Raw genomic sequence first — 72,089 nt, forward strand, 5'->3', positions numbered from 1 at the left:
CAGTATCCATTAAAACCTCAGGCTATTGAAGGCATAAAACCAGTAATTAAGGGACTAATGGCAGCTGGAGTTTTAATAAAAACTGCAAGCCCATGCAATACTCCTATCTACCCTATCCCTAAAAACAATACCAAAGAGTATCGGCTGGTACATGATCTGCGTCCTATCAATGCAATAATAGAAATGGATGCACCTATAGTACCTGATCCGCATACTATACTATCAAGCATCCCTGCTGGAGCAAAATGGTACACAGTAATCGATCTGTGTTCAGCCTATTTCAGTGTGCCTGTGCACCCAGACTCACAACATTTGTTTGCATTCACATTTCTTGGACAACAGCTAACGTATACACGGCTACCTCAGGGACTGAACCTGTCCCCAGCCATCTTTAACAAAGTCCTGGCTGAAGATTTACAACACCTTGACATACCCAGTACATTGGTGCAATATATGGATGATCTCCTTATTGCATCAGAGACTCAAGAACAGTGTGAAAAAGATTCATTAATTGTATTGCATGCATTGGCAGATGGAGGTCATAAAGTAAATAAGGACAAATTGCAGTTCTGCAAACAACAAGTAGAATACTTGGGAAGACAGTTGTGTGGGACCACGCGATGTATAGCCCCAAGCCAAGTGGAGGCTATAATCAAGGCTCCCAAACCCCAAACAGTGGGACAGATGCTTTCATTCCTTGGGATGGCAGGGTACAGTCGGCCGTGGATTTGTGATTATGCTATAAAAACTGCACCTTTGCGTGCCATGATTAGAGCAGTGGGGCAAACAAGCAATGCAGCTCTCCTCGTCTGGACAGATGAGGCAACGGGAGCTTTTGAGGCCCTGAAAACAGACATGCAATCTGCTCCCGCGTTAGGTAACCCAGATTATGGGAAACCTTTCCATTTGTATGTTACTGAAAAAGCTGGTTATGCTTGTGCTGTACTAATGCAGGAAACAAATGAAGGAAAACAACCATTGGCCTATTATAGTACAAAGCTTGACAACATTGAAACAGGATTGCCACCATGCTATCAGGGTCTAGCAGCAGCTGCCTTTGCATTTCAAAAAGCATCATCCATAATCATGGGACATGCAGTAACGTTGTACACGTCGCATCAGTTACATGCCCTGCTAACCAGTCAACGTTTTGTCTTAACACAAGCTAGACGCACTGGATATGAAGTTGTGTTGTCCGCTCCAGAAATAACAATACAACGTTGTCACATGGTGAATCCTGCCACCAAATTGACCACACCGTTAGATGGTACTCCACATAACTGTGTGGCAGAGACAGAGAAATTTTTGAGAGCCAGAGAACATTTGTATAATCACGCCATAGATGCAGATCTAACCCTGTTCGTGGACGGCTCATGCTTTCGGGATGCCGCGGGATTGCATGCGGGTATGGGGATTGTTAAACTAAACACAGATGGCGAGACCTTTGAATTACTGGAGTCCCAAGGAATTGATCAGCCTTGTTCAGCCCAACTGGCAGAAATCAAAGCCTTAACTATGGCTTGCCAGATAGCTAAAGATCAACGTGTTAATATCTACACAGACTCAGCCTACGCTTATGGCGTATGTCATATACATGCGAACATTTGGAAACAAAGGGGATTCCTGAGAGCAGATGGCACCCCTGTCACTCATGGAGAAGCGATTTCCCAACTGTTACAAGCTCTCCAATTACCGTCTGAGGTAGCCATCATTAAATGTGCAGGTCATCAAAAGAATAATAACATCATAGCTCAAGGTAGCAACCTAGCAGATGACGCAGCTCGCAAAGGAGCACAAGGGGAAAATATGTTTCCCCTGCTAACCATCCAAGATTGTGCCCCACTGGTTTCACTTGACGCACTGATAGTGGCTCAAAGTAGGGCCAGTGGAGAAGAAAAACGAATGTGGGTTAAATGAGGCGCTATTGAGACACGTAGTCAGGGGCCAGCGGACAAGCTGTGGCGCAGCAGTCATGGACATTTTGTGTTACCCACCAATTTATTACGACATGCAATCATTTGGGCCCACGGACCCGATCATTGTTCGCGAGTCCAAATTATGAACAAACTAAAAGCTGTCTGGTGGTCACCATATATGGCAGCAACAGTGGACCGTTTGTTGAATGAGTGTGAGGTATGTGCACAGTACAATGTCCGGAAATCATTCACAGCCCCTTTAGCCCACATTCCGGTCCCTGATGGGCCATTCAGACATCTTATGATGGATTTCATAGACATGGGAGCTGAAAATCGAGTTAAACGAATGAGATATGTTTTGGTAGTGATATGCAGATTCAGCCGATGGATTGAGGCAGTAGCCTCTGCAAATCAAGACCATAAAACGGTAGCCAAATTCTTGTGCCGAGATGTCTTTCCAAGATTTGGCATTCCAGATACTATCTCATCTGACAACGGTAGGGCTTTTGTAGCCAAGGTTACACAAGAAACATTCAAACAATTGGGTATCAAACAGAAGTTTGGGTGTGTTTATCACCCTCAATCAAATGGGGCAGTGGAACGGGCTAATGGCATTTTAAAGAACAAACTAGCAAAAATCATAGCAGACAGCAATGGCAAACTAACCTGGCTGGATGCGTTGCCGCTTGCTTTATTGTCAGTGCGCTCACAAACTAACCGACTAACCCATTTGACACCATTTGAAGCTCTTACAGGTTGACCGATGCCTATTCCATACCTGAGAGGACCCTACGAAGGACCATCGCTGGAGCAGCTACAAGACGAATGGCATAATTATCTGAGACAGTTAACCCAAATACACAAAACTATCTTTTTGCAGGTCAAAGGTGCTACAGAAGACAGAGAAGCAGAGATTCCACTCGAAAATCAGAGCATCCAGCCTGGTGATCTGGTTTACGTCAAAGTGTTCAAAAAGAAGTGGGACAGGCCCCGCCGAGAAGGTCCTTTTAAAGTTATTCTTGCCTCACGTACAGCAGTCAAAGTAGACGGTAAGGACACTTGGTTTCATTTAAACCACTGCTGTAGGGTTGGTGGCCCAGTGCCCCTGCGGCCTCGGCAAGCTCGTCTTGGCAGAGCCGCCGGGCCAAGGGGGGAAGCAAGAGAAGCCAGAGACCCTACAGCAGCACCGAGGGACGGCCACGCCTCCCTGCAGCCAGAAGAAGCACCGAGGGAAGGCCACGCCTCCCTGCAGCCAGGCGAACACCGGCCAAGGGGCTCACAGAGACTGATTGAACAAAGACGACGCACAGCTTCAGAGAGTAGTGGATCCCTGCCAGATAGAGCAGCGACAGACTCAGATGCAGACTCAGAAACAACTGGAGACGCAGGCCAACAGACAGACAGAAATACAGATCGACAGATAGACAGGCCACAGGAGACATCAGACTCGGACAGCAACTTAGTAGATTTACCGACAGAAGAACCACAGGAAGTACAACCCAGACAAAGCACAGATACACCACACATCCCTAGTGACAGCTCATCTAGTGACGGCTCACTCAGTAGCACATCTAGTAGCACATTTCAACAGTCAGAGCAATGATTATGGAATTATTCAAGGGATTGACAATACTACTGGTGGTCAGTATGGGAGAAAATAGACAACCAAAACATACAACGGACTGTGCCGTGGCCATGGCCGCAATAGCAGCTAAACAAGGCATTCTAAACACAGGAAAAACATATAATTTGGTATACATTAAATCAAAAGCCTACAAGAACATAGGAATACAGGGAAAGCTGGGGGATTACATATTAGGCGAAGCCATTAGCATCAAATGTGAAGAGGAGGGAACACTCAACATAGAGGTAATTTGTGATAAAGGAGGATGCAGGGAAACCAAGCAAGACGTAACTGTTACAGTACATGAAGCCACAAAATGGGTAAAAATCAAACCAAGGAAAAAGAGGACAATTAGAAGCCTAGAAACAAGCAGTCACTTAGGGAGATGGGATCCCAGTACAGACCTAGCCCGCACACAACGGTTGAAGACCAATTTATTTTACCAATGGTTGAAATTTTCGGCTAGGCAGATCAGTGAAAAGCCTTGCATAGCCTGTCACCGGAAAGGTGTGATACCTCAGGCTAAACCCCTACCTGATATCAACAACTGTTATAGGAGTCCCCAACATAACTCAGACCAAGCAGAATGCTATACACAATGTGTTATGAAAATGGCAGTAGGTGATGAAAAATATGCTGCCGACAGTAAACTTTGTCCAGTGCCCCTAAGTACAGAAGGAACCGTTCCACCTATGATTAAAATAGAGAAAGGGATGATACACCCATTCTGTATAGCTAAAGGATTAGTAGCACAATACATAAGCGATTGGCAGGTAGGGACGACCCAGTCAAAACACCACATACAGTGTATGCAAAAGCAGCAAGAATACAAACCGGCCAAAACAGCATGGAACATTACCGTCTGTCACACCCTGCCAGCAGCAGGCATACAGTGTGAACAAATAGTACCGGCCACAGGGGAGGTCTGTAATTGGACTGAATCTCACCCATGCTTCATGGGTATCTACTCCAAATTTAGCTAAGGGAACGGTACCCTTAGCTGACATCTTTTGGATATGCGGACAAAGAAGGAAACTCCTGTCATCGCTGTCCCCTAATTGGAAAGGCCTTTGTGCTCCTGTGATGCTCACAGGAGCTATAACAGTAATTGAAATGCCAAATTCAATACAACCCATGCCACAGAAACTTCGTAAGAAAAGAGGAATAATGACACTTAAAACAGACTATAACATCACAGTAAGAAACGGGATACCAGAAGGGATACCCCGACAATTAGAAGCCATAGACAGTAGCAGAGTTAAAGCAGATGAAGACGCGGATAAATGGGGATGGGCATTGGCTCTGTTCGGGGTTACTCCAAAAATCCGTTCTAGGTTCCAGGAGGTGCAGTGGATTAATTACTTGTGGTATAATCAGCAAAGATACCTGAACTGGACATTGGCAGCAGTAGGAGCCTTAACCGAACAACTGCACGCCACCTCGCTAATGACAATGCAAAATAGATTAGCTATCGAGATGATGATGGCTGATGAACAAGGAGTTTGTATTATGATCAAAGCCACCGAATGTTGCACAGCTATTCCCATGCGTACAGGGGAAGACGGAAATTTGACAGAGCTCTTAATCACACTTGAAGAGATGCAACAGGAACTGTTAAGTAACTCCATAGGAGGGAGAAATGAAACTGATGATTCTGGATACATTGTAGGGAATGGAATGAATATTGGCCCACTGTTTTCACTGTTTGGGACTCTAAGGAGAGGGTGGATATCATGGAAAGACTGGTTATACCAGATAGGCGTAGTCTTGGCACTAACAGGGGTGGCGGTCTTGCTGGTAATATGTTGTGGTATTCCCTTGATAAAATTTCTGGTCAATAAATTGATTTCATCCACAGTAGGACAGCTCCCATTGTTAGCCATCCGAGCCCTAGAAGAAAGCACAAACGAAACAGACAGAGAACCAGAATATATGGAAATGGATGAAATACCAATTATCCTCCCCGACAGCCCCCAGCTCCCTAATATTGTGGCGTACACCCCAGATAGGGAGGACTGGGATGGACCGTGCTTGGTGATATTGTAGACGAGGAAGAAGACATGCACGCACATTTACATTCACACACATGCACCCACAAAAATGAGGGATAGGATAGACAATATCTGAAAGAATGACATGGAGCTGTAATAATGAACGTATATGTATATTACTAGGACACAGGAGTATGGCTGAGAGACCAGACTCCCCTGATCAGGGACCTATGCCTGATCTGCCTCTATCAAGTCTGATTGGACTCTCAGAACTGTTTGGAGAAGAGGATATACAGGAGGGATGGTCGAGACATGATTGGTTGCCACAGCCGCCTTCCATCCAGCAGCTAAACCAGTTGGCAACAAAAGGATCTTCATCGTTCCAGCACCTGGCGATGACGGCTTCACAGAATCTGCCTGCAGCAAGAGTCGGCCCGAGGACTCCACCATCACCTGAAGGACCCTTTGGACTCAGGAACACACCCCTTCCGCAGATGCCATGGAGACAGTCACATGTGCCAGTGGCAACGATACCCTCCAGGGGAGGCAGCCAAGGTCGGCCATATGCAGCAACTGCCCGAGTGCATCCTAGACCCAATTCACTGCTAGGACCTGTCCCCAGCTTTCCACCCCCAAGGCAGGAGAGATATTCTGATCAGCCCAGTGCCTCTGGAGGAGGATCAGCAGGGGTAGACCTTAGCCGAACTCACCCACCAGGACAGAGGGGAGCTTTGTACAGGCTGCTAAATGCCCAGAGTGTCCCAACCACTTGCCTGTGCGACATCAACAATACTCCCCCCACACACGAAATGCCTTCCCCCTTGTACTTCCTGTCCCCTGGACTGCACAACCTTAATCTGGTCATGGTCACCCCACTGGACATGGCAATCTTGGTTCGAGAGCTTCGTCTTCCACAAGAGTCTGTTCCAAAAACCTTGGAGCAGCTCCTGCCCCTCACAAATCACATTCCCCATGAGCTATTTGAGGAAATCATGCCACAACTGAGTCAGACAGCTGCATACCTGTTAAGGATACACCGTGACAATGCCAACATCTCTTGTGCTCAGGAGGGCCTCCATACTCAACTGTGTGGTCTTCAGTCTAGTATGGACATGCTAGCCAGCATGATGGAGCATATGGAAAGGGAACAGCTAGGGCTGGCCACCACCACCCTGAATGTGGGCAAGAATTCTCTGGGGGCCCTGTACAACCTGGCCAAGCAGCACAAGGAGCTGGAAAGATCCATCATAGAACTGCACGACTGTCTGAAAGCCAGAATTCCTGATCCTTCCCCCACTACCCCTGAAAGGCCAACCTCCCCATATTCCCCAACTTCTCCCAAAACCTCAGATGCTGAGTAAATGCTGAGGAACGCGGACTGACGTAATGGCACTGAACACGGACTATGATCTTGGTTCTTGAGTTTGAATTGCGGACTGGTTTCAGAAATCTGAGTGTAAATAAAAACAAAGAAGGATATATGTTAGTAACGAAGGTTGGGTAAATGTCTGTCCTTACCATCATCTGCGTAACACAGATAAAGCTAAATGCGTACACATAGATATCACATTGCAAAGTTATAAAAAGGGGACCCTTACACGGCGTGTTTGTAGATTTAGTAGTAAAGATGCACCATAGGGACCCCTTTTTCTTAAATTATAGCATGCCTCAAGAGACATGCATCGCCTAAATTTGGCGTCTGGCCAAAAAGGGCATTAGAAAACAAGCTGAAAAAGAAGAAAAACAAAGTGGAGAATGTTGAGAAATGGCCTATAATGAAAACCATTATATGATTGACTAAGGCAAATGACTTAAGGACGGACATGAAGGGAAACCATTTATTGTGTTTATCATTTAACTAGATATAGCTGCGCAACCTTAGAATAGTTTCTTGATTGGTTGACTAAATAGTGGTAACGTAGGGGTTATTTGATGCATTTAAAAAAATAAATGTGTGACGCTTTAACAAAATAATATGTAGAACCACGTATAATGGGTTGGAGCCTCTGGTTGAGTGAGACAATAGATGCCAGAAGATGATTGGTTGCACTAATGTCAATGTAAGGCCTTTACTTTGCCATGATTAAGAGGTTGATGTAACTTGTTTTATGTGGTTATTTTAAGTGCCTTGAATTACACCAAAACTCAATGTTTGAATGTCACCTTGCGTTGATATAATCCAGCTAATTGATCACCTTGTGCCTTAGTATGTAGGTTCACCTGCACTTACACTTAAATATATTTACCGTGTGAAGTATCACTTATATTCATATCTGCACCAGAGTTATCAGTAAGTCGAGTGATGTGTTTTTCTTTTTATTATTGCAATGCACAAATGAGGATGTCTTGTCAGTAAACAACCCAAGAGTATAGTTGATGTAATGGGACTCTTTCGAGTCCCAGAGGAGGGACTGTAGAAGAATTTTTAGGTCCATATTTGAACTGTGATGAACTATCAAGTGTCCTGATCTGAACTGTATGTCCTCTGGCTGAACTAGCAGGTGTTCAACCCAAAAAAAGGGCTCTATTAGTCATTCAGTCTGTCAGGGGCTTTCCAAGGCCTTTTAGGTGCTTTCCCGCAGGCCACGTGCGAGGGGCCTCGGGCCAGCTGCACCTGTGGCTGAGGCCACGTGCGGGGGGCCTCAGGCCAGCTGCACCTGTGGCTGAAGGTCTTTTAAAAAAATCAGTTGTAAATCCTTCACGTTTTAATAGGAGCGTTTGTCACATTGAAATAATGGCCTAACACCTGCTTAGGGTTCACTAGAGGACGCTTCCAATAGAAAACCATGTCTTGGGAATGAAATAAATAAAAAAGTCGAAGGAGGAGCGATGCCCGCGGGTCTCCAATAAATAGATGAGCGTGGTTGTCATATTCAGTCTCTCTAGAGGACTCAGTTTGTCTAAGCTCTGTGTCGAAGGCTTAAATAAACTTAAAAACTCTGTGCATTTTATCTTGCTTAAGGCTGAATTATTCTAAAGTGTTGTGTCCTTTTCTAGCATATCACTTGCAATTAGTTTGTGTTATCTAAAAGACGACATCCCGAGAAGACTAAAGATGAGCCACGACAGTTCCACCGCACTTCTTTGTCCTTCCTGGGGTTCATCATCTCCTCCAACTCCGTCGCCCCTGATCCGGCCAAGGTCGCGGCGGTGAGAGATTGGCCCCAACCAACAAGCCGAAGGAAGCTGCAACAGTTCCTCGGCTTTGCACATTTTTAACGGAGGTTCATTAAGGGGTACAGTCTGGTAGTTAGCCCCCTGACTGCCCTGACCTCCACTAAAGTCCCCTTCACCTGGTTGGATCGGTGCAAAGCCGCGTTTAAGGAGTTGAAACGTCGGTTCTCGACTGCACCAGTTCTGGTGCAGCCTGACCCTGATTGCCAGTTTATTGTCGAAGTGGATGCCTCTGACTCGGGGATAGGAGCCGTGCTGTCCCAGGGCGGGGAGTCCAGTAAGGTTCTCCATCCTTGTGCCTATTTTTCCCGCAGGTTGACCCCAGCTGAGCGCAACTATGACGTGGGCAATCGGGAACTCCTCGCGGTGAAGGAGGCTCTTGAAGAGTGGAGACACCTGTTGGAGGGAGCGGCGTTGCCCTTCACGGTTTTCACGGACCATCGGAACCTGGAGTACATCCGGACCGCCAAGCGGCTGAACCCCAGGCAAGCCCGCTGGTCTCTGTCCTTCGGGCGCTTTGACTTCCAGATAACATACCGCCCCGGGACTAAGAACCAACGATCGGACGCACTGTCCCGGGTGCACGAAGAGGAAGCCAAGGATGAGCTGTCGGATCCAACCAAGACCATCATCCCCGAGTCCACTGTCTCACCTGGGATGTGGAGAAGACCGTCTGGGAGGCCCTGGCAAGAAACCCGGACCCGGGGACCGGCCCTAAGAACCGATTGTACGTCCCACCAGAAGCCAGAGCTGCCGTCTTGGACTTCTGTCACGGATCCAAGCTCTCCTGTCATCCCGGGGTGCGTAGGACCGTGGCAGTTGTCCAGCAGCGCTTCTGGTGGGCATCCCTGGAAGCCGACGTCCAGGACTATGTCCAGGCCTGTACCACCTGTGCCAGGGGCAAGGCGGACCATAGGAGGACCACGGGCCTCCTTCTGCCCCTGCCGGTGCCTCATCGCCCCTGGTCCCACATCGGTCTGGACTTCATCACGGGCCTCCCGCCGTCCCAGGGCAACACCATCATCCTCACGATAGTGGACCGGTTCTCCAAGGTGGCCCACTTCGTGGCCCTCCCGAAGCTCCCGACAGCCCAGGAGATGGCAGACCTCCTGGTCCACCACGTCGTGCGTCTGCATGGGATACCGTCGGACATCGTATCAGATCGTGGTCCCCAGTTCTCCTCGCAGGTCTGGAGGAGTTTCTGTAAGGAGCTGGGGGCCACCGTGAGTCTCTCGTCCGGGTACCACCCCCAGACAAATGGCCAGGGAGAACGGGCTAACCAGGAGCTGGAGCAGGCCCTTCGCTGCATAACCTCCGCGCACCCGGCAGCCTGGAGTAACCATCTGGCCTGGATTGAGTATGCCCATAACAGCCAGGTCTCGTCTGCTACCGGCCTCTCCCCGTTTGAGGCGTGTTTGGGGTACCAGCCCCCATTGTTCCCGCTTGTGGAGGGAGAGGTCGGAGTGCCCTCGGTCCAGGCCCACCTCAGGAGGTGCCGCCGGGTGTGGCGGACCGCCCGTTCTGCCCTGTTGAAGGCTCGGACGAGGGCCAAGGCCCATGTAGATCGCCGGCGTTCCCCGGCCCCTGCGTACCAGCCCGGGCAGGAGGTGTGGCTTTCTACCAAGGACATACCGCTCCAGGTCGAATCACCAAAACTCAAAGACCGCTACATCGGACTGTTCACCATCCTCAAGGTCCTCAGCCCGGCCGCAGTGAAGCTGCAGCTGCCAGCTTCACTGCGGATCCAACCTGTCTTCCATGTGTCCCGTTTGAAACCCTGTCACACCTCTCCACTTTTCACCCCTGGACCTGCACCGCCTCCTGCCCGGATCAGCGACGGGGAGCCGGCGTGGACCGTGCGTCGGCTCCTGGACGTCCGTCGGAAGGGCCGGGGGTTCCAATACCTGGTGGACTTGGAGCGGTACGGACCCGAAGAACACTCCTGGGTGAAGAGGAGCTTCATCCAGGACCCGGACCTCCTGGCCGACTTCTACCGACGTCACCCGGATAAACCTGGTCAGGCGCCAGGAGGCGCCCGTTGAGGGGGGGGTCCTGTTGTGTAGGCCGCCAGAAGAGGAGGTACTGCTGGCCCACCACCACCAGATGGCGCCCTGCTTGGAGTGCGGGCTTCAAGAACGAGAGGGCGTCGGAGCAACGGAGAGTGACAGCTGTCATTCATCATCTGCACCAGCTGTCACTCATTCACCACATCACCATAAAAGCCGGACTACAACTCCACCTCCCCGCCAAGAAATCAGCAACCAAGAGGTAACCTTCTCTGTGGTCAATTTTTCTGCTAACGTAACTCTTCCTTGCAGCCGTTTGCCCTGTGGTGTTCTTATCAGAGCTGGAGAAGGGCGTGACCGTGACGACTTCGCATCACGCTCCGTAGCAGATAAGTGGTTACACAGGAGCTGCACGAGTGTGTGATTGGAGGTGGAGGTGCTCCCTCCCAAAAGAACATTGACTGTGAGTGGACTACTGAGTGTGCGGATTCACACTCACCTGGATTTTCTCTGTTCTCTGCCAGCAGTACCAGGGTTGACAGCCGAAGGCAGAGGCCACCTGGGGACTCGGGACTTGGCGGCTCCGGTGTTCTTCAGGCCCGCTGGTGGTGGAAGCTGTGTGGGAATCGGCTCTTCTCTCGCCAGAGGTCTTCTATCTTCGAGCCTGCCCACACGTCACCTGGTGTCTCATTGGCAATCCATATCTCTGTCTGTATTCCGTTGTGTGTTTTCACAACATTAAATTGTTACTGGTTGGCTTATCCATTCCTTAGCGCCCCCTGTTGTGGTTCCTTAGTGCCCCCTGTTGTGGGTCCGTGTCACGACACCTTCCCAACACCTTATTTAATAATGAAGGTTCACAACATATTTATTGCCCATGAATAAGGTACTATGTCATGAATAAGCTGCTATGCCGTTGTTTGAGGCTCTATCGAAATTTCGTTGTTATTTATAACTGTTGTTACTATGACAATGACAATAAAGTATAAGTATAAATGAATTAAAGCTCTGTCTGGGTTTTTGATTAATTAATAAGCTGGAGTAGAAGATTGCTGCTAATCCTCCCCCTCGGCCTGTCCTACGAGCATTCTGACAGTTAGTGTGACACGGGGGTGTTGACTCATTTAAACTAACATATTCATCCTGCTGTAACCAGGTTTCTGTAAGGCAGAATAAATCAATATGTTGATCAATTATTATATCATTTACTAACAGGGACTTAGAAGAGAGAGACCTAATGTTTAATAAACCACATTTAACTGTTTCAGTCTGTGGTGCAGTTGAAGGTGCTATATTATTTTTTCTTTTTGAATTTTTATGCTTAAATACATTTTTACTGGTTATTGGTGGTCTGGGAGCAGGCACCGTCTCTACTGGGATTCAATGTTAATTTTAGTGACCTCCGATTGGCATAACCGGGTGTCATTACTGCCGACATGAATTACAATCTTACCAAATTTACGCTTAGCCTTAGCCAGTAGTTTCAAATTTCCTTCAATGTCGCCTGCTCTGGCCCCCGGAAGACATTTGACTATGGTTGCTGGTGTCGCTAACTTCACATTTCTCAAATCAGAGTCGCCAATAACCAGAGTTTGTTCCTCGGCGGGTGTGTCGCCGAGTGGGGAAAAACAGTTGGAAATGTGAACAGGTTGGTGGTGTACAGGGGGCTTCTGTTTAGGACTACGTTTCCTCCTCACAGTCACCCAGCCAGCCTGCTTTCCCGGCTGCTCGGGATCTTCTGGGGGACAGCTAACGCCGGCTAAGCTACCTTGGTCCGCACCAACCACAGGGGCCTGGCTAGCTGTAGGATTTTCCAAGGTGTGGAGCTGAGTCTCCAATTCGCCCAGCCTGGCCTCCAAAGCTACGAATAAGCTACACTTATTACAAGTACCGTTACTGCTAAAGGAGGCTGAGGAATAACTAAACATTTCACACCCACAGCAGAAAAGTGCGGGAGAGACAGGAGAAGCTGCCATGCTAAACCGGCTAAGAGCTAGTAGCTGCGCTAAGCTAGCAGATTCCTAAAAACACACAAAGTGAATAATGTGTAAATAATTTAGAGGTGATTCAGCAGAGGGAGTGCTTTAGTTAAGGCACGTGAAGATTACACTGTGACACTGTGAAACAAATCGTTATCTAGATCAATCTAACTACGCAGATTAAACAGCTAACAGATACAGCAAAGCACCGCTGTGGTCCAGAACAGGAAGTGATACAATACCGCAGTGAGAGCCAACCACCAGTAGCGGCAAGCAAGAGTCTTGCAGGCAAGCAAGAGTGACAGACATGACCGATGCAAAGTGGAAAAGTGTGCTGTGGTCTGATGAGTCCACATTTCAAATTGTTTTTATTTGTTTATTTGTCTATTTATTTGGATCCCCATTAGCATCTGCAGTATAACTTCATCAGCTACTCTTCCTGGGGTCCATTCATGTTTTAATCACAGTTTCAGTACAATAACATAATAGATTTCCATTGAGGCCTGTAAATCATAATGAAAATTCATAATACATTCAGAATAAATTCATTCATAATCAATTCATAATACATCACAATACTTCAACCATTTGCCTCAGATAATACTTTTTAAGTTCCTTTTTAAAACCCAGTCCACTGCTCAATTCCCTTAACTTTAGTGGTAAATGATTCCATTCTCTCATGGCTCGAAACATCACTGTCCGTTGACTCTGGTTTGTTTTACATTTAGGCAAAATGAAACACAGTCCTTTGGCATGCCTGGTTGGATAAAAATGAGTATCCTTACTAAAAGGCAGTTGTTGGTAAAGGACAGACAGTATCTGAGTTGTAATAATATTTCTTTAAAAGTTTGCTTTTGCATATAGCCACCTGTCCCTCACCAAAAGCCAAGAGAGGCGCTTATGCATTGTATCCACACTTGTCCTAAAGCCACATTTTAACACCACACGTGCAGCTTTATTTTGCACAAGCTGTAATTTTTTTACATTATTTACTGAAGTATTTGACCAGACAACTGCACAATAATCCAACTGAGAACTTTGAATCCAAACTTTGAATGACATATGGTATCACTGGTTTAGTTAAATATCTTGAACATCTTCTTATCACTGCCAAAGTCCATCCCATTTTAGAGACTACATTATTTATTTGTTTGTCCCAGGACAGTTGGCTGTCAATACAGACTCCAAGGAGTTTGACTTCTTCCACTTGTTTAACAACTGTATTTTTCATTACAAGATTTAGTTGTGGTTCGGCTCTTAAGGAATGTTTAGTTCCAATGACAATGCTTACTGTTTTTCCTACATTCAGAATGAGTTTGTTGTCTTCAATCCAATTTTCAATCTTTTTAATTTCCTGCTCAAGTTTTGTTTTAACTTCCTCAATTGATTTCCCAGCCATATAGACTGTTGTGTCATCTGCAAACATTGAAATGCTTGCTGTATCAAGCACTAATGGTAGATCATTTGTGAAGATAGAATATAAAAGCGGACCAAGACAACTGCCCTGTGGCACACCATGTTTCACAGTTAAAACATTTGAAAAACATCCATTATAATACACTAATTGTTTTCTGTCACATAAATAATCACTAATAAATTGCACAGCAGATTTGGAGAAGCCATAACATTCAAGTTTTTTTAGAAGAATTTTGTGATCAATGAGATCAAAAGCAGCGGAGAAGTCTAATAATACTGTCCCAATAATGTTACCTTTGTCCATTTCCCATAACCAGTCATCAGTCATTTGGGTCAGTGCAGTCGCTGTTGAATGCTTTTCTCTATAAGCATGCTGATAATTTGTTATTAAATTATTCTCTCTAAAATAAGCGTTAATCTGATCATACATAATTTTTTCCATTAATTTACTCAATACCGGAAGTAAACTGCTAGGTCTGCTATTTGTTGCAGAAAATGACACTTTTTAATTTTTTGGCAATGCTATAATTTTTGATATTTTCCAAGCCGACAAAAATTGATTTTCATTAAAACATTGATTAATTATATGGGTTATGGCTGGTGCAATTATTGAGGCTACAGGTTTTAGGAGGCGCCCATCTAGTTCATTTACTCCTGGAGGTTTGTCTTTTAGTGTCTTCAAATATTGTTCAACTTCATTTATACTTAGAACCTTAAGGCAAAAATTACACTTTTTTGATTTTCATTTTTTGATTTTGACTTATTTCTGAATGCGTCTATCTTAATAACGTCCATGAGTTTTTGGAACTCATGGACGTTGTGTCCTCCGGACAAAAGAGGAAAAACACCATCCAGATTGTTACCAGTGCAAAGTTCAAAAGCCAGCATCTGTGATGGTATTGGGGGTGTGTTAGTGCCCATGGCATGGGCACTAACACTGATGATGGCACCATCAGTGCTGAAAGGTACATGCAGGTTTTGGAGCAACACATGCTGCCATCCAAGCAATGTGTTTTTCAGGGATGTCCCTGCTTATTTCAGCAAGACAATGCCAAGCCACACTCTGCATGTGTTACAACAGCGTGGCTTTGTAGTAAAAGAGTGCGGGTACTAGACTGGCCTGCCTGCAGTCCAGACCTGTCACCCATTGAAAATGTGTGGTGCATTATGAAGTGCAAAATATGACAACGGAGACCCCGGACTGTTGAACAACTGAAGTCATACATCAGGCAAGAATGGGAAAGAATTCCACCTACAAAGCTTCAACAATTAGTGTCCTCAGTTCCCAAACACTTATTGAGTGTTGTTAGAAGGAAAGGCGATGTAACACAGTGGTAAACATACCACTGTCCCAGTTTTTTTGAAACATGTTACAGGCATCCATTTCAAAATGAGCAAATATTTGCACAAAAACAATAAAGTTTATCAGTATGAACATTAAATATCTTGTCTTTGTGGTGTATTCAGTTGAATATAGGTTGAAGAGGATTTGCAAATCATTGTATTCTGCTTTTATTTACATTTTACACAATATCCCTACTTCATTGGAATTGGGGTTGTAGTTGTAGAAAACATGCCTGAAGCATTTCCTGTATTTTAATATAAATATTTTTTATAACTTTACTGTTTGCTATATTTAAATATTTAAAAAAAATACAATTTATAAAAATTACAAGTTATTACAAGTTATAAAAATGGTTTCTTAAACATGTTTGTGGTTTTCACAGTTGAAAAACAACCTTTTTTTCTGTTCAGATGTTATGTTTCTGTGTGTGTGAATTTAGGATCAATGTGTTAATAAACTATGTCAGGATGAAAGAAAAACTGTAAAGTCTCACAGGTGAAGTTGTGCTGAACAAAAGCACACCAAACAAGGTGAAGTATATAGTTGTTTTTTTTTTTTAAGGTAAATTAGGAAGGTAAAACCAAAAGTCGTCAAACATGCCCAATTATTCTCTTGACTCCAGAGGGTTAATAGGTACTGAATCCAAATACACAGCATTTCTCATAGTGAAAAGGCCATTCACCCTGGACCATGAGCATTTAAAAATCTTTGTGAAGAACTGTAAAGGCAAAGCAATGTTATGTACCTGGTGGTTCTGTAATCGGGGAGTAGAGTGTGGTAGAGGTGATACTGATGTGGAAATAGCTGTGTCAAAATATATTACTTTTACATTGCTGCATAAACATCAGTGACTAGTTTGATTGTGAAATGGCAAAACTCTTCAATTAACTGCCCCCATCATGACTATCTGAAACAGGTAAAAATGATTATAGTTCCATTCAGTGATATATGATTTGAGCATTTGAAGTGAGTAAACCGGACCCGGCACCACGAGGGGGCATTTGGGGGCGATGCCCCCTCACGTCATCAATCCCGCCCCCTCGGATGTGAGAGTTATCAAAAAATAAAAATAAAAAAGAAAGAAAAAGAAATACTGTAAAATATAGCAAAATATTAGTTATTCAATATTATTATCACTTTACCGGGGCGTTGCTGGGCCGGTATCATAGATTTATGACGACGGTACCTGGCTATACCCGCCCGCTATGCGTAAACAAATGACGTCATAGCACGCGCAGCCCAAGAACTGTCCGCGGGGGTGGGGGGGACTGGCCGCAGAGGAAAAGATGAAAATGCGAGAAGTGTGTTTTGGTCCCAATATGGATATCCCGGATGATTTTCTCATGGATAGTACAACAATGAACAGCAGCTAAAGCAGCCAGCTTGATGAGGACGCACTGGCTAAATTGGAGAGCAGCGCGTGCCAGCCGACACAACAAAAGTTAAGTGAGCCAACTTTTTATGTACGTGTTACATGTTGTGTATCTCAGTAAAAAGTGATAATAATGCAAATAACATGCTGTTGTCGTGCGGTATGCATTTTCTTAGTCCCTCCGTTCACGGCCAGTTGCCCGCAATGACAGATATTAAAGTTATGTATTATTGTAAATATATCTACATGAAAGGTTTATCTTTGACCCGTTGTGTGACTGTCATGCCCAATTGCGCTGTGTTTGTGCTTGTGATGGAGGGCTGTATGTGGGGTTAATCTACTGTCTCGTGTCGTTTCTCAGATCAGTTGTTGGTTTGGTTTTGTGGTATGCAGGAGATCACTTGACCGAGGGGCTATACGTTCAAATAATAATTAAAAAATACTGTCATCACTCTTTACTCTTACTCAGTCAGTCTCTTACAATGGTGTAGCCTAAATACACAAGCTTTCCAGGAGCGCACCCAATTCATTACGCACGCTCAGAGGCACGTCCCCTCCGGTGCGCACTATTTTTTTGGGGGGGTGGGGGGGCGGCCGACCCCACCCCCTGTGATAAACTCATCGCCCCCTTAATATTTTTTTTCTGGTGCTGGACCTGGAGTAAACGTAACCATATAACCATAAACTACTAAATAAATCACAAATTAAAACAAAGGAAGCACTTACAAAATGGATGAATGGATGTTTTGTATAATGTTTTAATTTTTAATTTAATGTTTAGTTTATCAGACAAAAAAAAAATCCTTTTCAGTTGTTTTGATTTTTACGTACCCCAGATGTATTCAGATTACACTGTACAGTAAGTAATTCCAAATTATTTTGTATTAAGTTGCATTTCAGAAGAATCCTACCCAACTCCAATTGCTGTTAGGTTAGGTGACCAACAGATCCCCACACCTAGCAGTGGCTGTCTGACAGTAATGTGCTTTTAGCACTTAGTCAGTGAATTGGTTCTAATTCCTGCCTCATGTATCCAGATTTCACCACCTGTCCAGTTTGAAGGCCAAAACAATTGACCTTTAATGAGGAGCAGTTGAAAAGCAATTCACCCTGAGATTGAGGACAACATTGGTCTCACTAACATCTAATTTGCTCTGGATTCATCTTCATGCAACACTGCTTGTACCTCTGGATTAGTGATTGAAGTGGAGCAGCTTAAACTTTCACACAGCTGTGATTGATTGATTGATCTTAAATCAGGTCTGCAAAAGAACTAAGCCAGTCAATTTGGTGGTTTCCAGCTCTATTTTTCAGAAGAAATCAACGCTGTGTGAAACAAATACACAACAGCGGGGAGACGGTGCAGTTATTCACACTGATCCCTCCTTCTGCCTGAATGAGTTTTCCAGCTGTATGCTGGAAAGAGAGGCTGATCTCAGGGTCAAAGAATGAGGTCATCACACAAAGGGAGCAGCGTGCCTTCAACACTGAAGGACTGACTCAAGTGAAACTATGTTTAAAAAGACCCCAGCATAACCCTGATGCTGAATATAGTATTAGATAGAATATTATGTAGAATATAGTATACGTATTTTTCAATTTATTTTTACAGTGCACACCAGCAGTAGCAGTAGTAGTTCAGTAAGAAAAGGGCACAGTCAAACTGTGGGTAACAACCACCCTGCCACAGGTTCAAGCACCACATTTGCTCAAAAATGGGTGTCGGCCATGTGTTGCAAACTGATATCAATCGCATTGTGCATTGTGAAAGTGTTCAAGATACTTGCTGCAACTTCAGTGATTCTAGTACGTGGGCTGTCAATAAAGTAACGGTCCTTTTTATTTTTTTCAAAAACTATATGGATTTCATTCATATGTTTTTACGTCAGACATGCTTGAACCCTCGTGCGCATGCGTGAGTTTTTCCACGCCTGTCGGTGACGTCATTCGCCTGTGAGCACTCCTTGTGGGAGGAGTCGTCCAGCCCCTCGTCGGAATTCCTTTGTCTGAGAAGTTGCTGAGAGACTGGCGCTTTGTTTGATCAACATTTTTTCTAAACCTGTGAGACACATCGAAGTGGACACGGTTCGAAAAATTAAGCTGGTTTTCAGTGAAAATTTTAACGGCTGATGAGAGATTTTGAGGTGATTCTGTCGCTTTAAGGACTTCCCACAGTGCGAGACGTCGCTCAGCGCTCTCAGCCGCCGTCGTCAGCCTGTTCAAGCTGAAAACCTCCACATTTCAGGTTCTATTGATCCAGGACGTCGTGAGAGAACAGAGAAGTTTCAGAAGAAGTCGGTTTCAGCATTTTATCCGGATATTCCACTGTTAAAGGAGATTTTTTTAATGAAAGACGTGCGGACGGGTCCGCGCGTCGGGACGCAGCCGCCGCGACGCTCACCCACAGGAAAAACACCTCTGTTGAAAGCCTTAAGGACAAGTTGGAACATGTCCTGCCTGTTAAACAATTTCTCATATACTCACTCCACTGAAAGCCATCAAAAGCCGCCTGGATTTTACAAATGGTTATCAACACGGAGGTGTTTTTCCTGTGCCGCTGCACCGCGTCGGCTGCGTCCCGACGCGCGGACCCGTCCGCACGTCTTTCATTAAAAAAATCTCCTTTAACAGTGGAATATCCGGATAAAATGCTGAAACCGACTTCTTCTGAAACTTCTCTGTTCTCTCACGACGTCCTGGATCAATAGAGCCTGAAATGTGGAGGTTTTCAGCTTGAACAGGCTGATGACGGCGGCTGAGAGAGCTGCGCGACGTCTCGCACCGTGGGAAGTCCTTAAAGCGACAGAATCACCTCAAAATCTCTCATCAGCCGTTAAAATTTTCACTGAAAACCAGCTTAATTTTTCGAACCGTGTCCACTTTGATGTGTCTCACAGGTTTAGAAAAAATTTTGATCAAACAACGCGCCAGTCTCTCAGCAACTTCTCAGACAAAGGAATTCCGACGAGGGGCTGGACGACTCCTCCCACAAGGAGTGCTCACAGGCGAATGACGTCACCGACAGGCGTGGAAAAACTCACGCATGCGCACGAGGGTTCAAGCATGTCTGACGTAAAAACATATGAATGAAATCCATATAGTTTTTGAAAAAAATAAAAAGGACCGTTACTTTATTGACAGCCCACGTATTTAACTTTTTGTGTGTGTGTGTGTGTGCCCCAGTGGTACCATCTTTGTGCCACAGTGTACCAAAGAGGTGCATATGCCAGTGGCTGGCACAATAATCCATCCATCCATCCATCCATTTTCTTCCGCTTTATCCGGAGTCGGGTCGTGGGGGCAGCAGCTCAAGCAAAGCCGCCCAGATCTCCCGATCCACACACACCTCCCCCAGCTCCTCCGGGGGAACCCCAAGGCATTCACAAGCCAGCCAAGAGATGTAGTCCCTCCAGCGTGTCCTGGGTCTTCCCCAGGGCCTCCTCCCAATGGGATGTGCCCGGAACACCTCTCCAGCGTGGCGTCCAGAGGGCATCCGGAAAAGGTGCCTGAGCCACCTCAACTGACTCCTTTCGACGTGGAGGAGCAGCGGCTCGACTCCGAGCTCCTCACCTTATCTCTAAGGGAGCACCCAGCCACCCTGTGGAGGAAACTCATCTCGGCCACTTGTACTCGCAGTCTCGTTCTTTCGGGCATGAGCCAAATCTCATGACCATAAGTGAGGATCGGAACGTAGATTGATCGGTAAATTGAGAGCTTTGCCCCCCTACTCAGCTCTCTCTTCACCACGACAGTCTGATACAGCGACTGCATCACTGCAGATGCTGCACCGATCCGTCTATCGATCTCATGCTCCATCCATCTCTCACTCGTGAACAAGACCCCGAGATACTTAAACTCCTCCACTTGAGGCAAGGACACTCCACCGACCCGAAGAGGGCAAAGCATCTTTTTCTGGTCGAGAACCATGGCCTCGGATTTGGAGGTGCTGATTTTCATCCCGGATGCTTCACACTCAGCTGCAAACCACCCCAGTGCACACTGAAGGTCCTGATTTGACAAAGCCAACAGAACCACATCGTCCGCAAACAGACAAGATTCTGTGGTTCCAAAACCAGACCCCCTCTACACCCTGGCTGCGCCTAGAAATTCTGTCCATAAAAATAATGAACAGAACCGGCGACAAAGGGCAGCCCTGGCGGAGGCCAACGTGCACTGGAATCAGGTTTGACTTACTACCGGCAATGCGAACGAAGCTCCTACTGCGGTTGTACAGGGACCGGATAGCCCTTAGCAAAGGACCCCGGACCCCGTACTCCCGAAACACCCCCCACAGGGTGCCCCAAGGGACACGGTCGAACGCCTTCTCCAGATCCACAAAACACATGTGGACTGGTTGGGCGAACTCCCATGAACCCTCGAGCACCCGATGGAGCATGTAGAGCTGGTCCAGTGCCGTGACCAGGATGAAAACCACACTGCTCCTCCTGAATCCAAGGTTCAACCATCAGTCGAATTCTCCTCTCCAGTACTCTGGAATAGACCTTACCGGGGAGGCTGAGGAGTGTGATCCCCCTATAGTTGGAATACACCCTCCGGTCTCCCTTCTTAAACAGAGGGACCACCACCCCGGTCTGCCAATCCAGAGGCACTGTCCCCGATCGCCACGCGATGTTACAGAGGGGTGTCAGCCAAGACAGTCCCACAACATCCAGAGACTTAAGGTACTCAGGACAGATTTCATCCTCCCCAGGAGCCTTGCCACCGAGGAGCTTTCCAACCACCTCGGTGACTTTGGCCTGGGTAATGGATGAGTCCGCCTCTGAGTCCCCAGTCTCTGCTTCCTCTTTGGAAGACGTGACGATGGGACTGAGGAGATCCTCGAAGTATTCCTTCCACCGCCCGACAACATCCCCAGTCAGGGTCAACAGCTCCCCACCCGCATCGTGCTGGTGGAGAGCTGATTCCACCTCCTGAGGCGTCGGATGGTTTGCCAGAATCTCTTCGAGGCCGACAGATAGTCCTCCTCCATGGCCTCCCTGAACTCCTCCCAGACCCGGGTATTTGCCTCTGTGACCACACAGGCTGCGGCACGCTTTGCCTGCCGGTACCTGTCAGCTGCCTCCGGGGTCCCACCTACCAACAAAGATAAGTAGGACTCCTTCTTCAGCTTGACGGCATCCCTTACTTCCGGCATCCACCACCAGGTTTGGGGATTGCCGCCGCGACAGGCACCAGAGACCTTGTGACCACAGCTATGAGCGGCCGCATCGACAATGGAGGTGGAGAACATGGTCGACTCAGACTCCATGTCTCCAACCTCCCCCGGGATCTGGGAGAAGCTCTCCCGGAGGTGGGAGTTGAAGACCTCGCTGACAGAGGGTCACAATAATGTTGGAGGAAAAAAACATTGATTGTGAAGAGAAGGAGGGTGTGATAACAAAAGGGGATGAACAGCTCCAGTGGAAAAATGTGGAAAGATGTCATTAGAAGACCCATGTTCCCAGCATGATGAATACAAAAACAGACATGTTTGGATTATTTATTCATCTTTTTTGTAAAATCTGCATTCAGAGATGTGGACTATTTTGTTTCGTTTTGCAGAATAAAGTGTAGATTGCATGTTCACAATCTGCACATGATGCGAAATACTTAGGATTTCACTTGACCTCCACATATAAAGCTATAAAAAGCCTGAGCCTCCCAAAAAAATAAGGGATTTATCAATCAATCATACTGCATGCATGACAAGACCATCTTTCATATTTACAAAAACAGGCATGATAGGATGATTTATCTGCACCATGGACTATTTTGCACACATGTGCCAAAGAGGCACCGTATTTTTCAAATGTGTTATGCAACTCATTAAAGGGCAAAATGTTCCTTTTACACCAACATTTGTGTTCACACAGTACAACCAGAGGTAACACTTTAAAGAAAGGGAAAGGGGCATCTGTTTATATGTGAGCACTCTGCGTTCAGATGCTGCAAATTACTGAGGATTTCACCCATGTTCCCAATATAAAGCCATACAAAACATGTCCTACCTGCAATAGATAGGTATCTGATGATGTCACGGATTTCCCACAATTCTGCAGTCCTCTATGTTGTGAGTCAACTTTCTTTGTCAGTGATCTTTTAAATAGAGATCAGTGACATCGCCACAGTAATGTTGACATCAAAGCTGGATAAAAATAGCAAGAAGGAAAAACCAATATATTGTGACACATTGAATTCAATTTACAAAGTGCGGTATTTAACAGGAAACTGCTGAAATTGCCAATAAGGACCCGTACACGATCGGAAAAGAAGAACAGTGCTCAGACGAGGAAGCGCTCCCAGCCATTACCTTACCAGATCGCATCAACTATTTGGTATACAGTGTGAATGTGTACACATTATAGGAAATGAAAGCCTACAATTATCATGTACGTGCAGATGAGGATGATTTTGGCTGCTGCCCGAACAATCACACCGGGATTTACGCTGCACCCACAGTTGTTGCGCTGATCCGCAGCAACAGCAGTGCTAGCATTTTTATTATTACTGAGCCAATATCACCCGAGGGCTTTGAATAATTCACCAACATCTGAGTGCTAAAAGTCATGCTGAAACGATGTGGTGTTCTGCAGCCTGTGCAAAAGCATCTCTGCATTATGCATCGCCATTTAGTGCAGGACGATCAAACCATCTTCCTCTGTCCTGTGCGCACTGGTCGCAAAAAGTCATGGCACTGTTGAGAAGGCTTGCATGAAAATAAACGTGACAATTTTCATGCGTTCACAGTGATAAGCCACAAGAACACAAGGGAAGCCTACTTTTTAGACCTCTGTGTGCCGCCTGCCCGTGTTGTAGGTTACAAGTCGACGTGTGATGGTCGCAAAAAAAAAAAACACCTTTGGGCTGTGACCTCACATCAGATAAATAAATAAATGCAGATGATTTTATTACATTCTTGGCGGACGTAATGAGAGCGAGTGCATGTGTGTGTATGTGTGTATGTATGTGTGTGAGAGACAGAGCAAAAAAATAAAATAAATTCACAGTTAAACATCAAGTTTTACTTGTTGCTCTGATAACCAGCAACAATATGTGTCTTGATTGTCAGTATATTGTTGCTTGGGACAATATGTGCGGGCATCTCTTTTGTTAACAAACTGAATCAGTGCCACACAACATGACGGCTGGAGCAAAGGGTCATGGGAAATGCGTCGGAGCAGAAACCCATCTATAAGGTTTGTATCAGTGATTATGCTGTAGGCATGATAAGATTTTCATGGAAGCAGAAGAGGAAATATTTTGCCACTTTGTGCTCTGACCATGAATCACATTCATTCAAGTGAGAAATCATACTTGTTTTTTTTTTTGTTTTTTTTTAAGGACTTAACCTTTATTGTTTTCAAATAATTTTTAAACCCTAAAAAATTTCTGTAATTATTGTATGGTTTTGCCTTGCAATATAAAGCTCCTTGGGGCAACTGTTTGTTGTGATTTGGTGCTATATAAATAAAATTTATTTGATTTGATTTGAAATATTAATAATAAACAGACAACAATCCACATAATATCATATTTGGCCCTTGACAAGTAACTTCAAGTGAATTATAACAACATTTAACACACAAACAAAAATTAGATAATGAAAATAATACAAAACAGAAATGGTCTATAGATACAATATACAAATATGCATAAAGCATATTGTGATTTGGCGCTATATAAAAAATTGATTGATTGTTTGATTGATATGTATACGTATCAGTATAAATAAAGTAGTAAACAAGGGGGAAAAAAAAGGGGGGTGCCAAACAAATCTGGACATACAGTTTCAGCTGTGTAAACCTATTCAGATGCCTAAAGTATTTGAGCTGGAAGATGTCGTTAATTGAATATAAGCCAGATAGGGGCCCCATTTGTGATTATAATCCTCTAGTCTGTTCAATAGTCTAAAAGATAACCTCTCTAGAGAAGCTAGTTGGCCAAGAGAAGTCTGCCAGTGAGTAAAAGATGGGGCTGAAGAAGACTTCCACTCCATTACTAATAATTTCCTTCCTAGCATAATTGGTTTGGGCCCATTGTGAAAGAAATGAAGGCAGAGCACTTATAATTGAGGGGTCCCCAAGAACGTAAAGTCTATTACAAAAGGGAATATCTTTGCCCAGGATCTTCCCCACTACCCTATGAACTGATGTCCAGAAGACCTGAACTTCTGGGCACTCCCACAGCATATGTAGCAATGTACCGTTATCCCCCTGGCACTTCCAACATTTATGGTTATCTGCTAAACCCACTTTGTATAGCCTAAGAGGAGTCCAGTACATCCTATGTACTATTTTGAATTGGAATAATTGAGTCCTCAACTCTCTTCATATTTTCTTCCCATTTCGAAGTATCCCCTCCCATTCAGCCTTTAAAAAAGTACAATTTAAGTCCTTCTCCCATGACTGCTTAGTGGATGTCAAAGAGGTATCAGATTCCATTAGTAACATCTTATAAAAAGTGGAGGCTGCATGACCTTGCCTGAATGCTTTCCTGAGGTCTTCTAAGAGGCTACAAGTTGAAAGGGCTGACGCAGCAGACCCTAAAGTTTAACTAATAAATGTTGCATCTGCAAATATTTCCAGAAATCCTGTCTAGGCAGATTGAATTCCCCAGCCAGGATTTCAAATGATTTTAATGTGCCATTGTCATATAGATCTCCCAACATTGACACACCTTTCAAAAGACAAGATTTCCAAAAAAATGGGGTTTTGTTGATACAAAGTTTTGGATTGTACCACAGACCTTTAGTTTGATTAAGGTGAGATATTCTTTTCCACACTCTTTGAAGGTGCGACATGACAGGGTGTAGCCTATTTTGAGGGGCAAGGTTAGTGGACAAGCAGTAGAATGGAGTGAATGGAGCAGAGACCTCCCTCTCAAGAACAAGCCAAGGGGGTGCTCTCTCTGGAGGCATAAACCAGTGAGATAAATGCCTGAGAGAGAAGGCATAATAATAATACAGCAAGTTAGGGATTCCCAGTCCTCCACTATCCACCGGTCTCTGTAGTTTTTTTCAAATTGAGCCTGGGTTTTTTATAATTCCATATAAATTCTTTACACAACCTATCAAACTTTTTAAAATATGATGGTTGAATATACACCGGTAAAGCCTGTAACAGATAGTTGAATTTGGGAGTACAAACCATTTTAATAATGTTCACTTTACCCCACATTGAAAGATACAGTTGATTCCAGCGTTCTATGTCCACCTTCATACTCTCAAGTAGAGGATCAAAATTAATTTTTACAAGGTTAGATAATTGTGGGGGAAATGTAATACCTAGATATTTTAAACCTTTTATGGGCCAGGAGAACATACCAGAGGAAAAAAAATGTTTTGGGGCAGTAAACAGTGAGTGGAAGGGCCTCTGACTTTGTCCAATTGACCTTATAACCTGAAATATCTGAAAATGTATTGATTAGAGAGAACAATACAGGAAGGGAATTTTGAGGATCAGACACAAACAAAAGAATATCGTCTGCATATAGCATTAGCTTATGACAGCTTTGGCCGATAGAAATACCCGGGATTTTAGCTTCTCCTCAAATAGCCACCGCCAGCGGTTCAAGGGCTATTGCAAAAAGAAGGGGGGACAGGGGGTCCCCTTGTCTTGTGCCCCTTCCTAATTTGAACGATGGACCAATTATGCCATTTGTGAGGACCGAAGCTTTTGGGCATATGTATATAAGCCGTATCCAATTAATAAAATTACTACTAAAGCCAAAATATTTGAGCGTTAAAAACAAGTACTGCCATTCAACTCTATCGAATGCTTTTTCAGCATCCAATGAAATGGCTGCAATAGGGTCTTGACAATCTTGAACTGCCCACATAATGTCCAGCAACCTTCTAACATTATCATCTGAGCATCGGGAGCGTATAAAACCCACCTGATCAGGATGGATCAGGTGAGTCATAATACGATCTAATCGATTGGCCAAGATTTTAGATAATATTTTGCTGTCGTAGGAGGTCAAACTAATAGGCCGATAATTGTGGCAATCTGAGGGGTCTTTGTCTTTCTTTAGAATAAGTGTTATAATGGCTTCAGATAGCGATGGTGGGAGCATTTGTTTTTTAAATGATTCATTATAAACCTCTAGGAGCATTGGGGCCAATTCTTCAGGGAAAGATTTATAAAATTCGGCCGTAAACCCATCTCGTCTCGGCGCATTACTGGAAGGAAGGTGTTTAATTACTGCAATTATTTCTGCTACAGTGATTGGTGCTCTAGACTCTCGATTTGGTCCTGGGTTACTTGGAGATGGTTTAAGCTCTGCAAAAACTTGATGATATCTTCCTCTGAAGCCTGTCACTCCGAACTATAGAGCTGAGCATAAAAATCTGTAAAAGTAGCATTAATTTTTTGGGGTTCTGTATGGAGTTGTCCGTTTGTCTCCTTAATAGCAGAGATAGCACTCAGGGCCTCTCTTTGTTTAATATATCTCGCCAGTAACCTTCCTGCCTTGTCTCCCTCCTCAAAGTACTTTTGTCTTGCCCGAAAAAGACTAAATTCAGCTTTCTGTGACATTACTGTATTATATTCATATTTTAATTGAATTAATTTGACCAGGTTGATTGACGAGGAATCATTTTTAAAAGTTTGCTCAGTGATCTCAATTTTTTTTCTCCAAATTGGCAAGCTGTTTAATATTTTCTTTCTTTCTGAAAGAGGCCTGTTGAATAATACTGCCCCTCAAAAAAGCCTTCAGTGCCTCCCAAGCCACTCCAGCTGAGGGGGCAGAAGGAATATTTGTCTCCTTGTACAAATTAATTTGTGATTTAAGAGAATTTATGAAAGCATCCTCCATTAACAGACTGGAATTTAATCTCCACCTAGGAGTTCTAGTGATAGCATTAAACGCGATCAAGGAGAGATAAACTGGACTATGATCTGATAATATATTACCAATGCTGCTATTAACAACAGCTGGCATTAAAGATTGGGATATTAAAAAGAAATCTATTCGCGAAAAGGAAGCATGAGGGGCGGAATAAAAAGTATAGTCCCCGCCCATTGGATTTTGTAACCGCCAAACATCTACTATGGCGCAGGCATCAGACATTGCTCTAAGTGATTGATTTCCTCTTGTTGTGCGAGTGAGACTTTTGCTTCGGTCTAATGTCCCATCCATCACCTCATTATAATCACCTGCCAACAAAACAGGATAATCCCCCAGATCTGAAATCTTTTTTGTAACTGGCCAAAAAAAGACGGGTCATCAATGTTGGGAGCATAAATATTAGCTAAAATAATATTTGTGCCTTGAATTTCACATAGCATAATCAACATCCTGCCCACCTCATCTGCACTCTGTTTCAGGTATTTAAATTGTAAATTCCTGTTAACGTTGCTACGCCTCTACTTGCTGGTTCCACTACTTGAGCCAACAAAACCCACCCAGCCAAAACAGAGCCTCTGAGATTCTTGTGAAGATAGATGTGTCTCTTGGACAAAGACAATTTCACACTTTTTAGATTTAATGAAAGATCAAATTTTCCTTTTCTTTATGGCATTATTGAGACCCTTAACGTTCCAGCTCATCAAACTTAAATTATTAGGTGTCATTGATCAAATGGACAAGCAGCAAGTGGTGCTGTAAATAAAACTGTATTGGCACCAAATGAAAAAATAAAAATAAAACAAAACTTAAGAGAAAAAACCTGCAACAACAAGAAACAACCCCCCCTCTCCCTCCAGAACCTCCCTTATCAAGGTCCTCGAACATACACTTAACTGACGCTGCCCACGGCATCCCAGCCCCTCCCCCCACACATGTGCGGGTTGGTAACAGGTTATTATATAGTAAAATAATATTGTACATCCCAACCTATAATAACTTTAGCTACAACAAAGAGCTTTGCATTTATCAAAATAACAACTGTAAAACAACCCCCCCAAAAAAGAAACATTTTCTCTCACCTCTAGAAGTCCTCATCCCATCACAATAACAAACCTTAATGGCAGAAGTGCCCATCGAAAAGTCAGAGTCTACACAGTAGTGTATCTTCATGGAGTCCGTGTGTCACCGTGAGCTGGGAATACCTCAGTCGAGTGAATGGATAAACGACATGGCCTTCTTGTGGTCTTCGAAGCGCCTGGGTCCCTGCGCTGTCTTCACAACGAGTATAGCTGGATAGATCAATGCAAAACGAATGTTCTTGTCGTGCAGGAGCTTCTTACAGTCCTTAAACTTAGCCCGTTTTTCATTCAGCATCTTGGAATAATCCAGGAAGACCATAATGCGTCGGCCTCCCCAAGTTACACTCCCCTTCTTCCGTGCAGCTTCAGCGATGCGCTCCCGATCCTGAAGTCTCAAAAATCTGGCTATTATAGTTCTGGGGCGAGTGGGCTGCTCACCATTCTGGCTTCTCGGCATGGCTCGAAGTCTATATGCACTTTCAACTTCCAAAACCTTGGCGAAGCTGATGTCAAATAGCGTCGGAATGATTCCCTCCAGGAAAGAGGCTGCATCGTTATTCTCACAAGATTCCGGGAAGCCAACGAAACGTAAGTTACATCTGCGTTCACGATTTTCAACATCATCCAGCTTCTCCCTGAGCACCTCACCTCCTTCCTGGTAGCTGGGGGATTAGTCTCCAGCCTCTCCTGTGCGTCCTCCAGAAATCCCAGAAGGCTCTCCACGTTGCTGATACCGTTACCAATGTCGGCGAGCTTACTCTCTGTAGCGCTTGTTGTAACGAGCATCTCCTCAAGTTTCTTATCATGACTGTCCGACTTCTCCAGTATGAGTGCAGTGAGTTTAGCGAGCTCCCGTGCTACCTCACCAGGGACGCTGGGAGACTCCAGCACGTGTGCCTCCTCCACCACAGAGCTTGGTGGAGAAGGGGGAGGCCTTTGGTTAGCCTTAGCATTAGCTTGACTTGCACCGGCAACCTCGGAGCTATTACCGCTCCCGATTCCCGTAGTCGTGGTCGGTTTGGTTGCGCTTCTCGTATTGTTCGGCATATTAGCGGCAAAATGAGAGTATTACTGCGTAGTTATGATCGTTCCTCGTTGAATTAAAATGTAAAATAAGGTGCGGAGGAGGCGCCGATCGCTCTCAAGCAGCCATACTTGCCAAACGCGTCACATGACTCCAGAAATCATACTTGTTTTTAACTCAAATGTTGCTGAATGAATTGAAGACTATTAAATTGAACAGTTGTGTCAGTGACATCTGTACGCTTGTGTGATTGTGCTGACATGCAAGCAGCAGTCAGGTGATCACACCTAACGGAAGGTGGCACAGTGGTTTAGTGGTTGGAACTGTTGCCTCACAGCAAGAAAGTCCAGGAATCACTCCCCACCTGCTCCTTTCTGTGTGGAGCAGTGTTTTTAGCCAGGATACACACAGAGTGTCACAGAGTTTTAACCCTCTGGAGTTTTGGCTATTTGTGGGCGTTTTGGACTACTTTTGGTTTTACCTTCATAATTCCCCTTAAAAAACTGTTTACCTGGCCTTGTTTGGTGTCATTTCTTTCATTCTGACATACTGCATTAAAACGGTGACCCAATATTCACCCCAAAACATAAAATTTGAATCAGAAAAAAGTTATTTTTTACTGTGAAAATCAGAAATATATATATATATATATATATATATTATCAAACCATTGTTATAACTTAGAATGTAAATATAAATTGTAAACTTCAAATACATATATAAAAATGTAGGATAAACAAAGTTATATACAACAATTCACATAAAAATACAGGAAATGCTTCAGATGGTTTTTGTGGCTATTTACATGGAATCAGATGCCACACAAATTATATTTGTGCCACTCAGAGAAAAACAATTGATGTTCAATGCACATCAGAAGCTGCAAAACATTGTAAAGATATTCCACCTCAATATTCATGTGTATTTTCCCTAATTCCTTGTTTTTGTAGCATTTTTTTTTATTATTATTAATACAGACTGTCCTGGCTGTGTTAGTGGCCAAAACAAACAAGCAAACAAACAAACAAACAATAAAAAAGGTGTTTTGGACTTTGGGGGCAGGGAACGAAGTCTCTACCGGAACTCCTGTATTCTCTGCCCCTGGAGCCTGCTCACTGCTGGCGCAGTGTGTGTCTCCACCCTGCTGTGCTCAAGGACTTGGTGCTGGAGCAGAAATGCAGAGTCCTGGAGAACATGGAATGAGAAACGTGCAGCCGATCCATTTTACAAATCTGTGTGCACAGATCGGTGAATCCACCTATAATAAAGTCCACTTCCTCATCATATTGATCACACTCTGGTTCATACTCTGATGATGCACTCTGTGCTTCAATAGGGTTCATGCAGTTAAAAAAAGTGAGAGACTTGATGCACTGTTCCAAGACACCTGATTACTTTGATGCACTAAATAAATAAAAACTACACCACACACTAACCACACACGCTAAAACACTCTGCCACACACACTAAAACACACACCAAGCACGGCAAATAACACACAACTTTCAAAACTGATCACTTTCTCCTTTTTGTGCTGCATGAAACCACCATTTCCCTTTGCTCATGAAGCAAATTACGTGGATTAGGGATCATTGGTTATTTGGTAATATATTTTACACCACTGATAAAGAAAAATTTGTGTTTTTTTTTTAACTTATTTGCTGTCGCAGACAGAGAGACACGGAAGAAAAGTCCCGTTCGCAAAACACGTGTATATATATATATATATACGTGTGTGTGTGTGTGTGTGTATATATATATATATATACACACACACACACACACATCCACGTGGGGTCTGTGTATTGTCATCAATCCCACGTGGAGTTGGTGAATGTGGTTGGTTTGTTCTTGAGTTTTCCATCAATGGTAACACCCCTCTCTTCTGCTGCAGTTGAGGAAGTCGTATTTCACTCTCACTCCTGCAGCTGAATCAGGAAATCAGTCATTTCTGCTGCTGCTGTCTACAAAACACGCAGCGAATATGAGAATATCACCCCCCAACCCCCCCCCCCCCAAAAAAAACATTGCACAAATGATTTATGTAATGAATATGGGTTAAACCTCACACGGAGGCACCAATAAAACTAATGAATATTAATAAATTTATTGAAATAAATTTATTAGTAATTTACTGAATCACGCTCACACGGAGTACCAATAAAATGTAATGTTATCAATGATAAAGCCTCCACACGGGACAACAATAAATGTAGAAAGTAGTGATTATTGGTGTGGTATAAACCACGACTGACTCACACCGGGGCACCAATAATGTAAATGTAGTGAATGATTTTATTGATTTGAGTGGAGACACTTTGCTTTACATATATTCAGGCCTCACTACGGGGACCAATTATATGTAGCATTTAGTTGTAGTGAACAGGTAATTAAACTCACAAATTGAATTAGACTGGATTAGGCTCCAAAATAATGGCTCACCAAAATAATTGATTTAGTGTTTAATACTTATTATTTAAGCATTAATGGGGCACCACCTATTTTTAATTTTATATTGCATAGGTACTATAATTTAAACCTTAATTCATCAGTCTCAAATGAATTAATTAGTCTCGATTTAATCAATCTCTGATGTGAAAATCATGAATTCTTCACAATACGGTTGACCAAGAGTTTCCTTCTGTACCCAAAATAAAATACAGCAGAAAATATTTACAATTTATTTACAATTTATACAAGAAATGAACATTTGACTGGCATTTTATAGACAGTGATGAAAAATACTTTCATTCAGGGAAACAATTTTCTTACTCACTCATGAGACGTTGGAAGAAAGAGGTGAAGCTTAAAACTTTAAGTAAATAAATCTGATTGAAATTTAATGATGAATTTTGAAGCCAGTTATGAATAAAAAATTACATGAATGTCTTTAAAGAAAAAGGAGATGAGGAGCCACCTGTATCCATTGACAACAAACCTCCTTCATGGAGCCTGGACTAGGTGGATTAGTTGCTGTTGGAGGGCTGGTTCCGTCCGTCCGTCATCGATATCGGGAAGCGTGAGCTCACCTGGGTCGGTGGGGTTCACTCAGGTGTCCCCGGGTGATCCCAGGGCTTGTGTCAGCTGGATTCACCAGCTGCTGCAGTCAGGTGTGGAATCAGCAAAGTTGTCAGCTTGCAGTGACCCAGAGGTGGAAAGTGTTTGTTGAAAATGGTGCCTGGTAGCTTAAAAATGGTTGGAGCCAAATTAAAGTCTTTGTGACTTTAGAAAAAGTATAACTTTAATAAGAGCATTGAAAATTGAATGAAAAAGGAAAAGTCGCTTTTTCTGTAAATTCGCTCTTAATTTGAAAAGCTTAGCTCGGAAGTTCTCTTAAAAATACAAAAGCTTGACGCAGCTTAAAAGTGAGGTTAAACTTTGAGTTTGTCCCAAAGGTAAAGAATGAATGAATGAATAAATGCCACATGGTAGCTTAGCTTAGCAATGGCTCTTGGCCCAAAATAAAATTAAGCATTAAGCAAAAGAGAGAGGAAAAAGTCGCAGAAGAAGCGAAGGAGAGCAGAAAAAGAAGACAAAACTCTGTTCTAACTTTTAAAGGGGGACTTACGTCACTAAACTCCGCCCATTTAGGGTGTGTGTAATCTCAGAAACTTCATGTCCTCAAATGATTAAACTATCAAACTCAAATGATTAAACTATCTAAACACATTAATTAATTTGAAATACTATTTGATCAAAACACTCACATGGCTACGTACTATTACTCGCCACTTAAACACATCCTTTGGATAAACAGAGTACTTCAACATCAGCATTTTAGATACTGCAGAAAGGTCACACACATCAGTTAACATGAGCACATCAATAAATGGAATGACTACATGCAAAGCATTTCATTTGAATAATAAATGCAACAACATTATAAGTCTTTAGATATAAATGAGAGATACTGATGTCAGTTCTTATTTCAAACCAAAGGCCTTTTCTTTGCTTTACTCAAGATAAAAGAGTGGTGAAGAATCAACGATTTATGGCCCACCTGGTTGTGGGGGACGTTTTGCACTTTGGAGAGGTGCTTGCCTTAGTTGGCTCATACTTTAGGTGTCCTCCTGTCCTGGAAAAGCTCAGATTCTGATGTTAAGCCATTATCATGTCATGTAATTCACGAATTACAACCTTGTTTTTCACTGGAAAGCAGTGTTGGACCATGGGGTGATGTCTCCAAAACTTATCTGTAGATCTCCAGATGACTTAGGAATTTCTCAACTGGGGTGGAAATGCAGTCTCTATTCCAGTGGGTTTTTGTGGTTGAGAGAGGATTAATATATTTTATTTAATCAGGTCTAATTGAGGCCATCGCACTACATATATCATAATTCAAGTTATACTTGGCCTGTTTACAAAATTTAAAAAGTGGTGTAGAGGTTGAAGTCTCCACTTTCAAGACACATTCAAACAGACACTCAGAGTGGAGCAGATTTTGTGCTATGTCCGCTTAATTAGGTCATGTGACTTTTGATGCAAGGCACGTCATTCGACTCCAGAGGGTTAAAGAAAAAAAAGTGTAAAACGTCTGTGTAAATCCATAGCTCTGAGTGTCACTGCGCTTTGAGAGACAACTGTTTTTCAACTCAGAGCTGAGCTGCACAGTGGATGCGGCTCTGTGCTTGCAGTTCACCGAAATCATACTACACAAATGCCATTTTTTTTACATGCATTGTAAGGTGCACAGATGCATGTATTTTACATGTGTTTTTTGCATCTAATCAATGTTTTTTACATCACATTTTAACCCCTTAACGCCCATCGTTGCATATATGCTACAATCTCTGACTCAAATATGCAACTTACCAAATTGACCTGTATGCCCGTTGTCGCAAATTTGCAACATACCATCATTATTATTATAACATTATAACATAAAGTCATTACCAGAATACCCAATATTACTATCTAGTTTTTGTGCAAAAGTGAAATTAATAATCTCAACATTATTTACCATCTATTTGAAGGCAAAAACACACACCAAACATTTTTTTATATGCAGCTATACAAATTCAGGCGTTAAGGGGTTAAGGTCATCTCTACAAATAAAACAGATGCATGGTCTGTGTGGTCTGGTGTGGTCAGCTCCCAATTCGGATCAGGGAGACAGACACCCTCTCTACTTTTAAGATTAGGCTTAAAACTTTCCTTTTTGCTAAAGCTTATAGTTAGGGCTGGATCAGGTGACCCTGAACCATCCCTTAGTTATGCTGCTATAGACTTAGACTGCTGGAGGGTTCCCATGATGCACTGAGTGTTTCTTACTCTTTTTGCTCTGTATGCACCACTCTGCATTTAATCATTAGTGATTGATCTCTGCTCCCCTCCACAGCATGTCTTTTTCCTGGTTCTCTCCCTCAGCCACAACCAGTCCCAGCAGAAGACTGCCCCTCCCTGAGCCTGGTTCTGCTGGAGGTTTCTTCCTGTTAAAAGGGAGTTTTTCCTTCCCATTGTCGCCAAGTGCTTGCTCACAGGGGGTCATTTTGACCGTTGGGGTTTTTCCGTAATTATTGTATGGCTTTGCCTTACAATATAAAGCGCCTTGGGGCAACTGTTTGTTGTGATTTGGCGCTATATAAATAAAATTGATTTGATTTGATTTTGTACCGGTATGCAACAAATACTCTATACAGCTGATGCACAAAACTCTGTGGTGCTTTTGCCAGAGAAATAAGCAGAGCTGTACACCACACATACATCTGACATGCATCTTGCACATCTGTCATGCGTTTTGCAGAGCAACCATTGTGTCTTGCAGAGCGCCCATGCATCTTGCAGAGCTGTCATGCATCCTGCAGAGCTGCCACACTTCTTGCTGGGCTGCCACATAACCTGCTGTGCTGCACGATTCTCGCCCCACTTTCCTCAGGCTTTCACAGAGAAAAGCATGTTCAACAGGTGCTGGCTTCATCCTTAAATAGGGGACACCTGATTCAGACCTGTTTGTCCCACAAAATTGACGATTCACTGACTGAATGCCACACTACTATTATTGTGAACACCCCCTTTTCCACACTGTAAAAAATGACTTGTTTTTACAGGGAAACACTGGCAGCTGTGGTTAACAGGGAATTCCTGTAAAAATGCAGCAGCACAGTAGATAACATTACAGACATAATATGTAAATGGATTTACAGTGAATGAGCTGACTCACATTAAAAAAACTGTTAAATCTACAAACAAGAGCTCTCTTTTTTTTTGTACATTTAACTGCTGTATTGTTTTGTCTTTTTTTTACAGTGTACTTTTTTTTTTTTACTAATAGCCCAATTTCATAGCCTTAAGAGTGTACATATCATGAATGCTTGGTCTTGTTGGATTTGTGAGAATCTACTGAATCTACTGGTACCTTGTTTCCCATGTAACAATAAGAAATATACTCAAAACCTGGATTAATCTTTTTAGTCACATAGCACTACTATTATTCTGAACACTACTGTATGTGTGTATATATATATATATATATATATATATATATATATATATATATATATATATATATATATATATATATATATATATATATATTCTATTTCTATCTCATTTTCTTATGTCTTGTACTGTTACAAGTATTATTATTGCTTGTCCTTGCACACGCTGCTTGAACATTTTCCTCCACTTGCACCCATCTTGTGTGTTTTTTAAGAGCTGACGTAACATGTGAATTTCTCCTCTGTGAGATCAATAAAGTTGATCTTAATCTTAATCATTCTCCCCCGCAGTCCCAGCAGCTCCGCAGGCTTGCTCCCCTGGTTCCAGTCCCTGTCTCGTGGTCCTGTCTGTCCCGCCCATCAAGTCCTCATGGTCTATCCTTCGTTTGTCCCTCCTCTGCATAGTCCCTTGTTTAATAAACTCTTGTCTAACCCTCTTTGTCTGCCTTACTGCTCCTGCACTTGGGTCAACCATCTAAACCCGGTTCCCCAACCGTAACATGTAGTGTGGACTGTGGGGCATGAGTGTGTGTGTGTGTGTGTGTGTGTGTGTGCGCGCGCGCGCAAGGCATCACTGTAAAAAGCTTTGAGCTTCTGATACAGATGGAAAATAGCTATATACAGTTTTATTCAAAACTAGGACACTGACCCATGAGAAACCAGGGGTTCTACAACCCTTATTCCAGTGAAGTTGGGATGTTGTGTAAAATGTAAATAAAAACAGAATGCAATGATTTTCAAATCCTCTTCAACCTGCAATTGTGCTCAAAAGTTTACATACCCTGGCAAAATTTTTGTTTTGCTGCCCATTTGTCAGAGAATATGAATGATTTGCAAAAACTTTTTTTTTCACTCATGGTTAGTGGTTGGGTGAAGCCATTTATTGTCAAACAACCAGGTTTACTCTTTTTAAATCATAATGACAACACAAACTACCCAAATGACCCTGATCAAAAGTTTACATACTCCATTTCTTAATACAGTGTGTTGCCCCCTTTAACATCACTGACAGCTTGGAGTCTTTTGTGGTGGTTGTGGACGAGGATCTCTGATGGTAAAGCTGCCACTGAATATGTCTTGGACTTTATTAATGACATTGTGAAAAATGTTTTTTGAGATTTTTCCAAATTTATTAAAAATAAAAAATAAAAACCTAAGAAATCACAAGTACATAAGTATTCACAGCCTTTGACATAAGCTCAGAATTGAGCTCAGGTGCATCCTGTTTCCACTGATGATCCTTGAGATGTTTCTGCAGCTTAATTGGAGTCCACCTGGGGTAAAATCAGGTGGTTGGACATGATCTGAAAAGGCACACACCTGTCTACATATAAGGTCCCACAGTTGAGAGTGCATGTCAGAGCACAAACCAAGCATGAAGTCAAAGGAATTGTCTGTAGACCTTCAAGACAGGATTGCCTCAAGGCACAAAGCTTGGTAAGGCAACAGAAATATTTCTGCTGCTTTGAAGGTCCCAGTGAGCACAGTTGTCTCCATCATCTGTAAATGGAAGAGGTTCGGATCCACCAGGACTCTTCCTAGGGGTGGCCGCCCGTCTAAGCTGAGCAAATAGGGAGAATGGCCTTAGTTAGGAAGGTGACCAAGAACCCGTTGGTCACTCAGTCAATCAATCAATCAATCAATTTTTTTTATATAGCGCCAAATCACAACAAACAGTTGCCCCAAGGCGCTTTATATTGTAAGGCAAGGCCATACAATAATTATGTAAAACCCCAACGGTCAAAATGACCCCCTGTGAGCAAGCACTTGGCTACAGTGGGAAGAAAAAACTCCCTTTTAACAGGAAGAAACCTCCAGCAGAACCAGGCTCAGGGAGGGGCAGTCTTCTGCTGGGACTGGTTGGGGCTGAGGGAGAGAACCAGGAAAAAGACATGCTGTGGAGGGGAGCAGAGATCGATCACTAATGATTAAATGCAGAGTGGTGCATACAGAGCAAAAAGAGAAAGAAACAGTGCATCATGGGAACCCCCCAGCAGTCTACGTCTATAGCAGCATAACTAAGGGATGGTTCAGGGTCACCTGATCCAGCCCTAACTATAAGCTTTAGCAAAAAGGAACGTTTTAAGCCTAATCTTAAAAGTAGAGATGGTGTCTGTCTCCCTGATCTGAATTGGGAGCTGGTTCCACAGGAGAGGAGCCTGAAAGCTGAAGGCTCTGCCTCCCATTCTACTCTTACAAACCCTAGGAACTACAAGTAAGCCTGCAGTCTGAGAGCCAAGCGCTCTATTGGGGTGATATGGTACTACGAGGTCCCTAAGATAAGATGGGACCTGATTATTCAAAACCTTATAAGTAAGAAGAAGAATTTTAAATTCTATTCTAGAATTAACAGGAAGCCAATGAAGAGAGGCCAATATGGGTGAGATATGCTCTCTCCTTCTAGTCCCCGTCAGTACTCTAGCTGCAGCATTTTGAATTAACTGAAGGCTTTTTAGGGAACTTTTAGTACAACCTGATAATAATGAATTACAATAGTCCAGCCTAGAGGAAATAAATGCATGAATTAGTTTTTCAGCATCACTCTGAGACAAGACCTTTCTGATTTTAGAGATATTGCGTAAATGCAAAAAAGCAGTCCTACATATTTGTTTAACATGCGCTTTGAATGACATATCCTGATCAAAAATGACTCCAAGATTCAACTCCAAAACTCCAAGTCAGAGTTTCATCATTCCCATGTGGAGAGAGGAGAACCTTCCAGAAAGACAACCATTTCTGTAGCAATCCACCCATCAGGCCTGTATGGTACCATGGCCACACAGAAGCCACTCCTTCATAAGAGGTACATGGCAGCCCACTTAGAGCTTGCCAAAAGGCAAAGACATAAAGTACTCTCAGACCATGAAAAAAGAAAATCCAGGGGGGAAGTCACTGTCACACTGGTATTTCCTCCTCAGTTCTATAGGGATATCATGTCTTTCTCCATTCGAGCAACTGTGTCAGAGCTCCATCAGCTGGTCTCTCATGTAAACAAAGGAGCCCTGGTGCTGCTCCACCATGGCCAGGAGTCGGCTCAAGGAAAGTACTCCAAATACAGGAAAACGATAAATAACGAGTGAAGCAGCATGTATTCACCTGGCAGTAATTATTAAAAACTATTAAAGTAAAAGAAAAGTAGAGGAATTAAAATAAATATTCTGCTTGGGACTCGGGCGAGGATGGTCGCCTCTCCTCCTCTCTCCTCTATCTGTGCTCCAAACTTTAAAGTCCCTACTTCACCGGACTGTGAATTCTTAAAACTATATTGGACTAACCATGGAATTGATCACATGGTCTCTGAATGCTATTGGCACCATTTTTTTCAACAAGGAAATCAGGGCTGGGGGACCCTGCATGCCCAGATGAAACCTACCTTGTGGGCTATGTTCTCGACACCTGGGAGAAATGGCGTGTCGCATGCTTGGTATCACTCTCTGCGGAGGACATCGAAGATGTATTTATATTTGGTTTTATCATAGGAGGGCTGGTACTTATTAGTTTATGTGCTGCCCTGGCCTACCAGAGAATTGTCAAAATGGCTGCCACCGTGACCCCTCACCTGTCCGTCATAATTAATGAGTTGGACAAGGGGATACATTCTCAAACTGTGTTAACCCTTGAACTCAGATGTTTGGTTGTTCATGAGAGCTGCAAATGTGTTTTCACTGCTCAACCATAAACATGGCAGACTTATCAGCCTCTGAAGGTCAAAACACCCCATTGTTTTCCTCCAGAAAATGGCGATGCTGTGCGCCATGTGGCAGTGCCGCGACACGCGAAGCCTCCGCTCCTCTTTCCATGACAAAAACTCCTGTAACAGTGGAAGGTGCCGTTCATTTCCAAACTGGACGTTGTGTTTTATCCGGGACATCATCTGACTAGCACAGGAATTTGAAAAGACGTGGACATCAGCACTTTGTCGGCACATTGAGACAGACGTGCGGAGGAATCCCGCGCGTCGCGGCGGTGCCGCATGGCGCACAGGAACGCCATGATGAAGCCTCACGGGACATGTTCTGGCATGTCCAGGCACATCCACAATTTCTTGGATAATCACTCAATGGAAAAACCACTGACAGCTGTCTGAACGCCATCTCAAAGCCGTCCTGTGAGACCAAAACGGAGGTGTTCCTTTGTCTCGCTCCATCAGCAAATCGGTCGTGACGTGCAAAGCCTCCGCTCGGCTTTCCATGACAAACTCTCTTGTTAAAAGTGAAATCTGCCGGAAAATGGCTGATGTCCAGCTCTTGTGATAACCAGAGAAAATGCACACAACGGTCTTGGATCCACAGAGCCATCCGTTTAGAAATGATCCGGTGGTTTGTGGCTCTCGATGGCGGCACGGAGCGCGGCATGCTGAGCGCCCTTAAAGCCGTCCTTAAAGCTGTAGTAACAGTCCTTATTCTCTGTGAAGCCCGTAAAATTTTCACCGAAAGCCAGATAAATTTTTCGAATGGTTTCCAGCTGCCAGTCTCTAACAGTTTCTGAAAAAAATTCTGATGGAAAATTCCCAAATCATTCCACCATTTCCTGACAATGAAAATCCGCCAAGGGGGTGGACCACTCCTCACTCAAAGCCTGCTCACAGGTGAATGACGCAACCGACAGGCGTGGAAAAACTCACGCATGCGCACGAGGGTTCAAGCTTGTCTGACGCAATCACACATGATTCAAATCCATATGGTTTTTGAAAAAAATAAGAAGGTCGGATACTTTTCTAATAGACCTCGTATGTGTGGTTGTTTTAATTCTGATGTGGGCCATTATTACATTCAACTCGTAATAATTGTGGATTAATTGCTGTATATTTGCATGAGGTAATTGGGTGTGAAATGAATTGCCCTTTTAGGGATCAATAAAGTTGTCTGAGTCTGAGACTGAAATAGTAAAAAGTGCTTTAAAAGACAGGATGAAGAGGAGCAACTCTGGCAGGTAGCTGTCCGTATTTATATAGTACTGTTCCATCTGCATCAGATGCTCAAACTGCTTTACAATAATTCCTCACATTCACCCCAATGTCAGGCTGATGCCATGCAAGGTGCCCACTACACACGGGAGCAACTAGGGGATTAAGGACCTTGCCTAAGAGGCACTTAGTGATTTTCCAGTCAGGCTGGGATTTGAGGATCCTCTGGTCTCAAGCCCAACGCTTAACCACTAGACGATCACCCCCCCCCCCCCCCCCCCCAATTTATCTCATTTATGTTGCCTTGAATTTAGAGTGCGATTTGTTTCCATTTAGCGTGCAAAGTTGGTTCCAAACGTTTGGTACCACTACACTCTGCGCACACACACGCATGCACACACACATGCACACAAACACAGACGTGCATGCACACACATAAAACAAATCCACTGCGCTGTAAGCTGTCTGGAGGCATGAAGAGCTGTTAGGAGGAAGTTAGAATGAAAAGCTGGACTAATTTCTGCCGTGACTTTTTTCACTGCATTGAGGAAAAACAGAGTCTTTTTTGGGGGGAAGTACACAAATTTGGTGCACGGCATTGTGGATGACATCGTCACAATTATTTTTGGACTCGTATTTAAAGTTTGTGTTGGATTGTTGATTTCAGAGCAGCAGTGATGCACCAAAGCTGGACAAATTTCTGATGTGATTTTCGCTGGAGTGAAGAAGTACACAAACTCTATTCTTTTTTTTTTTTTGGGGAAGTACACAAAGTCAGTGCAGTGACGCACCAAAATTTAAGTCCCTTTTCTGTTGTTTATAAATTAATATAATATTAAATGACAAGGATCTATTTTAGCCATTATATAAAACAAATAATGAATGTTTTTACAGTCTTTCAATGGAACTAATATTTAATTTGGTGAAAGCTGGAACATACCATTCAACGCTGGTGTTAAGGCTGGCTTGATTGTGACATTCAGCCAGAGTTCAACATGGCCAGTCATTTCATGCAGTCCCTCAATCGTTGTCCGAATGGTCCAACCTGCGTACATGCTGTACAAATGTTGCAACCATGGTCAGATAGCAATACGACCTCATCTTCCCCCGTATGAGGGTACATGTGCTGTGGCCATATGCTTGCGCCAACTGCTGAACAAGGTGTTTGTGTGCGGCTCAGATTTTTCACAAGTGCCATTCGAGTCTTCCTTCATGCGCCATTTGGCCTCATTTGTGTTATGTTTGAAGGGGCCTTCAGATTTAGCCTTAGGTCGTGGGTCTTAAATGGAGCCACCCAATCCAGGATGGTTTGACATTAAAAATAATACCAAAACAATAAGCTGTTCTTTATCAAAAGTAAAAAATTCAGAAGGGATACAGACCTGCTTAAAAGCAGTAGTAAAATCAATCAATCAATCAATCAATCAATCAATCAATTTTATTTATATAGCGCCAAATCACAACAAACAGTTGCCCCAAGGTGCTTTATATTGTAAGGCAAAGCCATACAATAATTATGGAAAAACCCCAACGGTCAAAACGACCCCCTGTGAGCAAGCACTTGGCGACAGTGGGAAGGAAAAACTCCCTTTTAACAGGAAGAAACCTCCAGCAGAACCAGGCTCAGGGAGGGGCAGTCTTCTGCTGGGACTGGTTGGGGCTGAGGGAGACAACCAGGAAAAAGACATGCTGTGGAGGGGAGCAGAGATCGATCACTAATGATTAAATGCAGAGTGGTGCATACAGAGCAAAAAGAGAAAGAAACACTCAGTGCATCATGGAAACCCTCCAGCAGTCTAAGTCTATAGCAGCATAAGTAAGGAATGGTTCAGGGTCACCTGATCCAGCCCTAATTATAAGCTTTAGCAAAAAGGAAAGTTTTAAGCCTAATCTTAAAAGTAGAGAGGGTGTCTGTCTCCCTGATCCGAATTGGGAGCTGGTTCCACAGGAGAGGAGCCTGAAAGCTGAAGGCTCTGCCTCCCATTCTACTCTTAAAAACAATAGGAACTACAAGTAAGCCTGCAGTCTGAGAGCGAAGCGCTCTATTGGGGTGATTTGGTACTAAGAGGTCCCTAAGATAAGATGGGACCTGATTATTCAAAACCTTATAAGTAAGAAGAAGAATTTTAAATTCTATTCTAGAATTAACAGGAAGCCAATGAAGAGAGGCCAATATGGGTGAAATATGCTCTCTCCTTCTAGACCCCGTCAGTACTCTAGCTGCAGCATTTTGAATTAACTGAAGGCTTTTCAGGGAACTTTTAAGACAACCTGATAATAATGAATTACAATAATCCAGCCTAGAGGAAATAAAGGCATGAATTCGTTTTTCAGCATCACTCTGAGACAAGACCTTTCTAATTTTAGAGATACTGCGCAAATGCAAAAAAGCAGTCCTACATATTTGCTTAATATGGGCACTGAAGGACATATCCTGATCAAAAATGACTCCAAGATTTCTCACAGTATTACTAGAAGTCAGGGTAATGCCATCCAGAGTAAGTTTTTGTGTAGGCTCTCAGTTGTCCAGGTGGTTTCCATAGTAGAGAAGCTCGAATCTTCGACTGGACTGACAGTCCAGTCGAAGATTCAAGCTTCTCTACCATCCAGAGTAAGGATGAGGTTAGTCACCATGTTTCTAAGATTTGTGGGGCCAAGTACAATAACTTCAGTTTTATCTGAATTTAAAAGCAGGAAATTAGAGGTCATCCATGTCTTTATGTCTGTAAGACATTCCTGCAGTTTAACTAATTTGTGTGTGTCCTCTGGCTTCATGGATAGATAAAGCTGGGTATCATCTGTGTAACAATGAAAATTTAAGCAATGCTTTCTAATAATACTGCCTAAGGGAAACATGTATAAAGTGAATAAAATTGGTCCTAGCACAGAACCTTGTGGAACTCCATAATTAACCTTAGTCTGTGAAGAAGACTCCCTATTTACATGAACAAATTGTAATCTATTAGATAAATATGATTCAAACCACGGCAGCGCAGTGCCTTTAATACCTATGGCATGCTCTAATCTCTGTAATAAAATTTTATGGTCAACAGTATCAAAAGCAGCACTGAGGTCTAACAGGACAAGCACAGAGATGAGTCCACTGTCTGAGGCCATAAGAAGATAATTTGTAACCTTCACTAATGCTGTTTCTGTACTATGATGAATTCTAAAACCTGACTGAAACTCTTCAAATAGACCATTCCTCTGCAGATGATCAGTTAGCTGTTTTACAACTACCCTTTCAAGAATTTTTGAGAGAAAAGGAAGGTTGGAGATTGGCCTATAATTAGCAAAGATAGCTGGGTCAAGTGATGGCTTTTTAAGTAATGGTTTAATTGCTGCCACCTTAAAAGCCTGTGGTACATAGCCAACTAATAAAGATAGATTGATCATATTTAAGATCGAAGCATTAATTAATAGTAGGGCTTCCTTGAGAAGCCTGGTAGGAATGGGGTCTAATAGACATGTTGATGGTTTGGAGGCAGTAACTAATGAAAATAACTCAGACAGAAAAATCGGAGAGAAAGAGTCTAACCAAATACCAGCATTACTGAAAGCAGCCAAAGATAACGATATGTCTTTGGGATGGTTATGAGTAACTTTTTCTCTAATAGTTAAAATTTTATTAGCAAAGAAAGTCATGAAGTCATTACTAGTTAAAGTTAAAGGAATACTCAGCTCAATAGAGCTCTTGTTGTGTGGGCCGCTGAAGAGGAGGTACTGCTGGCCCACCACCACCAGATGGCACCCTGCTTGGAGTGCGGGCTTCAAGCACGAGAGGGCGCCGGAGCCACTGGGAGTGACAGCTGTCACTCATCCTCAGCACCAGCTGTCACTCATTCATCTCATCACCATCACCATAAAGGCCAGACTGCAACTCCACCTCCTCGCCGAGAAATCAGCTACCATTCAGGTACTTTCTCTGCTGACTCAAAACGTATATAATAATCTGAACTTCTTTTGCAGCCGTTATCCTGTGGTGTCTGCCTTATCTGTGGGATTCGCATTTGGTGTGATCAGCGATGGCTTCGCTTCACACTCCAATCAGATAAGTGGTTAGACAGGAGCTGCACGAGTGTGTGATTGGAGGTGGAGGTTCTCCCTCCTTTACTGAACACTGAGTGTGGGATTACTGAGTGTGCAAACTCACACTCATCAGGACTGTCTCTGTTTTCTGCCAGCAGTACCAGGTCTGACTGCTGAAGTCAGCGGCCACCTGGGGCGCAGGGCTTGGTGGCTCCGGTGTTCTTCAGCTCCGTTGGTGGTGGAAACTGTGTGGGGATCCGGCTCTTCTCTCGCCAGGCGTCTTCTATTGTCGAGCCTGCCCACACGTCACCTGGTGTATGATTGACAGTCCACCATATTGTTATTGTCTGTACGTCGTTGTGCGATTCACAACATTAAATTGTTACTTTTGGCTTATCCATTGTCCGTTCATTATCGCCCCCTGTTGTGGGTCCGTGTTACGACACTTTCACAACAGGATTTCTCGGCCACCGTCATGGATCCCGAGGGGCATCAACCATCGCTTGAACAGCCAATGGAGGAGCGAGGTGCACAGGCGCCAGCAGGAGGCGTGTTGCGTGAGCTGCAGCACATCTTAACCGCCTTTACCGCTCGGTTGGACTTAGTTACCAAGCAGAGCAGTGTTCTCAATCGTAGGATGGAGGCTCTCACCGTCCAGGTGGAAGCGCGTGCTCAGGGCGCTGCTGCAGCACCTCCTCCTGCTGACCGTGTGCCAGAAACAGACATTCCGCTGGTCGTTCAACGAAGCCCCCCACCGTCCCCTGAAGCATACATAAGCCCTTCGGAGCCGTTCGGAGGCTGTGTGGAGACGTGCGCAGACTTCTTGATGCAGTTCTCGCTCGTCTTTTCACAGCGTCCCGTCATGTACGCGTCAGACGCTAGCCGGGTGGCTTACGTTATAAATTTGCTTCGAGGAGAGGCACGCGCCTGGGCTACGGCGCTTTGGGAGCAGAATTCACGGCTCCTAACGGTTTATACTGAGTTTGTGAGGGAGTTCCGACAGGTGTTCGACCACCCTCATAGAGGCGAGACCGCTTCAAGTGTGCTGCTGTCGATACGGCAGGGGCGTCAGAGCGCAGTGAAGTATGCAGTCGACTTCCACATTGCGGCAGCGCGAGCCGGCTGGAATGCTGTTGCGCTCCGCGCCGCCTTTGTAAACGGACTGTCTCTGGTCCTTAAGGAGCACCTGGTGGCGAAGGACAAGCCGCGGGATTTAGATGGGCTTATCGACCTGGTTATACGGTTAGACAACCGATTAACGGAACACCGACGGCAGCGAGACGAGGGGTGTGGTCAGGTACAAGCCGTCCCTCTTCCTCCCGGGTCTGAAAGGAAGCTGACTTCCCCACGCTCCACTGCCAGGGCTCTCCACGTGACAACAGCTCCCCCTGCTGACGTTGCTATGGAAACGAGCAGGACCAAAAAACGATCAGATCAGAGACAAAGGAGGCTGATCCGTGGAGAGTGTTTTCTCTGCAGCTCTACCGAGTACACACAGAGAGAATGCCCCAAACGGTCAAAACAGCAGCACTCGTCCTTAGAGACTGGGCTAAGGGTGGGTCACAACACCCACGTGGGGAAACCCCGACGATCTGCACGAATCCCAGTCACGATCCTGAGTGGGGATCTAACCATTCACGCCACAGCACTGGTGGACACGGGGTCGGAGGGGAATCTGCTGAATAGCAGATGGGCAAAGGAGGTTGGGCTCCCTCTAGTGGCCTTACCATCACATTGTCGGTGCGGGCGCTAGATGGCACCCTTCTTCTACTAATCACACACCAGACACAGCCAGTGACATTGATCACAGGGAGGAGATTGTGTTTTATGTAACACCTTCTACCTCCCGAGTGATTTTGGGTTTTCCATGGGTGTTAAAACACAATCCCCGGATTGATTGGCCGTCTGGGGTTGTGGTTCAGTGGAGCGAAACCTGCCACCGGGAGTGTTTAGGATCCTCGGTTCCACCCGGTGTGACAGCTAAGGAGGAGGTTTTAGTCCCCCCCAATCTGGCGGCGGTGCTGGCTGAGTACCACGACCTTGCTGACGTCTTCAGCAAGGATCTGGCACTCACGCTGCCCCCGCACCGTCCGTACGATTGTGCCATTGATTTGATACCGGGCGCTGAGTACCCGTCCAGCAGGCTGTACAACCTCTCACGTCCGGAACGCGAATCAATGGAGACCTACATCCGGGACTCGTTAGCTGCCGGGTTGATCCGGAACTCCACCTCCCCGATGGGTGCTGGTTTCTTTTTTGTGGGCAAGAAAAACGGCGGACTCCGTCCATGCATTGATTACAGAGGGCTGAACGAGATCACGGTTCGCAACCGATACCCGTTACCTCTGTTGGATTCAGTGTTCACGCCCCTGCATGGAGCCCAAATTTTCACGAAATTGGATCTTAGGAATGCTTATCACCTGGTTCGGAACCGGGAGGGACACGAGTGGAAGACGGCATTTAACACCCCGTTAGGTCACTTTGAGTACCTGGTCATGCCGTTCGGCCTCACCAATGCGCCCGCGACGTTCCAAGCATTGGTTAATGACGTCTTGCGGGACTTCCTGCATCGGTTTGTCTTCGTATATCTAGATGATATACTCATCTTTTCTCCGGATCCTGAGACCCATGTGAAGCATGTACGTCTGGTCCTACAGCGGTTGTTGGAGAACCGGCTGTTTGAAGGGCGAGAAGTGTGAGTTCCACCGCACTTCTTTGTCCTTCTTGGGGTTCATAATCTCCTCCAACTCCGTCGCCCCTGATCCGGCCAAGGTTGCGGCAGTGAGAGATTGGCCCCAACCAACGAACCGTAGGAAACTACAACAGTTCCTCGGTTTTGCAAATTTCTACCAGAGGTTCATCAAGGGCTGCAGTCAGGTAGTTAGCCCCCTGACAGCCCTGACCTCCACAAAAGTCCCCTTCACCTGGTCGGATTGGTGCGAAGCCGCGTTTAGGGAGTTGAAATGCCGGTTCTCGACTGCACCGGTTCTGGTGCAGCCCGATCCCAAGCGCCAGTTTGTTGTTGAAGTGGATGCCTCTGACTCAGGGATAGGAGCCGTGCTATCCCAGAGCGGGGAGTCCGATAAGGTTCTCCATCCATGTGCCTACTTTTCCCACAGGTTGACCCCAGCTGAACGGAACTATGACGTCGGCAATCGGGAACTTCTTGCGGTGAAGGAGGCTCTTGAGGAGTGGAGACACCTGTTGGAGGAACCTGGAGTACATCCGGACCGCGAAGCGTCTGAACCCCAGGCAAGCCCGCTGGTCGCTGTTCTTTGGGCGTTTTGACTTCCGGATCACCTACCGCCCCGGGACTAAGAACCAACGATCTGACGCCCTGTCCCGGGTGCATGAAGAGGAGGTCAAGACCGAGCTGTCAGACCTCCCTGAAACCATCATCCCCGAGTCCACTGTCGTGGCCACCCTTACCTGGGACGTGGAGAAGACCGTCCAGGAGGCCCTGACACGGAGCCCGGATCCGGGGACAGGTCCGAAGGACAAACTGTACATCCCACCAGAGGCCAGGGCTGCGGTCCTTGACTTCTGTCACGGTTCCAAGCTCTCCTGTCACCCAGGGGTGCGAAGGACCGTGGCAGTGGTCCGGCAGCGCTTCTGGTGGGCGTCTATGGAAGCCGACGTCCGGGAGTATGTCCAGGACTGCACCACCTGTGCCAGGGGCAAAGCCGACCATCACAAGGCCCAAGGCCTCCTCGAGCCTCTGCCTGTGCCTCGTCGCCCCGGTCTCATATCGGCCTAGACTTTGTCACGGGCCTCCCGCCGTCCCAGGGCAACACCACCATCTTAACGATAGTGGACCGGTTCTCCAAGGCGGCCCACTTCGTGGCCCTCCCGAAGCTCCCGACGGCCCAGGAGACTGCAGACCTCCTGGTCCACCACGTCGTGCGTCTGCATGGGATTCCAGCAGACATTGTCTCAGATCGTGGTCCTCAGTTCTCCTCCCAGGTCTGGAGGAGTTTCTGCAGGGAACTGGGGGCCACCGTCAGTCTCTCGTCTGGGTACCACCCCCAGACGAACGGGCAGGCAGAGCGGACGAACCAGGACCTGGAGCAGGCCCTCCGCTGCGTGACCTCCGCACACCCGACGGCCTGGAGTGACCATCTGGCCTGGATCGAGTACGCTCATAATAGCCAAGTTTCATCTGCCACCGGCCTCTCCCCGTTTGAGGTGTGTTTGGGGTACCAGCCCCCATTGTTTCCGCTAGTGGAGGGAGAGGTCGGGGTGCCCTCGGTCCAGGCCCATCTGAGGAAGTGCCGTCGGGTGTGGCGTACCGCCCGCTCTGCCCTGCTCAGAGCCCGGACGAGGGCTAAGGCCCATGCAGACCGCCGGCGTTCCCCGGCCCCTGCATACCAGCCCGAGCAGGCGGTTTGGTTATCCACAAAGGACATACCTCTGCAAACGGAATCCCAAAAGCTGAAGGACAGATTTATAGGACCCTTCACCATCATGAAGGTCCTCAGTCCAGCCGCAGTGAAGCTGAAGCTGCCAGCTTCACTGCGGATACATCCAGCATTCCATGTCTCCAGACTCAAACCCTGCCACACCTCTCCCCTCTGTGCCCCCGGACCGGCGCCGCCGCCTGCCCGGATCATCGACGGGGAGCCGGCTTGGACTGTGCGCCGACTCCTGGACGTTCGTCAAAAGGGCCGTGGGTTCCAGTATTTGGTGGACTGGGAAGGATATGGACCCGGAGAACGCTCCTGGGTGAAGAGGAGCTTCATCCTGGACCCGGCCCTCCTGGCCGAATTCTACGCCCGGCACCCGGACAAGCCTGGTCGGGCGCCAGGAGGCGCCCGTTGAAGGGGGGGTCCTGTTGTGTGGGCCGCTGAAGAGGAGGTACTGCTGGCCCACCACCACCAGATGGCGCCCTGCTTGGAGTGCGGGCTTCAAGCACGAGAGGGCGCCGGAGCCACTGGGAGTGACAGCTGTCACTCATCCTCAGCACCAGCTGTCACTCATTCATCTCATCACCATCACCATAAAGGCCGGACTGCAACTCCACCTCCTCGCCCACAAATCAGCTACCATTCAGGTACTTTCTCTGCTGACTCAAAACGTTGATTAATAATCTGAACTTCTTTTACAGCCGTTATCCTGTGGTGTCTGCCTTATCTGTGGGATTGGCGTTTGGTGTGATCAGCGACGGCTTCGCTTCACACTCCAATCAGATAAGTGGTTAGACAGGAGCTGCACGAGTGTGTGATTGGAGGTGGAGGTTCTCCCTCCTTTACTGAACACTGACTGTGGGATTACTGAGTGTGCGAACTCACACTCATCAGGACTGTCTCTGTTTTCTGCCAGCAGTACCGGGTCTGACTGCTGAAGTCAGCGGCCACCTGGGGCGCAGGGCTTGGCGGCTCCGGTGTTCTTCAGCTCCGTTGGTGGTGGAAGCTGTGTGGGGATCCGGCTCTTCTCTCGACAGGCGTCTTCTATCGTCGAGCCTGCCCACACATCACCTGGTGTATGATTGACAGTCCACCATATTGTTATTGTCTGTATGTCGTTGTGAGATTCACAACATTAAATTGTTACTTTTGGCTTATCCATTGTCCGTTCATTACCGCCCCCTGTTGTGGGTCCGTGTCACGACACTTTCACAACAGCTCTGACTCTTTGTCAGCCTGGCTACAGTGCTGAAAACAAACCTGGGGTTGTTCTTATTTTCTTCAATTAGTGATGAGTAGTAAGATGTCCTAGCTTTACGGAGGGCTTTTTTATAGAGCAACAGACTCTTTTTCCAGGCTAAGTGAAGATCTTCTAAATTAGTCAGACGCCATTTCCTCTCCAACTTACGGGTTATCTGCTTTAAGCTGCGAGTTTGTGAGTTATACCATGGAGTCAGGCACTTCTGATTTAAGGCTCTCTTCTTCAGAGGAGCTACAGCATCCAAAGTTGTGCTCAGTGAGGATGTAAAACTATTGATGAGATAATCTATCTCACTCACAGAGTTTGGGTAGCTACTCTGCACTGTGTTGGTATATGGCATTGGAGAACATAACAAAGAAGGAATCATATCCTTAAACCTAGTTACAGCGCTTTCCGAAAGACTTCTACTGTAATGAAACTTATTCCCTACTGCTGGGTAGTCCATTAAAGTAAATGTAAATGTTATTAAGAAATGATCAGACAGAAGGGGGTTTCAGGGAATACTGTTAAGTCTTCAATTTCCATACCATAAGTCAGAACAAGATCTAAAGTATGGTTAAAGTGGTGGGTGGACTCATTTACATTTTGAGTGAAGCCGATTTAGTCTAATAATAGATTAAATGCAGTGTTGAGGCTGTCATTCTCAGCATCTATATGGATGTTAAAATCACCCCCTCTAATTATCTTATCTGAGCTAAGCACTAAGTCAGACAAAAGGTCTGAAAATTCACATAGAAACTCACAGTAACGACCAGGTGGACGATAGATAACAACAAATACGAGGTCTGTCCAAAACGTATCGTACCTTTTTTTTTTTTGCAAAAACCATATGGATTTGAATCACGTGTGATTGCATCAGGCAAGCTTGAACCTTCGTGCGCATGCGTGAGTTTTGTCACGCCTGTCGGTTGCGTCATTCGCCTATGAGCAGGCTTTGAGTGAGCAGTGGTCCACCCCTCTCATCGGATTTTTATTGGGAATAAATGTCTGAATGATTTGGAGCTTTGCTGCATCAAATTTTTCCAGAAACTGTGAGAGACCTCCAGGTGGACACCATTCGGAAAATTTAGATGGCTTTCAGCGACGATTTTATGGGGATTACACAGATTAAGGAGTGCTCCAGCCGGTTTAAAGACCGCCCACAGCGTCTGAGAGCGCGACGCGCTCCTAGCTCTGATTGACAGGCTCAAACCCCACTCAAACAACCAGATCATTTCCAACGTGAAGGCTTTGTTGATGCGGGACGTCGTCTAACTTTCACAAAAAAGGTAGAAGGCATGGACATCAGCACTTTTTCGGCACATTCTACTGTTACAGGAGTTTTTTTCATGGAAAGAGAAGCAGAGGATTGCGCCACCATGCCGCTCATGGCGCGGGACAAAACCACCTCCGTGTTGGTCTCACAGGACGGCTTTCAGATGGCTCAGACGGCTTCTGGTGGCTTTTCAGTCATGTGAGTATCTGAGAAACTGTGCATGAGCTGGACATGCCCCAACATGTCCTGTGAGGCTTCATCACAGCGTTGCTTTGCGCCATGCGGCTCCGCCGCGACGCGCGGAGTTCCTCCGCTCCTCTTTCCATGACAAAAACTCCTGTAACAGTGGAATGTGCGGTTCATTTCTAAACTGGACGCTGTCTTGATCCGGTATGTCGTCTGACTAGCACAGGAATTGCAGAAGATGTGGACAACAGCACTTTTTCGGCACATTGAGACAGATGTGTGGAGGAGAAGTGCTGATGTCCACTCCTTCTGCCTTTTTTGTGAAAGTTAGATGACGTCCCGGATCAACAAAGCCTTCACGTTGGAAATGATCTGGTTGTTTGAGCGGGGTTTGATCCTGTCGATCGGCGCTTGGAATGCGCCGCGCTCTCAGATGCTGTGGGCGGTCTTTAAACTGGCTGGAGTACTCCTTAATCTGTGTAATCCCCATAAAATCATCGCTGAAAGCCATCTAAATTTTCCAAATGGTGTCCAGCTGGAGGTCTCTCACAGTTTCTGGAAAAATGTGATGCAGCAAAGCTCCAAATCATTCAGACATTTATTCGCAATAAAAATCTGACGAGAGGGGTGGACCACTGCTCACACAAAGCCTGCTCACAGGCGAATGACGCAACCGACAGGCGTGAAAAAATTCACGCATGCGCAAGAAGGTTCAGGCTTGACTGATGCAATCACATGTGATTCAAATCCATATGGTTTTTGCAAAAAATAAAAAGGTCCGATACTTTTTCGACAGACCTCGTAAAACTGTTTTTTGAGACTTCCAATTTGGATGGACAAGACTAAGAGTCAAGCTTTCAAATGAATTTAAGCTCTGTCTGGGTTTTTGATTAATTAATAAGTTGGACTGGAAGATTGCTGCTAATCCTCCCCCTCGGCCCGTGCTACGAGCATTCTGACAGTTAGTGTGACTTGGGGGTGTTGACTCATTTAAACTAACATATTCATCCTGCTGTAACCAGGTTTCTGTAAGGCAGAATAAATCAATATGTTGATCTTGTTATGTGTCAACGCGGGTTGAGGAGCGGACCTGCGTCTGACGGAACCCAGCGCTAAAATAACCAGAAAGCGGTTCCAATAACAAAACAATTTATTTTTCCACCCTTTGGTGCATAACAAAGTGTACAAACAAAAGCTGCATCAGTCTGGCAGAGTGAAGGATGGCACGCTCTCCAGCGCCCAAAAGGATTGAAGCCCGGCGCTTCTGGACCCACGTTCACCGCCAAACACCCCCAGGTGGACACGACAAACCGACTCTCTGCGAAGGATAGAAAAGGTGAGGTAAGTCAGCAGCTACAACTAATATCCTTCAAAAGGCACACACTATCAGCAACACATTCAGGTCTGTATTTAAGCTTTATGTAAATGAGCAGCTTCTCACAACAGGTGGAGGATCATCAGTCCGCATGCCACGGCAGTGAGAAGCGAGCTGCACAATTCTCATCAAAGTTCAAATATACTGCGTAACAAAATACCAAGTTACTATTAACAATTAGTCAAACAATTAATCACCTCTGATGTGTGCTGACAGCATGTGTCCCTCACCCTTCCTCCTTCACAGGCACGATGTGTCAAACCTAGGCGCGGTCCTCAGTGTCTCACAAACGAACATCACAAGGTCGAGTTCCCGGCAATTCTGCTTGAATCACACATGACTTAAATGCAGAACGCCATCTCATTATCTGCTTCAGCTGAAAGTCTTTAAGGTTGCACGTGAGCACCATCCACAGGTGCTGCACATCATGTTGATGAGGGTGAAGGACTCTTCTGCCAGCACCTTCTCCACAGACAATAAATCAGTCTGCATACCACCTGGAGAGCAAAGAAAAGAAAAGAACACCAAAATGTCCAGCCACACCCCCCCAACACACAACAGATCTATTATTATATCATTTACTAACAGGGACTTAGAGGAGAGAGACCTAATGTTTAATAAACCACATTTAACTGTTTTACTCTGTGGTGCAGATGAAGCTGCTATATTATTTTTTCTTTTTGAATTTTTATGCTTAAATAGATTTTTATTGGTTATTGGTGGTCTGGCAGCAGGCACCATCTCTACGGGGATGGGGTATTGGGGGGATGGCAGGGGGAGAGAAGCTGCAGAGAGGTGTGTAAGACTACAACTCTGCTTCCTGGACCCAACCCTGGATAGTCACGGTTTGGAGGGTTTAATAAAATTGGCCAGATTTCTAGAAATGAGAGCTGCTCCATTCAAAGTGGGATGGATGCCGTCTCTCCTAACAAGACCAGGTTTTCCCAGAAGCTTTGCCAATTATTTATGAAGCCCACCTCATTTTTTTCTATCCAATGCATGTCCACGCTCATGTGGAGGGCCAGTTACAGACTGGACCAAATTAAGGGTCAACAATGCTTAAAAAAATGCCTTACCAATGGCATATCTGGACAACATACATGTATATTAATATCTCCAATAATAAGAACATCAGGCATTAGGCATGATCCCAGCTAGAAAAAAAATAAATAAATCAGAAAAATCATACATAAAATTCATAGTGTATTTGGGAGGCCAGTAAACAGAAGTACACAAATGAGGTAAATTCAAAGCTACAAAAAGAGGAGAAACAAACATGGCTTACATTTGTAGCCTTTAAACAGTCACCATGCCTCCACGTCTCTCTTATCCCTCTGGAGTCTTGGCTATTTTGGGGTGTTTTTGACTACTTTTTGTTTTACTACGGAACCCGGGAGAGGTCACTTAAAGTCATATTTTTTCTGGCCATGATAATTTGTGCACACATTTTCCTTTAATTGAGCCCAAAATTAATAAAACATGCTTTCAAATTAATAACGTGTGCATGTTTTCCTGGCCATGATAATTCTTGTGCATGTTTTCCTGGCCGTGATCACTTCTGCGCATGTTTTTCTTTAATTAAGCCCTTGAATTAATAAAACGAGTGCACATTTTCCTTTAACTGAGCCCTCCAATTAATAAAATGTGCACACGTTTTGCTTTCGTTCAAAATGAACTCAATAATATGACCTAAATTGTCATACTCATGACAGGGAGATGCTTCACCCTCAGCATCCTTTTTAATGTGCTTAAACTCCAGATGATGCCATGCTGGGTAGCTGGAGTTCTCTCTGTGCGCCCAAACCATGGTGATATACCCTGACCACATCCATTTCTAATGGGGAAATGTATTCCACTGTCGCCTGGTTTGTTGGCTAATAGCCAACATTTATGTGTCAAGACAATATTGAGTAATTGAGTGCACGTTTTACAAATTGTGGCCACGTTTAAGTAGATCATGCCCTTGCACAATGTAATAAAATGAGTTAACAATATAATAAAACATGCGCACATTATAATAAAACAAGTGCACAATATAATAAAATGTGCACAATAAAATAAAACGTGCACACATTCTCTCCACATGCAAAACATTTTGCGATGATACTTCCAGGGCTCCGTATTTTACCTTCATAATTTAACTTAAAAAAAAACTGTTTACCTGGCCTTGTTTGGTGTCTCTCTTTTTTTCAGCACAACCTCACCTGTGTGACTTTGCAGTTTTTCTTTCATTCTGACATACTGCATTAAAACAGTGACCCAATAGTCACCCCAAAACCTAAAATTTGAATCAGAAAAAAGTTTTTATTGTGAAAACCTGAAATATGTTTAACAAACATATGTATAACTTAGAATGCAAATATGAATTATAAATTTCAAAAGCATGTGTAAAAATGTAGCAAAAACAAAGTTATATACATCTATTTGCATTAATGCAGGAGTGCTTCGGGCATTTTTTGTACGGCAATTTACATGTAAAAACATGCACACACAAATTATATTTGTGCCACTCAGAAAAACAATTCCTGTCAAATGCACACCAGAAGCTCGAAAAATTTGTACATATATTCCACTTCAAAATACATGTGCATTTTTCCCTAATTCCTTGTTTTTGTAGCTTTTTTTATTGGTATTGGTACAGACTGTCCTGGCTCCATTAAGAAAAAGAAAAAAACAAACAAAAAAAACAAACAAAAAACAATAGAAAAGGTATTTTGGTACTCCTGTGTCCACCCCTGGAGCCTGCTGACTGCTGGGGCAGTCAGTGTGCGTCTCCACCCTGATGTGCTCCAGGACTTGGTGCTAGAGCAAAAGCATATGAGTCCTGGAGAAGATGCAAAGAGAAGCGCACGGTTTGATCAACACACATCCTCTGCACACACATCGGTGAATCCACCTGCTCTTGTTCGTCCAGACCAGAACAATAAAGTCCACTTCATCATCAGACTGATCACACTCTGGTCTGATGAAGTGCTCCGCACTTCGATCGTCTTCATGCAGTTCAAAAAAAAAAAAAGAGACTTGACGCGCTGTTCCAGATGACTAAATATTTTGACTAAATAAATAAAATGAAACTGTGCCACACACTAACCACACACGCTAAAATACTCCACCACACACACTAAAAGCCCTCCTGTGACCCTTAATTGGAGTAAGTGGGTATAGAAAATGGGTGGGTGGATGAAAATAGTAATTAAACTTTAGTTCAGGCAAAATCAATAATTTGATACATTCTGAAAAACAAGGAGTGCACTGGTAAGATAAGCAACACTGAAAGGCTTTGAACATTACAGAAGGCAATGAAAACAGATGATGGCCACATTCTTTAATTTGTCAAGAAAAAGCCCTTCACAACTTCAAGTCAAGTTACAGAAGGCAATGAAAACAGATGATGGCCAAAATTCTTTCATTTGTCAAGAAAAAGCCCTTCACAACTTCAAGTCAAGTTGCAAACACTTTGGAGGAGGTAGGCATGTGATTGTCAAAGTTTACAATCAAGAGCAGGCTCGGACTGATAATCTGTGATTTTGGACATTTGCCTGGTGGGCCGCTGCACGTTTAGATGTGCGTGGGCTGGCCTTCCCATATTTATAGAGATTATGGAAATATACAGTGTTCTCGAACCGTGCGCTGCTGTCAACACGAGGAAAGTCCGTGATCGGTGAAGCTACAGCATTTAATCGGCACAGCTGCAGAGCCACTTCCTGAATTTGTGTCAAAATAAAAGTTCTGTAGTGTTTCATACACGGCGCAGTCTTATTCTAGGTTTCAGTTTTGTTTCCGTTTGATCACACAACGGAGACTTACATTGAGCACAATGATTGACATGACCAACAGCCAATGACAATGGAGAAGCATACAGGGTGGCCAATCAGATTGCAGGAAGAGCAGGCGGCCGCTCCCGCCCCTGTGAATGGATTGAGTCCTCGGCGCCTGGATGTCTCTCCGCTCTTCTAGTGATACAAGGTTGGAATCGTTTCTTTTATCTTAATTAACTGTGCTTTACTTTTGTTAATCTTTAAATGCAACAGCTACGGACTTCAGCTCCTTAATTTGCTGCTGTGTGAATCCTAGCAGTGGTTACACATTACCCCTCTCTCTCTCTCTCTCTCTCTCTCTCTTTCTCTCTCACTCACTCACTCACACACACACTTTGCTTTGGAGACACAAAAACTTTTTTCCGCTTGTGTGCATTTGCTTCCGTTTTGTCAGACCCAGCGCCAGAAAAAAAAATATATTAAGGGGGCGATGAGTTTATCACAGGGGGCGGGGTTGCCCCCCCCCCAAAATAAAAATAGTGTGCACCGGAGGAGACGTGCGCTCCTGGAAAGCTCGTGTATTTACGCTGCACCCTTGTAAGAGACTGACCAAGAGTGAAGAGTGATGACAGTATTTTTTTAAATTATTATTTGAACGTATAGACCCCCGTCAAGTGTTCTCTTGCATACCACAGAGCCGGTGTTCTGTCGATATGAGGTGCGCCAACTTTTGACACTCTGAGCTGTGATGTACCTTGGCAGTGTCCAATAGGAATGACGCGTCGGGCCAAAACACGGAAGACTCGTGGCAGAAACCACTGATCTCTACAAAATGGATTGGACCAATCCGATTGGTGCAGAAACCAATGATCTGTACAAAACATTAACGTGTGACAGGACTGCTCATTTAGAGAGCAGTTTTCTGAAGAAAAATCATTAGAAAAGTTTTTTTGTTGTTGTTACCTCAAAATTTCTGATTACTGTTAAAAAAGTTTAGAACACTTGTAATTAAAATAGGTAAATAAATCAATAAATGGTTCTTTAGAAACCTTTCATCTGTATTGTTTAACATAAGGAACCTCAGAGATTTATTTTTAGACAAATAAAATAACATGGAAACTTGTATATTTTTTGAAGTCTGGTAGATTATTTATATCTTATTTCAACCAGAAAAAAACAGAAAAAACAATCACTAAATAAATACAAGTGTTTATTATCAATGCAACAATGACTGCAGTGTGATTGTAAAGTAGGATTTCTGTGACATAAACCTCATGATGTTATATATATATATATATATATATATATATATATATATATATATATATATATATATATATATATATATATATATATATATATATATATATACGTGGTCTATTAGATAATAAACTGACCCTTTAATTTTTTTTTTTAACTATATGGATTTGAATGACGTGCGATTATCCAATCATGCTTGAACCCTCGTGCGCATGCGTGAGTTTTTTCACGTGTGTCGGTGACGTCATTTCCCTGTGGGCAGGCCTTGAGTGAGATGTGGTCCCGCCCTCTCGGCTGAATTCCTTTGTTTCACACGCTGCTCGAGACGGCGCGCGTTGCTTTATCAAAATTTTTTCTGGACCTGTGAGGAATATCCGAATGGACACTATTCGAGAAATTAAGCTGGTTTTCGGTGAAAGGTTTAACAGCTGATGAGAGATTATGGGGTGTTTCTGTCGGTGTAAGGACTTCCCACGGAGCGGGACGTCCTGCAGCGCTTCCAGGCGCTGTTGTCGGCCTGTTTCGACCTGAAAACATCCTAATTTAAGGCTTAATTCACCCAGGATGTCGTGAGAGAACAGAGAAGATTCAGAAGAGGCCAGCATGAGGACTCTATGTGGACATTCCACTGTTTAAGGACATTTTTTAATGAAAGACGTGCGTGCAAATTCGCCGAGTCGTTTCCATGACGACTCGGCAAATCTGTGTGCGCCGCGACAGGAAAAACACCTCCATGTTGAAAACCATTTGTAAAATTCAGGCGGCTTTTGATGGCTTTCAACAAGTGAGTAACTGAGAAATTGTTTAACAGCTTGGGCATGTTCCAACTTGCCCGTTAAGGTTTCCAACGGAGGTGTTTTTCCTGTCGCGACCCCCCGCTGTCGGGTCCGGCCCGACATGCGACTCTGCCCGCACGTTCTTTCATTACAAAATGTCTGTTAACAATGGAATGTCCGAATAAACTCCTCATGCCAACTTCTTCTGAAAGTTCTCTGTTCTCTGACGACTTCCTGGATCAACAGAGCCTGAATTGTGGAAGTTTTCAACTTGAAACGGTGGGACGCTGCCGCCTCGAAGCGCAGATCGCCGTCAGGCGCCATGGGCCGTCCTTACGGCGACACTACCAGACCAAAATCTCTCATCAGCCGTTAAAATTTTTACCGAAAACCAGCTGAATTTATCGAATGGTGTCCACTCAGTTGTGCCTTACAGTTTTGAAAAAATTTTGATCAAACAAAGCAGCAGTCTCTGAGCCATTCCTAAACAATGAAAAAATCAACGAGAGGGTGGACGACTCCTCACTCAAAGACTGCCCACAGGCGAATGACGTAACCGACAGGCGTGAAAAAACTCTTGCATGCCCACGAGGGTTAAAGCATGTCTGATGTAATCACACATGATTCAAATCCATATGGTTTTTGAAAAAAAATAATAAGGTTGGATACTTTTCTAATAGACCTCGTATATATTGGGGGTTCGGTATGGACGGGTGGGTGTGCGTGTTTGGGGGTGGATTCGTCGGGCCAATAGTGGGCTGGTCCAGAGGAAAAATGCCAGGGCCGAAATTTGTTCCCAGTCCGACCCTGATCAAGAGGCATCTTCATCTTCATGAATGTTAATGCAGATGGTTCACAATAAGCCGCAAAAGCTATTGAAGGGACATATAGCAAAGTATAAATAATGTTGAGCACAGAAGAGGAATGAAAGTCATTGGGAGCAAGATAGTCCATGTGTGAATGGCAGGCGGCGGGGGGAGTACTGAGGTTGCAAGGAGTAGAGGGGTTGAAGGTGCGTGAGTTTAAATGTCAACTGCCATGGTGACTGTGACAGACAGATGAAGAAGAGAGGTTAGACTGTGAGCCTGGGTTGGTAACAGAGGAAGATGCAGAGGACACATGAGGTGGAGATGGATGATCTGCATTTGTGATCCCTAATGGGAGTTGCCAAATGAAGAAGACAACAACAAGGTGCACACCACTGATAAACAGTCAACATCAGGAAGGCCAGATTAGACTTTCTAGACAGCAGCTAAAAAAAGTTATAAAGCTATAAAAAGCTATGAAAAAGCTATTATAAAGCTATAAAAAAGGTACATGTGATCACATCTCACTTGGTCCTTTCTCTGTGGAGTTTGCATGTTCTTCCTGTGTTTGCTCTGGGCTCCTCCCACTTCTGAAGGCACAAAGAATTGGAAACTTTAAACTGACTGTAGGTGAGAGTGAAGATTTGTCTACCTGTGGGCCTGCGCTATTCTGGCATCTTGTACGTACAGGTTTGACCCCATCTCTTGCTCTATGACTGCTGGGTAGGCTCCAGCTCCCCTGTGACCATTACCTGGAACATGTGGGTATAGAAAATGAATGAATGAACATTTGGATTTCTTGGTTTTGACTCCAAGCTCATTTGATAACTGCCACACCCTGACTTGTGAACAATGTGAGCCTCTTGCTCTACCACATAAATCCAATAGCAGTGAAGAACATTGTGTGATTTATGATTACTGAGGAAGCACAAACTTGTCATGACAAGTTGACATTTTTGGGTTGTCTTGATTATGACAACTTGACATTAATCAAAGTGACATAACCAGAAGTTGTCTTTGTCATGACAACTTGACCTTAAATTTGTTGAGGATGTCCTTATTATGACAACTTGACATTAATCAAAGTGACATTACCAGATAATGTCTTTGATATGACAGCGTGACATTAAATTTGTTTGGGATATCTTTATTATGACAACTTGATGTTAACAAAATACACATGTATTTGTGTCTTTATGGCAAGTTGACATAATGACTGTTAGGTAGCACTTTATAATAACTACACCTTATTCAGCCTTAAATAAGCATGAATAAATACATAATGAAATAGTAACAAATAATTATTTAAGAATGACTCACACTTAATAAGCAATTAACTAATTAATTTAGTTAATGCTTTACTTCTAATGAATAGTCCCCTGCATTATGTGTTTACTCATTGTTTTCATACTTAATAAACCATGAACAAACTATTTGTAAGTGCACGCATGTATGTATTATTACTCCATGAGTTAGACATGAACTAATGATTAGAAAGTGTCTGAATAAATGATTTACCAATTGTGCAATGCATGAATTGCGAATGAATAATTCACACAGTTTTTTTTTTCTAATATTTATTTCATTCATTTAAAAGAAAAAAAAACAGAAAAGCAGAAATAACAAAACATTACAAACCACTGAATGAAAAAGAGCAGATTGGAAGAACAATTCTTATATTTTCTGCCCCTTTTTTACAACACTATCTTGCAATATCAAGCATCATTAATCCACATAATTTTAACAGATTACATTTCTATGACTTTGTCACATGCCACCGACTTATTTCATAATCTTAACCATTATGTAGAAGATTACATCCCTAACAGATTACATTTTAAACTTCAAACATTCTAAACATTATTAACAGATTACATTTTTGGCTTTGTCACAGCCCACTGACTTATTTCATAGTTTCATACTTACTAAATACATCTAGTTTAATACGTTTTTTAAATAATTTAAGTGACCTTGATTCTTTGATTTCTTTATTGAGGTTGTTCCATAATTTTACACCATTCACTGCAATACTCCGTTCCTTTATCTTGGTTCTAAATCTTGGTTTTTTAAAGACTTCTATGCCTTTCAAATTATAACTACTTACTCTTTTTTCAAACATATTTTGAATGTTTAATGGTAAGGTATTGTTATTCGCTTGGTACATTGTTTGTAATAATTTCAAATCAACTAAATCATGAAATTTAAGTACCCTATACTTAATGAACAGTTGCTAATCCCGAGCAGCGCGAGGCAGCAGAGCAAACAGGAAGTACACTTTTGTGACCACAAATGGGAAGTTCAAACAGGAAGTACACAAGAAGCATGATGGAAGAGACCGACGCGCATGATGGGAGAATTTTTGTTGTGAAAGTGTAGTGACACGGACCCACAACAGGGGGCGCAAATGAACGGCCAATAGATGAGCCAAAAAGTAACAATTTAATGTTGTGAAATGTGCACAACGAACATACAGACAATCTCAGAATATAATTACAGTCAATCCACAAAAGGTGACGTGTGGGCAGGCTCGAGGATAGAAGACGTCTGTCCTGAGAAGAGCCGGAACCACACGATTTCCGCTGCCACAGAACCTGGTGAATACTGGAGCCGCCAAGTCCCGAATTCCCAGGTGATCACCGCCCCCGACTGTCGGATCTGGTACTGCTGGCGAGAACAAAGACAGTCAAGTGTGGGTGTGTGTACACCCAGTAACAACAACGGTGGGAATGCCACCTCCACCTCTCACTCAATACGTTGCAGCGATCCCTCAGAGGAAAAAGAGTGCCGTCTTGCACAGCCTCCACAAACTAAGGACCTGCAAACACTCACAATAAACAGATTCAGAAAATACCATAAAAAGGCTGAGGATATTACCTCTAATGAAGTACGATATCTCGGCGATGAGGTGGAGATGACGTCTGGGTTTTATGGAGTGCGATGATGTAGAATGTGTGACAGCTGTCAGGAATTAATAAGTGACAGCTGTCACTCCCGGCTGTGTCCGTGGCGGCAGCGCCCTCTCGTGCCTGAAGCCCGCACTTCAGGCAGGGCGCCCTTTGGTGGTGGGCCAGCAGTACCTCCTCTTCTGGCGGCCCACACAACAATTTTTTCCCAGAAACACATAGAAACAGCGTTACATAATCACAGCGGACACCAGTGAAAGGCTTCCATACAAATATACTGAGCGAGCCGTATTACCATTGTATTTCTATAGCTTTGGTCAACAAAGTAATTCAGAAAAATTAAAAAGTCAGTTTTGAGTTTCTCAGTGTGCATGTGCAGTGAGCTCGCTAACACTTGCGGTTCACAGGTCAATGCATACAAACTTGCTGCCGATGCCATTTACGCTGGTAAGATGTTTTTGAAGCAACATAACTGCTTAAACAGCTGAAAGAAATTACACTGTGGACAGAAAACGGTATGAAAACATTTCTAAAGTCAGTAGTTGGACCACGTAGGCCCCATTCTATGACAAGCCACTTCCAGATTTTGTCAACAAAATAGCAAAATTATCAGGATAATGAGTCGTTCGTGTACTCATTAAAAGTCAATGGAATAATAATGAAACTACCCTCTGTACCTACATTCAGGTTAGTAATGTTTATATCTGAAAGTCAAATATAAAGCCCTGTTAGTAAACTTTTCATGTGTGGCATATGTCTTCTCAATGTTGAAATATCCCAGGAATCTGCCCGAAATCTGACTATCTAATGGATCAGCTTCTTAAAAAGTGCTCAGTAGTAATTAGTCATTTATGATCAAATTTGTGAACTAGGCATAAATAATATATGTTGTTCTGACATTGATTACAGATCTTGAAAGAATCAATGTTCTGTGATATATATAGAAACAGTATGAACTGTTAGTAATTTGTTGTTTATTCATAATGGCAGATATGATAATGAACATTTTACATATAGAAATACTGTGAAGTGTTACTCATGTGTTGCTCATTTATAATTAGAGGTCCTGCAATGAATATTTCTACATTGTACATAGCATAAGTATCTAGTTTAATTGAATTAAAATGTTCTTTTATGACATTGTCATTAACTATCTCTCAGTATATTTATAATTGCAATTTAATACATGTTATACATGTTGTCAGTGTCACATAAGTCAGGAGAATAAACATTTGTTTTTGTGTAAACATCTCTTTTTTAATGAAATCATCAACCCCTTTAATTATTATTAAAAAAATTATTAAAATATTATTGCCCAATTGAATCTATAATTTTACAGTATTCGGGGTTTTCATGTATCCCATAATCCCTTGCATGCCACAACATCGCTGCAGTCAAAAAAACATAGAGAATCCACATGATGACAATTGTAAATGAATGTTATACTACAAACGTAATTTCTTATGCTTTTCATCACGTTAATAAGAGACTGCATGCATGATACCCTGAAAAAGCTAAAAAAAAGCTAAAAGCTAAAACAATTATAACGAATAACCCGTGTCTGCTACGTTTAATCTGCGTGGAATTTAATGAACGGAAACCGAATTTCAGACATATATATATATATATATATATATATATATATATATATATCTGCCTGTTAAAATTTTAAATATGCCAAAGTTTAGCTGAAATGGTGTACAGGAACAACACATCTAGTGCCAGTGAGGAGAGGGAAACAGCGGAAAATACAGCAAGCAGTGAAACAAGCAGTAAGTGTATTTTTGTTTGCTTACTCGAGAGTTGCTAACAAGCTTGCACTGTGCACAATTTCTCCAATCACAGCCACATAAGCCCATAACTTCTCCTGGGTTGTCTGGGTGTCTTGGTGGCTTTCCTCACTCTTCTCCTTTTTGCACAGCCACTCAGTTTTTGAGAACTGTCTACTCCATGCAGATTTACCATAAAGCGCCATACTGTTTGTATTTCTTTGTAATTAATGTAAATAAAGTCCAAGACATTCAGTGGCAGTTTTACCATCAGAGAGCCTCGTCCACAACCACCACAAAAGACTCCAAGCTGTTGTGAAGGTGTCGTAGCACGGACCCACAACAGGGGGCGCAAATGAACGGACAATGAGTAAGCCAAAAAGTAACAATTTAATGTTGTGATAATACACAACTAAATTCACAGAATTTGCACAGTCAATTAACACCAGGTGACGTGTGGGCAGGCTCAAAGATAGAAGACCCCCGACGAGAGAGCAGCCGTGTCCCACACGGCTTCCACCACCAACGGCCTGAAGAACACCAGAGCCGCCAAGTCCCGAGTCCCCAGGTGGCCTCTGTCTTCGGCTATCGACCCTGGTACTGCTGGCAGAAAGCAGAGATAAGATGTATGAGTGTGAGTCCGCACACTCAGTAATCCACAGTCCAAACACAGTTAGGAGGGAGCACCTCCACCTCCAATCACACACTCGTACAGCTCCTGGTCAACCACTTATCTGGGTTGGGGTGTGAGGCGAAGCCGTCGCTGTCACACCAAACGCCAATCCTCCAGATAAGGCAACACTCCAGGAAAACGGCTGCAACAGAAGTTCAGGTTATTACACACAAAGTGTCAGTCAGCAGAGAAATTACCTTTCCAATGGTAGTCGATTTCTCGGCGGTTAGGTGGAGTTGCAGTCCGGCTTATGTACTGGTGTAGATGAGTGACAGCTGGTGCGATGAGTGACAGCTGGGGATGGGGAAATGAGGGGATGGCAGGGGGAGAGAAGCTGCAGAGAGGTGTGTAAGACTACAACTCTGCTTCCTGGTCCCAACCCTGGATAGTCACGGTTTGGAGGATTTAAGAAAACTGGCCAGATTTCTAGAAATGAGAGCTGCTCCATCCAAAGTGGGATGGATGCCGTCTCTCCTAACAAGACCAGGTTTTCCCCAGAAGCTTTGCCAATTATCTATGAAGCCCACCTCATTTTTTTCAAGGAAAATGGCGGAACGACTGGAGCAGCACGACTGCATCAAATTTTGCCACAAACTGGGCAATAGCCAGGTGGAAACCATTTGGATTATTCAGATGGGTTTTGGTGACGATCCTCTGGGCATCACACAGATTAAGGAGCGGTACAACCGATTTAAAGACATCCGCACAACGGTGGAGGGCGCGCCGCACTCCGATCCGCATCAACACACTGAAATGACCAGATAATTTCCAAAATGAATGCTGTGGTGATGTGGGACCGTCGTGTGATTATCCGAGAAACTGCAGAAGAGGTGGACATCAGCACTTTTTCGGCACATTCCACTGTGAAAGAAGATTTTGCCATGAAAAGAGTGGCGGCGAAATTCATCAGCACAAAGCTGAACGCGCAGCAACAGCGCCTCCGTGATGAAGCCTCACAGAACATGCCCTGACATGTCCAGCTTGTCCACAATTTCTCGGATATTCACACGACTGAAAAGCCACCGAAAGCCGTCTGAGTCTTCCCAATGGTTGACGAGCTGGGCATGTTACAACATGTCCTGTGAGACTTCAACATGGAGGCGCTGTTGCCGCACCATCAGCTTCGTGCCGATGAATTTTGCCGCCACTCTTTTCATGGCAAAATCTTGACCTCCACCGTTGTGCGGACATCTTTAAACCGGTTGTACCGCTCCTTAATCTGTGTGATGCCCAGAGGATCATCACCGAAAGCCATCTGAATAATCTGAATCGTTTCTACCTGGCTATTGCCCAGTTTGTAGCAAAATTTGCTGCAGTCATGCTGCTCCAGTCATTCCGCCATTTCCTTGAAATGAAAATCCGCCGAGCGCACTGCACGTCCTCACACAAAGGCTGCTTACAAGCAAATGACGCAACCGACAGGCGTGAAAAAAATCACGCATGCGCACGATGGTTCTCAAGGTTGGCTCATGCAAGCACACGTGATTCAAATCCATCAGGTTTTTGAAAAAAATAAAAAGGTTGGATACTTTTCTAACAGACCTCATGTATATATATATATATATATATATATATATATATATATATATATATATATATATATATATATGTGTGTGTGGGGGGGGGGGGTTGCTGCAAAGCAGATGTAATAAAAACGCTTTATTCGTGGCCAATTTGTATGCATTCGCTACAACATATTTTAGTTTGTGATGTGGACATGATGGGCATGATATATATCTGTTTTACACACTGTCCCAGTCCGCTGCCAAGCTGCAAATCCCAGTCAGTTGCAGATATCAGCGGTTAACGGCAGATATACAGCGCATAGAGCGAGTATGTATTGTGTATGAATTGAGTATATATGGAGTATATATGGATGTCATCCGCATTCAGATTTTTGAACAGCTCAAAAATCCTGGCTGCGGACATGCGTGCCTCTGCGGATGATCACGGGCGTGTTTGGATGATGGTCGACTGATACAGGCATGTTACACAGATATTGCGGATGTTTGGCAAATATGGGCCAATTTTGTGCGCAATCCATACGCAAATCCTCCTAAACGCCAGTGGGACAGGGCCCTTAGTAAGTTTAGACCTTACTTGTGTGAAACGCCTTGAGGCAACTCTATTGTGATTTGATGCTATATAAATGAAAATAAATTGAAATTGAAATTGAAAATTGAAATTGATTAATGTCTTCAGGAAATTACCAGACATCTGGATTTTTACTCACTTGGTGAACGTTTCCGGGTTAATTTTGGTACCATACATCAGAATCCATTCATTCAGTTCCATTCCATTTCAAGCCCAAACAGTTGGTGGCAGTAATGCACTGTGTTGGTTTGCAAGCTGCCAATAATCTCCAAAGAAGAAGAAAGGTTATTTCGTTTTGGAAGTTTAAGTTATATTTGTGGGGACTGCGCGGTGATTCTGAATGGTTTACTTTGTTGTGAACATTAAACATTTTGAGCTGTGTATTTCTTCCAGCATTGATACATTAAGTGGTGCTAATGGGTGATGCATGCAGCACCGTTAGCATTCAAATGAGAGTTTAACTCTTACTCTCAGTCAGCCAGTCAAAGTCACAAGATTAAAGAGTTTGAGCAATGGACAAAAATTTGTTTGAGGTGAGTGATAGGAAACGATATGTGACATTGATGCTCTGCTGAAGTTTATCAGCGAACATGTGAGCATTTATATTTGTAAATAGTTTGACATATTTCTAATTTTTACCAAATAAAGCTACACACTGTAACCACAATACAATAAGCAAAATATACACAATACAAGTTGTGTGAAAAGACTACAAAACCACACATTTCAGACTGAACAATGTCTTTTGTGGGTACACATCTCTTTCCCGCTCTTATGTGCCGATCCTCCCACATGAAACCACCTTCCTGATGAAATAATGTATCATACCGTTTTTCCCCACTCGACGACACACCCGCCGAGGATCAAACTCTGGTTATTGGCGACTCTGTTTTGAGAAATGTGAAGTTAGCGACACCAGCAACCATAGTCAATTGTCTTCCGGGGGCCAGAGCAGGCGACAATGAAGGAAATTTGAAACTGCTGGCTAAGGCTAAGCGTAAATTTGGTAAGATTGTAATTCACGTCGGCAGTAATGACACCCGGTTACGCCAATCGGAGGTCACTAAAATTAACATTAAATCTGTGTGTAATTTTGCAAAAACAATGTCGGACTCTGTAGTTTTCTCTGGGCCCCTCCCCAATCAGACCGGGAGTGACATGTTTAGCCGCATGTTCTCCTTGAATTGCTGGCTGTCTGAGTGGTGTCCAAAAAATGAGGTGGGCTTCATAGATAATTGGCAAAGCTTCTGGGGAAAACCTGGTCTTGTTAGGAGAGACGGCATCCATCCCACTTTGGATGGAGCAGCTCTCATTTCTAGAAATCTGGCCAATTTTCTTAAATCCTCCAAACCGTGACTATCCAGGGTTGGGACCAGGAAGCAGAGTTGTAATCTTACACACCTCTCTGCAGCTTCTCTCCCCCTGCCATCCCCTCATTACCCCATCCCCGTAGAGACGGTGCCTGCTCCCAGACTACCAATAACCAGCAAAAATCTATTTAAGCATAAAAATTCAAAAAGAAAAAATAATATAGCACCTTCAACTGCACCACAGACTAAAACAGTTAAATGTGGTCTATTAAACATTAGGTCTCTCTCTTCTAAGTCCCTGTTGGTAAATGATATAATAATTGATCAACATATTGATTTATTCTGCCTTACAGAAACCTGGTTACAGCAGGATGAATATGTTAGTTTAAATGAGTCAACACCCCCGAGTCACACTAACTGTCAGAATGCTCGTAGCACGGGCCGGGGCGGAGGATTAGCAGCAATCTTCCATTCCAGCTTATTAATTAATCAAAAACCCAGACAGAGCTTTAATTCATTTGAAAGCTTGACTCTTAGTCTTGTCCATCCAAATTGGAAGTCCCAAAAACCAGTTTTATTTGTTATTATCTATCGTCCACCTGGTCGTTACTGTGAGTTTCTCTGTGAATTTTCAGACCTTTTGTCTGACTTAGTGCTTAGCTCAGATAAGATAATTATAGTGGGCGATTTTAACATCCACACAGATGCTGAGAATGACAGCCTCAACACTGCATTTAATCTATTATTAGACTCTATTGGCTTTGCTCAAAAAGTAAATGAGTCCACCCACCACTTTAATCATATCTTAGATCTTGTTCTGACTTATGGTATGGAAATAGAAGACTTAACAGTATTCCCTGAAAACTCCCTTCTGTCTGATCATTTCTTAATAACATTTACATTTACTCTGATGGACTACCCAGCAGTGGGGAATAAGTTTCATTACACTAGAAGTCTTTCAGAAAGCGCTGTAACTAGGTTTAAGGATATGATTCCTTCTTTATGTTCTCTAATGCCATATACCAACACAGTGCAGAGTAGCTACCTAAACTCTGTAAGTGAGATAGAGTATCTTGTCAATAGTTTTACATCCTCATTGAAGACAACTTTGGATGCTGTAGCTCCTCTGAAAAAGAGAGCTTTAAATCAGAAGCGCCTGACTCCGTGGTATAACTCACAAACTCGTAGCTTAAAGCAGATAACCCGTAAGTTGGAGAGGAAATGGCGTCTCACTAATTTAGAAGATCTTCACTTAGCCTGGAAAAAGAGTCTGTTGCTCTATAAAAAAGCCCTCCATAAAGCTAGGACATCTTTCTACTCATCACTAATTGAAGAAAATAAGAACAACCCCAGGTTTCTTTTCAGCACTGTAGCCAGGCTGACAAAGAGTCAGAGCTCTATTGAGCTGAGTATTCCATTAACTTTAACTAGTAATGACTTCATGACTTTCTTTGCTAACAAAATTTTAACTATTAGAGAAAAAATTACTCATAACCATCCCAAAGACGTATCGTTATCTTTGGCTGCTTTCAGTGATGCCGGTATTTGGTTAGACTCTTTCTCTCCGATTGTTCTGTCTGAGTTATTTTCATTAGTTAGTTCATCCAAACCATCAACATGTTTATTAGACCCCATTCCTACCAGGCTGCTCAAGGAAGCCCTACCATTATTTAATGCTTCGATCTTAAATATGATCAATCTATCTTTGTTAGTTGGCTATGTACCACAGGCTTTTAAGGTGGCAGTAATTAAACCATTACTTAAAAAGCCATCACTTGACCCAGCTATCTTAGCTAATTATAGGCCAATCTTCAACCTTCCTTTTCTCTCAAAAATTCTTGAAAGGGTAGTTGTAAAACAGCTAACTGATCATCTGCAGAGGAATGGTCTATTTGAAGAGTTTCAGTCAGGTTTTAGAATTCATCATAGTACAGAAACAGCATTAGTGAAGGTTACAAATGATCTTCTTATGGCCTCGGACAGTGGACTCATCTCTGTGCTTGTTCTGTTAGACCTCAGTGCTGCTTTTGATACTGTTGACCATAAAATTTTATTACAGAGATTAGAGCATGCCATAGGTATTAAAGGCACTGCGTTGCGGTGGTTTGAATCATATTTGTCTAATAGATTACAATTTGTTCATGTAAATGGGGAATCTTCTTCACAGACTAAAGTTAATTATGGAGTTCCACAAGGTTCTGTGCTAGGACCAATTTTATTCACTTTATACATGCTTCCCTTAGGCAGTATTATTAGACGGTATTGCTTAAATTTTCATTGTTACGCAGATGATACCCAGCTTTATCTATCCATGAAGCCAGAGGAAACACACCAATTAGCTAAACTGCAGGATTGTCTTACAGACATAAAGACATGGATGACCTCTAATTTCCTGCTTTTAAACTCAGATAAAACTGAAGTTATTGTACTTGGCCCCACAAATCTTAGAAACATGGTGTCTAACCAGATTCTTACTCTGGATGGCATTACCCTGAGCTCTAGTAATACTGTGAGAAATCTTGGAGTCATTTTTGATCAGGATATGTCATTCAAACCGCATATTAAACAAATATGTAGGACTGCTTTTTTGCATTTACGCAATATCTCTAAAATCAGAAAGGTCTTGTCTCAGAGTGATGCTGAAAAACTAATTCATGCATTTATTTCCTCTAGGCTGGACTATTGTAATTAATTATTATCAGGTTGTCCTAAAAGTTCCCTAAAAAGCCTTCAGTTAATTCAAAATGCTGCAGCTAGAGTACTGACGGGGACTAGAAGGAGAGAGCATATCTCACCCATATTGGCCTCTCTTCATTGGCTTCCTGTTAATTCTAGAATAGAATTTAAAATTCTTCTTCTTACTTAAAAGGTTTTGAATAATCAGGTCCCATCTTATCTTAGGGACCTCGTAGTACCATATCACCCCAATAGAGCGCTTCGCTCTCAGACTGCAGGCTTACTTGTAGTTCCTAGGGTTTGTAAGAGTAGAATGGGAGGCAGAGCCTTCAGCTTTCAGGCTCCTCTCCTGTGGAACAAGCTCCCAATTCAGATCAGGGAGACAGACACCCTCTCTACTTTTAAGATTAAGCTTAAAACTTTCCTTTTTGCTAAAGC

General features: G+C 43.8%; 1 long non-coding RNA gene across 1 annotated transcript; it reads left to right on the forward strand.

Annotated features, from left to right (window-relative positions):
- Positions 1 to 22,292: 22,292 nt before the first annotated feature.
- LOC117520186 lies at positions 22,293 to 44,688 on the forward strand. Its single transcript, XR_004563563.1, has 5 exons — positions 22,293 to 22,371; positions 31,669 to 31,676; positions 35,873 to 35,876; positions 41,144 to 41,149; positions 44,678 to 44,688. It is a non-coding gene; the product is annotated as an uncharacterized LOC117520186 (long non-coding RNA).
- The last annotated feature ends 27,401 nt before the right edge of the window (positions 44,689 to 72,089 follow it).

Source organism: Thalassophryne amazonica, chromosome 1 (assembly GCF_902500255.1).
Source record: "Thalassophryne amazonica chromosome 1, fThaAma1.1, whole genome shotgun sequence".
Classification (NCBI taxonomy): domain Eukaryota; kingdom Metazoa; phylum Chordata; class Actinopteri; order Batrachoidiformes; family Batrachoididae; genus Thalassophryne; species Thalassophryne amazonica.